The sequence below is a fragment of the Telmatherina bonti genome (assembly GCF_933228915.1).
Source record: "Telmatherina bonti genome assembly, chromosome: 3".
Taxonomy (NCBI): Eukaryota; Metazoa; Chordata; class Actinopteri; order Atheriniformes; family Telmatherinidae; genus Telmatherina; species Telmatherina bonti.
Window position 1 is genome coordinate 39,063,220 of NC_136621.1, and position 72,089 is coordinate 39,135,308.

The 72,089-nt window shown below is 43.7% G+C and overlaps 3 protein-coding genes across 3 annotated transcripts in view; 2 read left to right on the plus strand and 1 right to left on the minus strand.

The window, feature by feature from the left end:
• Positions 1-19,035: 19,035 nt before the first annotated feature.
• On the plus strand, positions 19,036-51,710 carry evi5l (ecotropic viral integration site 5 like; the record flags this gene model as incomplete). The annotated part of the gene is made up of 19 exons (XM_079238263.1): positions 19,036-19,271; positions 22,780-22,969; positions 23,276-23,500; positions 24,602-24,676; positions 24,821-24,946; positions 25,098-25,241; positions 25,320-25,409; positions 31,510-31,607; positions 33,425-33,485; positions 33,562-33,615; positions 34,827-34,859; positions 37,417-37,557; positions 41,463-41,579; positions 44,729-44,869; positions 44,952-45,128; positions 45,210-45,356; positions 46,408-46,503; positions 46,687-46,782; positions 50,119-51,710. The coding sequence occupies 19 exons, from the start codon at positions 19,036-19,038 to the stop codon at positions 50,434-50,436; spliced, it is 2,565 nt and encodes an 854-aa protein (XP_079094389.1). The 3' UTR covers positions 50,437-51,710.
• Positions 51,711-59,768: 8,058 nt separating this feature from the next.
• LOC306774147 (uncharacterized protein) lies at positions 59,769-64,713 on the plus strand (the record flags this gene model as incomplete). Its single annotated transcript, XM_079264129.1, has 5 exons — positions 59,769-59,991; positions 60,079-60,284; positions 61,654-61,779; positions 61,862-62,027; positions 64,535-64,713. The coding sequence occupies 5 exons, from the start codon at positions 59,769-59,771 to the stop codon at positions 64,711-64,713; spliced, it is 900 nt and encodes a 299-aa protein (XP_079120255.1).
• A 3,901-nt stretch (positions 64,714-68,614) lies between these two features.
• dnah7 (dynein, axonemal, heavy chain 7) overlaps positions 68,615-72,089 on the minus strand; it is a gene marked incomplete at both ends in the record, with an annotated part of 89,011 nt that continues 85,536 nt past the window's right edge. The window contains one exon of the mRNA XM_079264138.1: positions 68,615-68,821. Within this exon, the coding sequence (XP_079120264.1) occupies positions 68,615-68,821 (207 nt within the window). The remainder of the gene's footprint in view (positions 68,822-72,089) is intronic.

A 72,089-nucleotide genomic window follows, 5' to 3' on the forward strand; every position in this document is an offset into this window, starting at 1 on the left:
AATTAACATATTAAAACAGAAAACAATAAAATTTAGAACCATAAAATATAAAACAATGAAACAGATAAAAGCAGTAAAGGCAGACTCATTCTGGGTAAAATGCCAGTGAAAATAGTTGGGTCTTAAGAAGAAGTTTAAAACTGGACAGTGATGAAGCCTGTCTGACCAGCAGTGGCAAAGAATAAATAAATAATGAAAAATGTGATAACTTCCAGGAGAAGGATCCCAAATAAAAGTGGTGATTTTGTCAGAAGACACTCATAAAGAGCAGGAGAAACACAAACAAAATGCTTTTAAACAATATTTGAGTCTATTTTTCTGTTGCATCGACAGAGCGAACAGTAAAACATGTAAATAAGAACATTTTTGTGAATCTAGATTCCATCACAGAAAAACAACATGTGAAACACGCTGTGTTGCAGAATGCAAATATGGCATAAAAGCATGACAAATATGTTCCATATGAAAGAGGAATGCAGTCAAGCGACCTCGTAAAACTGGCAGCTGTGAGCAGAAATATGAAGAAACATCTGGAAAGGAAACTGTTGTGGTTGATCTCGGTGGCATTTTGACCAAAACATGTCTCACATATGTCAGTCAAGACAGGAAAATAAAAAAGTCTGAAAAGATTTTAAAAATATATCTATAAAATAATAATCTGACAGTGATTTTTGTTGAATATATTCACTTTAACACATTTGTTTTTATGATAATAACATTTCTAATGAGATTGTTCTGAGATGTAACGAAGCAACTTCTTTTCTTCGTCCTCAGAGTTTTACTTTACAAACACCTGGATGTAAAATAGTTTTATTTTACTGCTTTACTCCTCTTATTCCTTCACTGTATGTTGTCTTTTGTATACTTCATTTCTTGTTTTATATCTTCTGCATTGTTTTAAAAGTTTTAATTCAAGCACTTTCAATGGTCTTGTACATGAAATGTGTTATATAAATAAACCTGCCTTGCCTTGTGGAAATAAGTGGCTTTTGGAAGATCATAAAAATGATCATTACTGGACATTTCTGTTGTAAAAAGCTTCCTTTATGTGCTTGAGTGTCTGTGACAGCTCTTTTTAAGACAAGCTGCTTGCATACAACTGTTGTAAAACTGCACAAGCTTTGATACTGATGATGGACAAGGAGGCGATTTTATTTTACCAGTTTAAGTTGGGAACTAGCCAGATGGGACTGGGATGCTAAGGCTACTTTTGTCAGACTTTTACATAAAATAACCTTATAATCCAAATAATGGCAGATTATAATGCAAGGAAGTTTAGAAGGAAGTTAAATTAAAGGTCTAGATTCAACTTTGGTTCATAGACTAACTTACTTTGAGTCTTTCTGCAGAGAATAAAGTATATATACATTTTTAGTAATGGATGTTTGTGTTAAGTGTTGTTATTATTTCATAATATAATTATTTATCAGCTTTAGATGTTTTAATTGTATTATTAAAAGGTAACTTACACATTCACTAACATGTGCTATATATTTTTTTAATTCGCTCTGTACATAAATTAAGTATAATTTAGTCCATCCGGGACATTTACAGTCCGTTTTACACAGCAAGTGCAACCCCAGCTGCTGGAAAACAGTGAACTAACCTGGAGTCTAATGCTTCCCAATACAAGTCGATTTTATAGCATAATCGGTCGAGTACTAGTAAGTGACATAAACTATTGGATGATTTAGACTTTTACTAATAACATGTTTGTCACATTATTAATTATTTGGTTGCTACACAGACATAAATCCATTTAAATGACACCGCGGTGACACCTGCGGGACCCTCCTACCAGCAGAATAAAGCTCAGCTCTGATTGGCTCTATCTTGTGTCCGTCTACGCACAACCAACAGACCAGCCACGCTATTGGTCTATGAGATGCCAATCACTCTCCTATCTGCAATCTGATTGGCTCGCCCCTCCTCGTGCTCAGCTAAAGACGGAACGCCAGCCATTCTGGCTGATATATATTGTAATGACTGATGCGGCCGTTTCCACCACATCCCCGCTGAACCTCTGGCTAATATTTACCACTATTATGAGGCTTTTAGCAGTAGTCTGGGGAAGCATTTTTCTCTAAACCGAACTACCCTCCCCCCCGCGCGCAGAGCCTCGCTCGCAGCTGCGTGACGCGGCGCTGCCTCCGGTTGCACAGCGGCAGGAGGATGGCTCTGCGCTGGACGGTCTCTCCGTGTTTGTCCTCGCTAGTCTGCTGTAATTAGATCAGAATCAGCTGCTAACCTATGTTTGGCATTCCCGACGGACTGCTGTGGGGGAGAGGGGGGACGACAAGCGGACTGTAGCGATGGAGACGGGCTGCAGGTAAGCAGGAATCCTCTAAATGCCTTGTTTTTATTCTTTTTGTTGTTTAAAGGGCACGTCTGTGTTCTGGTGGAGTCTTTCCGGGCCCAGATGCGTAATAGTTGAGCAGTGGAAACTAAACACACCCACCATGGTTACGCTGGTAAACAGCAGCTTCACGCGTCCTCTCCATTATCTGGGAGGAAAAATGTGGCCGTGCGACATGCCGGAGGATCCGCGGCACGCACGCTCCCGGCGGCTGGTTCCACGTCTCCTCCTCAGCCTCACGTCCTCCTTTCAAGCTGTTACACAACCGTGTTTATGCGAGGAGCTGGGACAGCCATGATGTGTCATCCTGGCCGCAGACGTGGATCCAGCCGGGGCCACGAGCCGATGCAGCGCGCGCAGGCCTGCTGTTGCTCCTCAGGCTGTCGGGTCCAGACCCACTGGTCACTGTGATTACTGGCTCTGTGGGGTTGAAACCACGAGACAAGGGGTTAAATGCATCAACAAGCGGATCCATCCGTCCACGCGCACGCTGCGTGACATTTCATCTCAATCCATCTGGTTTTTTTCCAAGTTAATCCCATCAAATAAGATTAAAAAAGGCGCTAAATCTTGTCAGTGTGGACGTGACAGTTTTCATTGTGCACGCAGGTTCTGCAAAGATTTCACGATCTCCCTTTATCTGATGATTGGGAGCGTGCACAAATGAGTAATGTCCTGTTCCTGTCAGGTATGAGATGAGTGAAAATCACTGACTGAGCAGGAGGCATCTCACACATTTCACTGTCAAGGCATCAGATTCTCACATCCTGCTGACCTTGTTTTTCAAACTTCTTGATCAGATTCTTCTGTCACGCAGAAGTCTGACTGTTCTGCCTCTGTGACATGTTTCCAGGTTAGCCTTCTCTCTTCTAACCTCATCATTCCTCTACATAACACACCGAAGAGCTAGAATGTCCCAGTCTGTAGGATAAACATCTAAGTAGTGCATATGTGTGTGTGAAAGTGGATTTAAATGTGTGTAACCTCCATTTAAAACATAAAGGGATAAAATCTTCCAGGTTTGTCATATCTGCCTGGTTGTACGGACCGGACCTAAACATGAGCCACATGCAGGACTAACCTGAGCCTTTATGGAGCAGTATTTGGTTTAGGAGCTCCACCCCAGACCTGCCCAGCAACACCAGGGTTTTACCTGCTTTATCACTTCATCCACTGTAAATACAGCACACCCATTCATTTGACTTGTTTGTCGCGAGTTTACGTCAGACTGGTGTCACTCTGGTTTTTAACCTTCATAGAGTAAATCCACAATAATGGTCTGTACATATTAATATACAGAATGATGAGGCATCTTTCATTTGGGTTTGAAAAAGCCAAAACATCAGCAGACAAGACTTTGGGAGTAAACAAGTTACTTCTGTTTTTTTTATCATTTAGAAGCAGAAATGTGATTCTTCAGTATGAAACAGATAAAAAGTTATAAACTAGTTCTCTACTGGTTTACTTCTGCTGTACCAAACACACAAAACTGTGCATACACCGTACGACAGGCCCCGGAGCCCAGAGTGTTCCAGTGGGCCCCTTCCCCACCGCAACATGGTGAAAATTGTGAATGAAACTGTTGTAGTGTAGGACAAACAAGGACCCAAGTGCAGATTGGATGTGGATACTAGGACAGGTTTATTGTTCTCCTGGGCAGAATGGTAGGTGGCCAGGCAGGCAGGTTGGCGGGCAGGCAGGCAGGTTGACGGGCAGGCAGGCAGGTTGACGGGCAGGCAGGCAGGTTGACGGGCAGGCAGGCAAGAATCATGCACTGGTGACAGAACAGACAGTTGTGAAACAAGCAGTTTAAATCCTTAAGCAGAAATGCTGCAATGGCCGAGAGCTGTTACCACAGATGAAACAACAATCAGGCGATGACTGGTGAACTGAGCTGGCCTTTTATCTTGCTGCTGCTGATTTCCCGATGAGAACCTGGTGTGGACTTGATTGCCAGGGAAACAGGCACACCCACTGCAGCACAGGTCAGAGCAGGAACCACAACAGAAACACTGTGAAACGACATTTCTAACATCTCTCAGCCAATGGTACCAGTAGCAATACACTAGACACAGTGGTGTAAGTACCTGGCTTTTATGTACATTTTGTTTCATTTCCAAACTGCTGGCGTTTGGCCTGAGTGGGCCCCAAGTGGGCATGGGCCCCTGGGCCCATAATGCCCATTGGATAATCCAGCCTTGCGACAGACTGGTGTTATATGCATGCAGCCTTAATTAAACATTGAGCCTTACCAAATTTATGTAAATAAGTTAAAGATGTATTTTTTTTCCCCTGAATTTATTTATTTATATTGAAAACAACTTGACACATATGTTGGTTCTAACTAGAAAAGATAGATTTGGACTGTGTCAAGGATCAGGCATTAGGATTAAAGCTGAACAAGGGGATGCAGCGTAATACATCTCCAAGTTTTCCTAAATTAAAAGTAACTGGGATTAATTTGCCTCCATTGAAGAGGAAGCACCGGGGTCCCAGATAACAGAGAGAAATGCCGTTGCTCAAATCGACTCATTCGTTTGCAGCTCTTAACACAAAGTCTTACGCATGTTGTGATCATTATGAACGTTACTAACAATAAGAATGAGTAGTTTAGTGAAAACGTAAAAGTTAGTCGAAGGAAGACGCAGGTCAGAATGTAGAGTGTTTACTAAGTGTGACATCATTCACAGGTTTACATAGGACTGCACAATTAATCGGATTTTGATCGTGATCACGATTTTGGCGTCCAAAGTTAAACACACCGGATTGTCAACGATATTTACATTCAGAACGCAGCACTGCTGCAGCGTCTCTGATCACCCAGGTTCTCTACCAGTAGTCTGCCGACCACCAGGGGGCGAACGCGATGGATGGATGGATGGATGAACTGATGGATGGATGGACAGATGTATGTCTGTATGTATGTATGGATGGATGAACTGATGGATGGATGGATGAACTGATTGATGGATGTATAGATGGATGGATGAAAGGATGGACTGATGTATGGATGGATGAACTGATTGATGGATGTATAGATGGATGGATGGAAGGATGGACTGATGTATGGATGGATGAACTGATTGATGGATGTATAGATGGATGGATGGAAGGATGGACTGATGGATGAACTGATGGATGGATGGATGGATGAACTGATGAATTGATGGATGGATGGATGAACTGATGGATGGGTGGATGGATGGATGGATGGATGGATGAACTGATGGATGGATGGATGAACTGATGGATGGATGAACTGATGGATGGATGGATGGATGATGGATGGATGGATGGAAGGATGGACAGATGTATGTGTATGTATGTATATATGGATGGATAGATGGATGGATGGATGAACTGATGGATGGATAGATGGATGGATGGATGAACTGATGGATGGATGGATGGATGAACTGATGGATGGATGGATGAACTGATGGATGATGGATGGATGGAGGGATGGACAGATGTATGTCTGTATGTATGTATATATGGATGGATAGATGGATGGATGGATGAACTGATGGATGGATGGATGGATGGATGAACTGATGGATGGATGGATGAACTGATGGATGGATGGATGGATGAACTGATGGATGGATGATGGATGGATGGATGGATGGAAGGATGGACAGATGTATGTCTGTATGTATGTATATATGGATGGATAGATGGATGGATGGATGAACTGATGGATGGATAGATGGATGGATGGATGAACTGATGGATGGATGGATGGATGAACTGATGGATGATGGATGGATGGATGGAGGGATGGACAGATGTATGTCTGTATGTATGTATATATGGATGGATAGATGGATGGATGGATGAACTGATGGATGGATGGATGGATGGATGAACTGATGGATGAACTGATGGATGGATGGATGGATGGATGAACTGATGGATGGATGATGGATGGATGGATGGATGGATGGAAGGATGGACAGATGTATGTCTGTATGTATGTATATATGGATGGATAGATGGATGGATGGATGAACTGATGGATGGATGGATGGATGGATGAACTGATGGATGGATGAACTGATGGATGGATGAACTGATGGATGGATGAACTGATGGATGGATGTGCATACATCATCAGAGCTAATCGCCGCCTATGAAGAGGAAGAGCGTGAGGCTTCAGAACGCTGCCTTTCAGTTTCTTCTTTCTCTTTTTGGCGACGGTGAAATTGGCTCCTGTTCTCCATCTTTCTGGAAAGTAAAAACTCTCGCTGATTGTCTCCTCTGGCATCTCCATCACTGTCCGCAGGTAAAACCCACCTTTTTATTCCACATTGGCGCTATGTGTCCCTTACTGGCCGCTGTAGTTCCAACATGGCGCTTCCCTACCAGCTTACCCATCAATGCATAAACAAATCTAAAAATCTTCTCTCTGGAGAAAGGGTCCGATTATTAGTTGGAGTCTTTTTCCTGCAGAAAGAAGCGATTAAAACTTGGAGAATTCTACCTGGGATCACCCAGCGTTGTCTGCTGGGAGAAAGATGACAGTCACTTCCAGGAATATGTAAATCAGAATTTCGTCGTAGACACACCGAGTTCATCACCGCTGCTGAAGTCATCTGGAGGAGTAACGTGTAATAACTAATCATAACAGAGTAAAAGGAGGATTTTTCAGACATTCTGGGATCATTTAATGGTGTAAAATGTGGAAGAAGCTGCTTTAATGCAGTCGTATGTATTATTCTGGCAGTGTGTTTGGTGTCAAACGGGGACGCAGATTGTTAAATATTTAGTAGATTCACTCAGACTGTGACTCTTTGGATGTTTTAACTGGCCTCACATGAACTTCAGACTCAAGTCCTGCTTGTTGTATTTATGCTTTATTAATTGACAAGTTGATGTTTTACCGTGTAGTAACTAGAAGTGTGACTGAGGCCGATCTTCTGGGTCTTTTCTCTCCTGTTATTTAAGGAACTGCAATGATGATATGTGTTGTTGTTTTGATTAATCGTAATTTTACAATCACAGGCCTTCATGTTGTGCATATTTCTCTCTTTTGATGCCAACATAGTGTAATAATAGAAGAACAAAGTAGAGCTGTGATTCCATCTGAATCTGCAGGATGAATAAATTCTACATATTAACTCTGGATTTGTCTCAGAGGAAACAGCTGGCAACGCTGCAAGATGTCTAGCTGGACATATGAAGCTTCTTACAGGAAACTAACTTATAAAAGCGCTTCAGAACATTTACTTAGAAAACAGGAAAAACTTTTATCTAGCTTTGACTTCCAGTTGCCTTTCATCGTAGAAATAAAGAAACATATCTGGAATTAAATGCGCTTTCTTCTACGGACACTTTCCTCTGCATATGGATGATTTAATGCTACAGACTTCATGCTGTAGAAGGTTCCAGATGTTCTCCGGTCGGTCCGATCCGATCTTCCTGCGCATGCTGATGACGTCACACTACATGGTGCTTGGAGTCTCTGTTTATCAATAATTACTTTTGCTTTTACGTCACATTTCCCTCTGCAATTTGATCTTATTTCTCCATACCATCAAAGTTCTTTTGAATCTAAAAATGTATTGATTTTATTGTCATGGCAACTCATCAATACTTGGCTAACTTGTGCTTAAAACACCTGCTCTTCTAATGCAGCAGGAAAAAACTGTATTAATTCAGAATTTATGTAAAATAACTGGTTAAATTATGAATAAATGTTGTGAATAATAGTCGCTAACGTTAACGTTAAGTCACACTGTTACTTCTTTTTAATGGTGTAATTTTTTATGCCTTTTGAACGGTGGTCTTTCTGCTCTCTGGACTTTTAGAAAACATGTTCAGGCTGTGGTCAGTCCCGTTCCATAGGGATGGATTTCTTTGGAAAACTTGTCCGTGTTTCCTACAGTCCCACATTGCTGAAAAGCTACTTCCGTACGTCGTCAGGACCAAACAACGTGGAGCCAACCACATAGTGTAAGGTCATCGGCAGAACCCAGAGCAGACCTGAACAACACAACTATCCGGCACATGAGACATGTCTAGTTTTATCTTATCGGTATAACGTAGCATTCAGTGATCATGCTGCTGTAAGACAACACAAGTCGTTTATCATTACAAAGCAACAAATTAAACAGAAACGTTTGATTTTAGTGCGACTTTAGATAAACATTAACATCATTTAACCAAACTACTGAATTTAGTGTAAAAAGCAGCAGGTTAGCCTGCAGATGCTGAAACGTATTTCTTCTTTCTCTGTAACTGTTTCTGCTCCACTTTACAGGCCGGTGAGCCCTCCTCCACAATCACCTCGCTCTTTTTCTTCTCCTGTAATCAATATGACAAAATCTATAAGACTTAATCAGTTTGTTTGGATGAAAAACTTAGTAGTTTCCCGCTCCAGCAGCCTCTTCTGCTGCTCACAGGGAACCAAAGCAAAGCAACACAAGCAGCGTCACCCGGTTCTATGTGGAGATTGACATAACTAGTTAACTATAAAAACAAACAATATTGAGGGATCTTCAGGACTAGAAGGGGTGGGATATCAAATGGAAATAAATCAAACATTGGCAAATATCGGGATTTTTTGCTTCACAATTTTAAATAATAATTTTTTTGTATAAAAAAAAATCTATTTTTAAAATAAATATAAATAAGCCATTATCATTTTTTTGGTCATTTTTATTGTTTTTATCAAGCAGCAACCTAAAGCACTTTCGCTTAAAAGTAAAGCGAAAGTGTAAAAAGCTGCAGTTCCCCCTTCGTCCACTAGGGGCGCCAAAACGGCGCAAATCCCCATAGACTCCCATGTTAAAAAGACCAACTTCACAGCAGAAATAAACATGTTTACAGTAGAAATAAACATGTTTAACGCCTGGTACAAAAAACTTTTTAGGTTTAATAGGTCAGGTTTACCTTCATGACAACTGTGGGAGGAGTGAATTTTTTTCTAACTCGCCCGTTTAAAAGTAATTTAATCTCAAAGTTCGGCATATTTAGGGGCGTGTCCTTTTGATTGGCAGGTATCCGATCTCCCGCTTCAAGTCAGAAGAACGTAGAACAACGGCGGTTTTTAGCCGGTTAACAATGTGACTTAGCTTTAGCCCGCTTACCTTCATTAGCTGGTTAGCTCCTGTTATCTCCAGGTTAGCTCGGCTACCTCTTAGCTACAGAAAGCTCGGAGTTCGCTTGATGTCAATCATCCACCATGACGCTCACAGCCTCCCTCTCAGCTCCACCTCTTTGACCATATTTGTATTTTCCGGGCGAGACGATGCGCATGATTCTGCCAAGATGATGATCTTGGAATCGAATCGAATCAAATCGGGACAAAAGCATATTGTCACAGCCCTACGGATTAGCGTTTGATAAAAGTGATTAATAGTAGAATTAACTAATTGTGGCATCCTTTGTTTAGACTCTAGCTTTCATTGTTTTTATTTAATCCAGAAGAACAGGAGCGCTTTGTGCCTTAAATCCAAATGTAAAAAGGTAGATCTCCATAGAATCCGTCTCCCTCCTGGCCTGCCGGGAGGCTGTTTGGAGCTGGTACTCTGTATTTTATCTGCTTTGCTGACACATGGAAGCAGAGAGCTGCTTGATTACCTGGTTTTGTGTTTGAAGCTCACTAACTGAAGGTCCTTCACCCTCCCGCCCCCATCCTCTCCACCCCATTGTTCTTTGAGCCTGCAGATTTGTAACTGGATTGGTGCTGCCCTGCAGATTTTACTGTCGTCGTGATCTCATTTTCATACTGCTGCACGTTGGATTTCCACCAGCCTGCGAATTAATTTCAAATACTGAGGCAGAGATGTGGAAATTAAATTTATGTAAAGCTGTGTTTTGTTGCGCTGAAGGCTGATTATGACCCGGCTTACCTGGCTACCTTGTCTCGTTGCCGAACACGATTTCCTTACATGATGTTTAAACATTTATCAATGTGCTTGTCCTGTAATTACCATTAGGTCTGTAAAACAGGAGTAAACATGCTGATTTTTGTCCAAGAAATCAGAACATTTCATCATTTTGTTATTGTTTAAAGTAAAAAGAGAATGATTTGCAGCTATAGAGTATGAACTTCTCAGTTGCTGCAGAAAGTAAAGTAGTATGCTCGTGTTGAGCTGCTACTTCACATTTATAATAAAAATAGCAGTGAAACTGGTACTTATTATGTAGTTTTTACAAGTTACGACTGAAAAGACGAGAAGCAGGGAGCTAACATTGTTTATTTCATGTATACGCCATACATCACGTGCACCCTCTGTCCAATCAGAACCCTTCCCAACCCGCCGCTCTAAAGAGGAATAAGTAAGGACGTGTTCTTATAAAACTTGGAATTATGATTATCATGTAAACTCGTAGGAAAATGTGTTAATTCCAAATTATTTAATTCAGAATTATTAATTCCGAATTAAAAAACATCATGTAACGGTACCCAATGAATCATGACTGCTGTTTAGTTTCCCTTCGAAGCCTGAGGTAGTTCAGAAAACAGGACTTTAAAATAAAGATAATTTTTTCTAAGATAAATATCATCAGCCAGAAATTGTGCTTTGAGTGTGTTATGTTTGCACAGCTAATGCTAAGATAAATATCAGGCACAAACCTGCATCGCCGCCGCTAGGGGGTCATGTGACCATGAACAGCTTGCCGAGGAAAACAAACTTCACGTCATTTCAGCATCCATGTTGAAATTTCTTTTAGTTTTACGTCTTCTCAATCGAAAATGTCTGTAACTGGATTAAAGTTTTTTCTTTGCATGTTGGAAGTCTATACCCATCGAGACATGAAAAATTAAGCACATGGGTCCTTTACAGCAAGCGTAGTTCATCATCACTTTACCAGTAACTATTCTCTGGTTTTTAGAACAGAGGAACGACTCTCCAGTTACAAAATGATACTTCAAGCATTAATACCACTGATAGCCGCTAGCCACTAGTTGCTAGCTGCTATCGGCTAGCTACTTATCGTATCTTAATGGACTTTTATGTCTCTTCAGCAGTGCAAAGAACGACCTATTCTTATTTGTAGAATAATTATGTTTATAGCAGCCAGTGAAACACATTTTTTCAGCATGTTTACAGGAATTTCTGAAAGGTGGATGAGAATAATCTATTAACAATAGAGAAAGTCAAGTGACTTTACATTTTAGCAATTCTTCATTTTAACCAGCAAGCAACTCAGATGTGACAAAGTTCAGCGATGTTCCCAGATGTTTGTGCCTCCCCCTAAGCAGAATAAGTGATTAAACTCATTATTGTGTTCATGCTGCTGGGAAAGCTGGCATGTAAAGAGAGTTGTGGATTCGACATGAGAACTAATAGCAGTAATGGTTTTTAGGGTTTCCCCTGTTTGTACATTCAGATATCAGCCTCTTTGTTTGTGTCAATGTGTGAAGTTACCGTTAATTTAAACTGAATGATTCCTGTATTTCCTGCTTCACACTGAGAGCTTTTCACTACCTCACAATGCATGGAGGATTCCCCAGAAGATCATGTGACAACTATTTATGATAGAATTACAATCTTTTGACACATTTTGACTGCCTGGTTGAAAACAAGGCAAACATCTTGATTATCCACCACTTTTATTGTCTTGAGTTGCCGTTTAAGGTAAGAAAAGAATGTATTTGTTTCTTCTGTTTACCTGTTGTATTGCTATTTCACTCATTCTTGACTATCTCGAAGATTTTGAGTTAAAAAATAGATAAAATGTATAATTGAATAGATGTTCCCAAACTTTATAAATCACGACCCCCAGTTCGTTTAGCGCCCCCCTCCCCAGCTTATCAGTATGTCTGCAACTGTTCTGCATCAGACAACGAGTCCATACAGTTACTCAAGCTGCCCACGTCATTGTTCCTGATAATGGGGAGGAAGGGAGAGATCACTGAACTACTGTATCTGAAAAAGCCCCCCCCCCCCCACACACACACACACACACTTTTACAATGGTGCATTTTGAGGCAACATAGAGCCCAGCAGCAGCAGTCACCAGGACACTGGCTGCTGCGATGTGAACAGTCCAAGAGTGAGAAAGCGCACATGAGAGCTGGAGCAAGCGTGAGGTTTGCAGCCACAGATTTACAAAGCAGACGGCAGAGCAGGAGGGCCCTGAAGGCAACACACAACAGGGATCAGGTCCCTGGGAGCAACCAGCTGATTCTCTGAGCTTTGTTTACAAAATGCTGAGCAGATTTTTTTCCTGCTTCTTGGTCTGTCAGGGTGCTTTGGTGAAATGATCAACGCTTCAGGAGGTTAGTCTGTGCACACGCATCTCTTAAGAACGTATTGATGTTTTAAAGGCATCAGAGGGAAGAGTATCCTTTTGTTAGTTAGACTTATGATAATTGCCCCGGGCTTGAGAAGCCCAGATGGAGACTGAGACAACGCTCTTAGCACTAGTGAAAGGGATTTGCAAATCAGGCCTCCTGCACAGAAGTTTAAATACAAACCCTTCATCCAACATTTAGAGCATGGAGGGGTAAAAGGGGGTTTATTTAGGATGCCTGGAGGTGGTGCGTATGTTTGCATGCGTAGAGGAGAGAAGTATGAATCCACTGTAAATTAATTAAAATAAAAATCTGTCCTCCCCAGCAGGGCCAAATACAGGAAATCTGGCTCACTTTGCTTTGTCAGAGACCTTCACAGTGTCCTTCCCCCAACAAATGTGTGTGTGTGTGTGTGTGTGTGTGTGTGTGAGAGAGAGACTATGACTCACACTTTTTACAGTGGTTTGAACATAGCTGAAAAGCCATCTGCATTTGTCATAGCAGTTTTTTGTTTGATGAATTAATTAATTTGCTATTCAATTTAGCTAATGGCGTCTTTATCAACAAGCCCTCCCTCTTTCTGATGTTTTTAATTAATTTTTAATTATTGTTTTTTTCCCTGCATGGAAAAGCATAAATGCTGTTTTTTACCCAGAGAGAGGGATGGCTTTACAGATAAGTAAAAGACATGAAGGAGCTGCAATGTTTTGACCCTAAAACCATGATTTTATCCCAGCAGTTCTGGTCAAAAACAACTTTGGAGTAAAGATCTATGGATGTGGTTCCTAAAAAACCTCTACAAGCCCATGTGTCACATGATTTTTTAGTAAATAAGGTTGTTTTTGTTCACTGCTACTGCAAACATGTCATTTTAGATTGCATTTGCAGTCAACCAGCAGTTGTATTTGTCATCTGTTGGTTGAAGAAGCCCTTGACAAACACAACTGATTTTATTAATGCTCCTTTTTATTGGCTGGTTGCAATGCATGAATGCTGTCCTTGTCTTTCCTACACGCAGTGATCAGATGGTTATCATGCTTCCTGTCCTCGCCTTCGTATGGAAACTGAGAGCAGCTGTGCTTGCGTTTTTTTTTTTGGTTTTTTTTTTTTTGCTTTCCCGATATAATGAGAAAAATCATCCTGAAAAAATGAGAAAATGAGAAAAATCATCAAGAAAAAGGTTGGTCTAATAGCCATTTATGCTAAATTACACAGAAAATGGAGCAATATCATCAGAAATCATGGGGGCAGTGTTTTAGTTGTAAGGCTGACACAACCAGTGAAAGCAACAAACCAGAGAAGAAAAAAAGGAACAGGAAGAAGACGACAAAGAAACTGCCAAGTAAAAAAGCGGCCAAAGAAGACGTTGAGAACAGCAAAAACCATGTTTTTTTTCCCTTTTTTTCTGGTGTTGTACACTACTTTATGGCGAAGTATTAGCTCGACCAACAGTATCAAAACGTTGATGTGAAATCTAAACTCAGCTCTGCCTTCTAGTGGTGGAACCAACTTAACCAATATGGCCCATTTACAAATGTCAAAGGCCGTAGTTGGATGCGATTACATACCAGTAATGAATACCATTGTAACTGTTAATGAGGCTTTAAGCTAACCAGTGTCAACTTCTTTATTCTACGTTAGCATTGTGTTAGCCACTGTAACTGTAAATGATGCTTTAAGCTAGCCAGTGTCAACTTCATTAGCCTCCGTTACCATTGTGTTAGCCACTGTAACTGTAAATGATGCTTTAAGCTAACCAGTCAACTTCATTAGCCTATGTTACCATTGTGTTAGCCACTGTAACTGTAAATGATGCTTTAAGCTAACCAGTGTCAACTTCATTAGCCTACGTTAGCGTTGTTTTAGCCACTGTAACTGTAAATGATGCTTTAAGCTAACCAGTGTCAACGTCATTAGCCTACGTTACCATTGTGTTAGCCACTGTAACTGTAAATGAGGCTTTAAGCTAACTAGTGTCAACTTCATTAGCCTACATTAGCGTTGTTTTAGCCACTGTAACTGTAAATGAGGCTTTAAGCTAACCAGTGTCAACCTCATTAGCCTACGTTAGCATTGTGTTAGCCACTGTAACCGTAAATGAGGCTTTAAGCTAACCAGTGTCAATTTGATTAGCCTACGTTACAGTTTTCTTTGCTACTGTAACTGTAAATGAGGCTTTAAGCTAACTAGTGTCAACTTCATTAGTCTATGTTAGCATTGTGTTTGCCACTGTAACCGTAAACGATGCTTTAAGCTAACCAGTGTCAACTCCATTAGCCTACGTTAGCATTGTGTTTGCCACTGTAACTGTAAATGAGACTACTGTCAACTTCATTAGCCTACGTTAGCGTTGTGTCTGCCACTGTATCTTTACTGGAATGTCTGTTTAACGTGTAAAATCTAAAGCAACATATCAGCAGCTACCCCTCCTCCTTCCTCTCTAGACTCAGCATGTAATAAGCTTATTGGATGCTTTCTAAGTTTATCTTGTCTGTGGGCTTAACTAATGAAGTTTGATTAGGCCAAACTCTGCATGCTACGTTCACGTGCAGAGCAGATATCCTTTTGCTGCTGTGCTCCTGGAGGCAGCAATGTAGGTGCAACTAAGACATTTTGACATTGTTCATGTGAAACTATGTAATTTGCAGCATTTTAGCATCCAACATAGACGAAGGGAACACCATGACAGTAGCCCCTCCCCAGCTGTCATGGGGTCTGTTTTGATTAATGAAATCAGGTGAAACAGTAACCACTTACTCTTCAACTCAACTTCATCATCTCATTGTCTGACGAAAAGGAACTTTATATTGAGATAACGAGGTACATGACCATGTTTTAACAAGAAAACGGTCCTTGTTATCTTGAGCTAACAGTAAATCGCTGAGCTCGGCCGCTCTCAGCTTCCAGACCTTCTCTCTGCTGCAGGGTGCATCCTGCTTCCCTTGTTTCCTTGTGATTGTTTGCCATTGTCATAAGTTTCATATCAGAAGCTCCTCAGAATGTTGCCATTGTTCTTCTTGCTTCATCACATGGCTGGAATTGATTTTTACAGAGCGTTGTTTACTGGTAGTTCTAGACGCCGTAGGCCAGAGGTCTGCAACGCCACGGCTCCGAGCTGAACTCTTCTGACTCTAGAAGAAAACAGATCTGCGTCACACTCATTTAAGTTCATCACCAACAATGCAAGTTTCTATTGTTCTGAGAAACGAGCAAACAACTAAAAATGTAATGCTTACAGACATTTCCAGAACATTTCTGTATGTGTTGCAGCTGCTGCATGTTGTTGTGCATTTTCTGAGCAAGGCTTCACATCATCTTGGACCTTATAAACCAATCTGAAATTGTTCAGAAAATAAGAGATATGTCTCTTTCTGCAGAAAGCGTCCATAAAAGAAGCGTTAATATGACAATAAAACATCATAAATCAGCAAACTGATTCAGCTCCTGCAGACTCAGTTGCTATGAAGGTTTGTGAGCTCTGAGTTTTGCCATTTGTTTTTGCAATGACGCATAAAAATTAAGTTATTTAAAGGCGTAAGTCAGTTTTGTGGCTTTAAACGGTGTTTATTTGAGGGGACAGTTGGTAAAATGGCTTTTTTATTAGTAAACGTTGGAGACCGCTGCTGCATGTTTGTTTCATTAGTTTCATTTCAGCCTCCATGTCTCGTCTCTTTGTCCTCTTGCCTGTGATTAGAAAAGAGATGCGGCAATTCCTAAATTGCGTGATTTAAGGATAAAGGAAAAAATGAGGATTCCTTGAGGATACACTGAACTCTTAAACCTCTGTGATGTCTGAGGGAGACATGACACATTAATCCCACACGATAACTGATTTAAATACATAAATGATCAAACTAATTAAATGAAGCTGTCAGAAGTGTCATAATCAGCTGTCATTAGTTTCAAAATAAAAGCTCCTTTATTTTATTAAATGTCTGTTCCTTGCCTCTTTGCTCTTTTGATCAACTTATCAGCGTGGATTTCTGTTCAGAAGGACTGAATCATGAGGAACGAAGTGAATGACTGTGTGTGTGTGTGTGTGTGTGTGGATATGGGGAAGTTGCATTAGTGGCATGACGCTTTCCTCTGCTACCGTACCAACCGTAACCCTGTTAACAGCTGAGCAGAGAGCTGCTGTATATGCTGTATAAAAAGAGGAAAAACAACAGAAAAGAAGAACAGGAACTAAAGTATAAATAAAAATAAAACATCCATATTAATGTGTAGGAACAACAGAAATGGGAAAGATGAGCTAAAGGCCAGTTCTGCTGTGTGGTACCACCTGCTTTGGTTCATGTTTGACCCAACTCCACCACATGAGCGCGGATTTATTCTGTTACTGAGCTTCTAGCTGTTTGTCGGTGGGACGCCCTTTGGTTGCCCTTTTAAAAGAGTTGCCGTCATGAGAGCGGTCCCAGGAAATAGACTGTGGCGCCACATTTTCCTCCTTGCAGCAGAGCAGCACTTTAGCCGTCAGCCGGCTGAAACTCTCTGGTGGCTGCAGAGCGTCTGTGTGCAGCAAACACAAGCGTTAACCGAGTGTCTGGGAGGTCACATCTTCATCAAGCTAAATACAGGCGTGAACCCACGAATTCTTATTCTTCCTCGCGTTCAGAAGAAGTGTCAAACTGGAAACAAACTCACACAAACTGGAACTTTGTTTTATATTATTTATATAGCATAACTGAGCATAACTGGGATGGTTCCAGCTACATGACTGGTGACCACAGCAGAGTCTGATGTTAGAAGGGTAGAACTACAGAACCCATACACAGTGTCGTGTATGGGTTGTTTCTCTTAATGACCATTTTCATGTGGATCTTTAGTTCATTTTTATGTATTTATACCTACAAAATTTGTTGGAAATGAGCATGTTTGTTCATGTGAGAACGATTAAGTCACACATTCTGAATTATGTATCAAACTTTAATAAGTTTATCCCATTAAATCAGTTTTTTCTAACTTTTTTCCGCGTTGATCGCGTGCAGAATCATTTTACAGCCAACTGCAAAACCACACAAGTCAGCTCGTATTTTAGATCAGGGGTTGCATAAAGACTGGAGTTCAGAAGGCTGGACCAGTAAGAAAACATAAATAAAAGGTTTATTCATGCTTTTATGATATCCCAACTGGATAGCTATAATTTATGAGGGTCCGAGTTATACAAAGTATAGTTCGGACCCTACTGTGGTTGTTATGTTTATTATTATTTTAAGCACAACTCGCTCACATTTGACCCCCTTAGCCTCCGTGAAAAGTTGTGAAATTTGGAAAACACCTCAAGCCCAGCAAAAATTTCGATAATCTGTGATCTGCATAAACTTCAATGCAAAAGTGGCTCGACAGCGCCCCCTAGAAACAAAAAAATCTCCTTTACAATGGGCTCTCAAAAGTCTACTTTAAGGTAGGAAAACGAAGTTTGGCACACATGTCTGACACCTTCAGACAAGCAAAAATGTCACTGAAACACCTGTTGCCCTGGCAATGGGGTGTCCGCCATTTTGGCGTTTACGACCAATTTTTTCACTTCATACGCATGGTATATCTCCATTGAAGTACATTGGATCTGCAGCAAAGTTAACAGCATTCGTATTTGTTTGGTCATTAACATGTTGCATTGTGAGAAGGGAGGGGGGGGGTAAGGCATGAGGCTCGGACCTGATGGACGCCGCTTGCGGCTTTAATTTTATATTGGCGTCAGGTTTGTATCTCCGAGCTACGTCGCTCCAGAACGCTGCAACTCGGAGAAAAGAGGACCTCACAGATAGGCATTTAGGAAGCATATTGTTGAGAATCCTTTGCAGGCTTTATGTCAGCTGACTTTTTTTTTACTTTTTCCATAATATTCATAGCATATTTATCATTTTTTGGCTGTGAGAGTTTAATACAACATACATGATGCATGAATACGTGAAGGATCACCATCGAGGCCGGATTATCCAATGGGACTTATGGGTCCAGGGGCCCACCTGGGGCCCATCTGGGGTCCACATAGGGCTAACACCAGCAGTTTGGCCATGAAACAAAATGTACAGAAAAGATAGTTACACAACTACCAATAGTGTGTTGCTATTTGTACTTTTGGCTGAGAGATGTTAGAAATGTTGTTTCACAGTGTATCATTCACAACTTTCCCAATGTTGCAGTGTGGAAGGGGGCCCCTTGAACACTGTGGGCCCAGGGGTCTGTGCACTTTTAATCCCGCCCTGATTCCCATCCATACACGCAACACGTCTACAGTTTAGCAAATCATCTGTGTTTGTTGGTTTTTTCGAGTTTTTCTCTTTTCTGTTCATGACAGGTTTGAAGATTTCTGATCATATCGGCTCCAGGGTCCGCCAGCGTCCCGATCAGGCGACAGCCAGGCTGACTGAGGAGGGAGACCCTCCCACCACACCCACACCGCGTCACGCCCCCCCACCCCAACACCATGTCTATCCCCAGCAGCAGCCCAGAAAGAGAGAACTCCAGCGGGGCTCAGCTGGATTGCTCCTCTACCCCTCCCGGCATGGACCAAGACCCCCCATCAACAGGCAGCCCCGTGCTGAGCCCAGACTCCTCTTCCCACGATGCAGCGCTGTCAGCACCGGCACACTCCCCAGCAGACTCTGAGAATCTGAGTCCCGATGAGCTGGAGCTGCTGGCAAAGCTGGAGGAGCAAAACAGGTAAGATTAGCATTATCTGCTGAGAAACCAAAGCTGCTGCCGCTCAGTGATCTGAAAACGGAGTTTTACTGCAGACGGGTCCATCATTTATCATCTGCAGTTTGTTCATCATGGCGACGGGTCTGTCACGCTGAAAATGTCATTCAATACACCAGTAAAACAGCGTTTATTGTTTTAGTGAATCTCCATCAGCTGAAACCAAACTGCAACTTTTCTTCCTGGGGTCCAGCAGTAGACACGCATCAGGGGTGTCCAACCATTCGCTGACAGATTTAACTCCGTGTTTACTGAGAGAAAATGAAGAAACCCCAGAAAAGATGAGTCAGATTCAGAGAGACCACGTCAACAGGAGGTCAGGATGAAACCAGAGCTGAGTGACTGAGCTCCAACAAGCCGCCTATTTAAAACCAGTAGTTACAGACGTTGTCAGTCAGAATCACAGCCGTCCTGGCAGACCGTCAGAACATTCAGCTTAAACCCCCAAAGACAGCTAATCCAGCATCCGTCCTGCATGCTAGCTGGACTCCGAGCTCTCTCCACTCAGTAAAAGTCAGTCTGATGTTGACTCTTATTCTCTCTTCTCTTCCTCTGATAATGTCCTCCTGTCCTTCTTTGACGAATCAGAGCTGAATGACATTATGAGGGAATTCCGCCATGTGATTCAGAAGAGATGCATGTAAAACTTGCAGAATGGTAGCTCTCAGCGCTGTGAAGGGTGGCAGCGGTTGCGTGGCTTTCTCAGCCTCGAGACGCTGCTGGTCATACCTGCACTTCATTAATGTCCCATCATACGAGTCAGAACCATAAACTGTATATAAAAGATGGGCGGAGCCTCCGTGACGTCACCCGTAGGTTTCTGAAGAGCTGAATTGAAGCTCGGTGGGCGGTTCCTACCATCACCATCTTGGAAGGGGCATGCGTGTCGTCTCATTTGGAAAATACAAATATGGGCAAAGAGGTGGAGCTGAGAGGGGGGCTGTGAGCATCATGGTGGATGATTGACATCGAGCGAACTCTGAGCTTTCTGTAGCTAAGAGCTAACTGAGCTAACCCGGAGATAACAGGAGCTAACCAGCTAACGGAGGTAAGCGGGCTAAAGCTAAGTCACGTTGTTAACCGGCTAAAAACCGCGGTTGTTCTACGTTCTTCTGATTTGAAGCGGGAGATTAGGTACCTGTCAATCAAAAGGACACGTCCATAAATGTGCTGAACATGTTTATTCCTGCTGTAAACATGTTTATTTCTGCTGTAAACATGTTTATTTCTGCTGTGAAGTTGGTCTTTTTAACATGAGAGTCTATGGGGATTTGCTCTGTTTTGCAGCCCCTAGTGGATGAAGGGGGAACTGCAGTTTATACACTTCTGCATAGGCTTCACTTTTAACCGCCAAAGAAAAGTTTGGCTTTTGTTTATAAAATAACACATTTTTAGGAGTATTTACCACTTATTACCATGCGATTATGTAAAAGTCTTCTGCTTTCTGGTGACCGTTAAGGGACAGAATCAGATTGTGTTTTATGGGATTTTGAGCAAATGTTTTACCATAAAGTGATGCCAGATGTCTCAGAAACTGGATGCAGCATACATGTCATGCTGGACCTTTACAGGCTGAAGATGCTGAGATGTGAGCGCGGTGTTGTTGATGTACTGCAGCCATCTGTCCTTTCAGTGTTTAAACAGTTTAAGATGAACTGTGGTCAGGTGTGATCTGCAGAAGCATTCGCAAGCCTTTTTCTTATTTTTCAGCCTCTTCTTCCGTATTTGTCAGCAGCATGGTGAGCTGATGACAACTCAAGTGAAGGATTTTATCGGTTTGTTTTAGTCAGAGTAGCAGCTAGCGTTAAATAGAACTCCTCAGAACACTTTCTTCAGCTTGACTTCAGCTATTTTACATGCACGTCAAATTGTTATCAGGTGATTTGCTCATACGGTGATGTGGTTTATGCGTGGCTGTGAAAGGAATTGTTATTGATACCATCAGTTCAGGGTCACATGGGGGCTAGCGCCCATCCAAGCAGCTAGCGGGTGACAGGAGGGACAGGTCGCTGCTGGTCCATCACAGTTAAGCTAGTGATGCATACTTTAAGATGTCGAGAGGAAGTCTGAGTTCCTGGAAAGAACCCACATGCGCACAGAGAGGAAACATGCAAATTCCCTGCAGAAAGGCTCCTGTCAGGTTTCAGACCAGCGCTAACCACCTGACCACCACGCCGCGCCTTTGTGAGGAAACTGAATTCAGAGTTCTGCACAGTTATTATCTGCTTTATAATAGTACGTTTTCACTGCAAATGATGACGTAATCACGTGTCCAGCTCCCGGTACCGTGTTTTACTGTAGCGCCAGCAGACAGAATGAGAAGAGGCTCGCCGTGCTTCGTCACGCCACATCAGCCGACATTTGGTAATTACTATTTTGGAGGGAGTGAACAGTAAATAAACACTTAGGAAACTAGCTGGATGTGAATCAGTTAAACACCCGGCCACACTCGGCTCTAAATAATTATTTACATGACGTTTAGCTAGAATGTGACGCTGTATTCACCTCAACATGTCAGGTTGTAAACTAAACATAAAAAGGCCAAAATAAAGACTTCAGATTACAAAATTGACTTTTTTCTCCAGTTTTCCAAAGTTCAGGCTTAAAATGAGTGATAATAAAAACATTTTTTCTTATTGTCACAACTGGTTTTAAAGGTGCAGCGTGTAACTAAATCCCAGCTCAGTCACAGAAAGACTTAATATATCATTAAAAACTGTTTCTATCCGTATCTAATGACTTCACTGAAATCATTTTTATTCTCTCAGAACAAACCATTAATTTCTACTTATTGTGGGTCCGCATACAAAGCAGCTGCCACCATTTTTACTACGGTGTCTCTAAATGGACAAACAGCTGTGTGTGTGACGTGAGAAACATACAAGCTCTAAACTGACGTACCAGTTTGTTCTGTTTATTTCAGCTATAAACATGTTTATTTCTGATGTAAACATGTTTATTTCTGCTGTAAACATGTTAATTTCTGTTTTGAACATTGTTCATTTTTTTATGTAAACATGTTTATTTCTGCTGCAAACATGTTTATTTCAGCTATAAACATGTTTATTTTTTATGTAAACATGTTTATTTCTGCTGTAAACATGTTTATTTATGCCGTAAACAAGTTTATTTATGTTGTAAACATGTTTATTTCTGATGTAAACATGTTTATTTCTGCTTTTTAACATGGGAGTCTATGGGGATTCGCTCTGTTTTGCAGCCCCTGGTGGATGAAGGGGGAACTGCAGTTTTATACACTTCCACATCGGTTAACTTTTACCCGCTGGAGGTTGCTGCTTATTCCACAAGGAAAACAGAATAAAAACACCTGGAAAATGAGCTGACCTTTGACCCAACATAAGATGGGAAAGGTGGGCTGCGGCTATGAAGACCTAACAGACGAGACTTCCCCACTTCCACTGAAGAGTACTGTCACATCGCATCTCAACTGGTTGTGCATGTCTCCTCGCAGGCTGCTGGAGGCTGATTCCAAGTCGATGCGATCGATGAGCGGCTCGCGGCGCAACAGCGGCTCCTCGCTGGTGTCCAGCTCCTCGGCCTCCTCAAACCTGTCGCACTTGGAGGAAGACACCTGGATCTTATGGGGCCGCATTGTTAATGAGTGGGAGGAGTGGCGACGCAAGAAGGACAAGCTTCTAAAGGTGGGTGAGGGGAAACTGTAGTGGTTTTGTGAGGACGACGGCGGTGTTTTTGGTTGCTATGCACCGGCCTTCCTCTGCGTTGTCCCCTGGAGGGGGAAGAAGATGGATGTGAGAGGAGACAGCACCAACAAGTCTGGCCAAAAGGAGGAGAAAACGTGCAAAAATGAACCGACTGCCTGCAAAATGTCTGCAGATTTCCATCCTAAAATGCTGAATGCATCCTGAATATTTAGAAAAGATCTGTTTTATCAGAGTTCTGCTGCGTGCTCCTCCTGCGTGTCTGAAATGTGTTTCTGTGCTGCTCAGGAGCTGATCAGGAAGGGCATCCCCCATCACTTCCGCGCCATCGTCTGGCAGCTGCTGGGCAACGCCACCGACATGCCGGTGAAGAATCAGTACTCGGAGCTGCTGAAGATGTCCTCCCCCTGCGAGAAGCTCATCCGCAGAGACATCGCCCGCACGTACCCCGAGCACGAGTTCTTCAAGGGCCAGGACAGCCTGGGGCAGGAGGTCCTCTTCAACGTCATGAAGGTGACGGAAATCTGTCAAGAAATCTCCTAAAAAACAGAGAAGCTGAATTATTTACTCTTCATATTCGTTGGTTAAACAGTTTTTTATCGTTTCAGGTGATTTAGTGTCTTTTTGTGCTTATTTATTTAGAACTTTTAGCGCGTTTTTATCTCAGTTGTTTTTATTTAATTCCATTTAAAAGTTTCTACTGAGGTTTTTTCTGAAAACCTTTTCTTTTTTAACTTCGTCACATATTTTGTTTAACAAGCAATAATATTAAAATATAGTTTGTTGTATTTATTATAAAGTGGATTGTTGATTAGTAGGGCTGTGACGATATGTTTTTGTCCCAATTCAATTTAAATTGTGATTCTCACGATTCTTTGATATTGCTGATTTTTGTAGATTAAAAACAAAAATTATGTGTAAAACTTTTTTTTTTTTTTTTGTAATTTTTCTTGATTGCAATCAGGAAAAAACAACACAGCCACCAGACCATCATTCTGCTGCTATAACGCCCAAGAAGACAAGTAAAAAGATCAATAAAAACAACAAAAATGACAAATATTTTATAATGGATTATTTTTGTTTATTTGGAGAAAAAAAATGTGATCTTTTGTTAAAAAATTGTGAAGCAAAAAAATCCAGATTTTCGATCCGATTTTCCCACCCCTAATAATCAGGACATCACTCCTGCCCCCTGATTGAGGTTTTCCTCCCAACAACCCGCCACGTGTCCCTGAGACGTGTGAAAATGTGGCGTTTAGCGCCACGGCGGCCGGTTTGTCGGTTGTCTGCTCAGGAAACGAAGGGATTTCTGGTGACTTGCTCGTCTTGCTGCTTGCAGTTGTCAAGAACTACTTGAAATGACTGAAACCAGACAGAAACTTCCTAATGTTGTTACAAAAGTTTAAACTGCTTTAAACGGCCAAGAACTCGTATAAATGCCTGAAACCAGATGGAAACGGGTTAAACTTGTTCCAAACTGTTACAAACAAGTCAAAACCTCTGATAGAAATAACCTAATCTTGTTCCAAACGTTTAAACTGCTTTAAGTTGGAAAGAAATACTTGAAACACAGCAGAAAGCTGGAGGAAAACAGTAAATGTTTGTGTTTTGCAGGCGTACTCTCTGGTGGATCGGGAGGTGGGTTACTGCCAAGGCAGTGCGTTCATCGTTGGCTTGCTCCTAATGCAGGTAATCAGGAGTTATTTACTGATCCGAGCTGAACTAGAACTAGTCTAACTAGATTTTAGATAAGTTGCCTCTTGAGGAGACTTGCAGAATGTTGCAGCCCTCTGCTGTAAACAGGAGCCACTCATTGTTCCCACCTCCTCCCAGATGCCAGAGGAGGAGGCGTTCTGTGTTTTTGTGCGTCTGATGCAGGAGTATCGTCTGAGGGAGCTGTTCAAGCCCAGCATGGCCGAGCTGGGCCTCTGCATATACCAGTTTGAGTATCTTCTACAGGTAAAGGCCATCCTTACCTGCAGTGTGGCTTTCTGTCCACTAGGAGGCAGCATCGCATTTCTTTACATCTTGATCAGTTCCTTTTCTGTTGCCTCCTGCGGAGCCCAGCTTCGTCATGTGACCCTCTGAACTGTTTTTTTTTACACCTCAGGAGCAACTTCCAGAGCTGAACGTCCATTTCCGCTCTCAGAGTTTCCATACGTCCATGTACGCCTCGTCCTGGTTCCTCACCCTTTTCCTCACCTTCCTCCCTCTGCCTGTCGCAACACGCATCTTTGATATTTTCATGTATGAGGTAGGAAACATTTGATGAATCCATAAATTCTCCATCCCCTCACACAGCGGACATACTGAAGGTTTGACCTCTCTGCAGGGCCTGGAGATTATCTTCCGTGTGGGTCTGGCCATCCTGCAGTACAACCAGACGGACCTCATCCAGCTGGACATGGAGGGCATGTCGCAGGTCGGCAGCGAGTCTCAGCCACAAGACAGAAGATCCTCGTCTCACTTTGGACGTGTGTGGACTAGACGCTGGATGGACGTGTGTGGACTAGACGCTGGATGGACGTGTGTGGACTAGACGCTGGATGGACGTGTGTGGACTAGACGCTGGATGGACGTGTGTGGACTAGACGCTGGATGGACGTGTGTGGACTAGATGCTGGATGGACGTGTGTGGACTAGACGCTGGATGGACGTGTGTGGACTAGACGCTGGGTGGACGCGTGTGGACTAGACGCTGGATGGACGTGTGTGGACTAGACGCTGGATGGACGTGTGTGGACTAGATGCTGGATGGACGCGTGTGGACTAGACGCTGGATGGACGTGTGTGGACTAGACGCTGGATGGACGTGTGTGGACTAGACGCTGGATGGACGTGTGTGGACTAGACGCTGGATGGACGTGTGTGGACTAGATGCTGGATGGACGCGTGTGGACTAGACGCTGGATGGACGTGTGTGGACTAGACGCTGGATGGACGTGTGTGGACTAGACGCTGGATGGACGCGTGTGGACTAGACGCGGGGTGGACGCGTGTGGACTAGACGCTGGATGGACGCGTGTGGACTAGACGCTGGATGGACGCGTGTGGACTAGACGCTGGATGGACGCGTGTGGACTAGACGCTGGATGGACGTGTGTGGACTAGACGCTGGATGGACGTGTGTGGACTAGACGCTGGATGGACGTGTGTGGACTAGACGCTGGATGGACGTGTGTGGACTAGACGCTGGATGGACGTGTGTGGACTAGACGCTGGATGGACGCGTGTGGACTAGACGCTGGATGGACGCGTGTGGACTAGACGCTGGATGGACGCGTGTGGACTAGACGCTGGATGGACGCGTGTGGACTAGACGCTGGATGGACGCGTGTGGACTAGACGCTGGATGGACGCGTGTGGACTAGACGCTGGATGGACGCGTGTGGACTAGACGCTGGATGGACGCGTGTGGACTAGACGCTGGATGGACGCGTGTGGACTAGACGCTGGATGGACGCGTGTGGACTAGACGCTGGATGGACGCGTGTGGACTAGACGCTGGGTGGACGTGTGTGGACTAGACGCTGGGTGGACGCGTGTGGACTAGACGGGGGGTGGACGTGTGTGGACTAGACGCTGGGTGGACGTGTGTGGACTAGACGCTGGATGGACGTGTGTGGACTAGACGCTGGGTGGACGCGTGTGGACTAGACGGGGGGTGGACGTGTGTGGACTAGACGCGGGGTGGACGCGTGTGGACTAGACGCTGGGTGGACGCGTGTGGACTAGACGCTGGGTGGACGCGTGTGGACTAGACGCGGGGTGGACGCGTGTGGACTAGACGCGGGGTGGACGCGTGTGGACTAGACGCTGGGTGGACGCGTGTGGACTAGACGCGGGGTGGACGCGTGTGGACTAGACGCGGGGTGGACGCGTGTGGACTAGACGCTGGATGGACGCGTGTGGACTAGACGCTGGATGGACGCGTGTGGACTAGACGCTGGATGGACGTGTGTGGACTAGACGCGGGGTGGACGTGTGTGGACTAGACGCGGGGTGGACGTGTGTGGACTAGACGCTGGATGGACGCGTGTGGACTAGACGCTGGATGGACGCGTGTGGACTAGACGCGGGGTGGACGCGTGCGGACTAGACGCCAGTTGGGTGGACGCGTGCGGACTAGACGCCAGTTGGGTGGACGTGTGTGGACTAGACGCCAGTTGGGTGGACGTGTGTGGACTAGACGCCAGTTGGGTGGACGTGTGTGGACTAGACGCCAGTTGGGTGGACGTGTGTGGACTAGACGCCAGTTGGGTGGACGCGTGTGGACTAGACGCCAGTTGGGTGGACGCGTGTGGACTAGACGCCAGTTGGGTGGACGCGTGTGGACTAGACGCCAGTTGGGTGGACGCGTGTGGACTAGACGCCAGTTGGGTGGACGCGTGTGGACTAGACGCCAGTTGGGTGGACGCGTGTGGACTAGACGCCAGTTGGGTGGACGCGTGTGGACTAGACGCCAGTTGGGTGGACGCGTGTGGACTAGACGCCAGTTGGGTGGACGCGTGTGGACTAGACGCCAGTTGGGTGGACGCGTGTGGACTAGACGCCAGTTGGGTGGACGCGTGTGGACTAGACGCCAGTTGGGTGGACGCGTGTGGACTAGACGCCAGTTGGGTGGACGCGTGTGGACTAGACGCCAGTTGGGTGGACGCGTGTGGACTAGACGCCAGTTGGGTGGACGCGTGTGGACTAGACGCCAGTTGGGTGGACGCGTGTGGACTAGACGCCAGTTGGGTGGACGCGTGTGGACTAGACGCCAGTTGGGTGGACGCGTGTGGACTAGACGCCAGTTGGGTGGACGCGTGTGGACTAGACGCCAGTTGGGTGGACGCGTGTGGACTAGACGCCAGTTGGGTGGACGCGTGTGGACTAGACGCCAGTTGGGTGGACGCGTGTGGACTAGACGCCAGTTGGGTGGACGCGTGTGGACTAGACGCCAGTTGGGTGGACGCGTGTGGACTAGACGCCAGTTGGGTGGACGCGTGTGGACTAGACGCCAGTTGGGTGGACGCGTGTGGACTAGACGCTGGGTGGACGCGTGTGGACTAGACGCCAGTTGGGTGGACGCGTGTGGACTAGACGCCAGTTGGGTGGACGCGTGTGGACTAGACGCCAGTTGGGTGGACGCGTGTGGACTAGACGCCAGTTGGGTGGACGCGTGTGGACTAGACGCGGGGTGGACGCGTGTGGACTAGACGCGGGGTGGACGCGTGTGGACTAGACGCGGGGTGGACGCGTGTGGACTAGACGCGGGGTGGACGCGTGTGGACTAGACGCGGGGTGGACGCGTGTGGACTAGACGCGGGGTGGACGCGTGTGGACTAGACGCGGGGTGGACGCGTGTGGACTAGACGCGGGGTGGACGCGTGTGGACTAGACGCGGGGTGGACGCGTGTGGACTAGACGCCAGTTGGGTGGACGCGTGTGGACTAGACGCCAGTTGGGTGGACGCGTGTGGACTAGACGCCAGTTGGGTGGACGCGTGTGGACTAGACGCGGGGTGGACGCGTGTGGACTAGACGCGGGGTGGACGCGTGTGGACTAGACGCGGGGTGGACGCGTGTGGACTAGACGCGGGGTGGACGCGTGTGGACTAGACGCGGGGTGGACGCGTGTGGACTAGACGCGGGGTGGACGCGTGTGGACTAGACGCGGGGTGGACGCGTGTGGACTAGACGCGGGGTGGACGCGTGTGGACTAGACGCCAGTTGGGTGGACGCGTGTGGACTAGACGCCAGTTGGGTGGACGCGTGTGGACTAGACGCGGGGTGGACGCGTGTGGACTAGACGCGGGGTGGACGCGTGTGGACTAGACGCGGGGTGGACGCGTGTGGACTAGACGCGGGGTGGACGCGTGTGGACTAGACGCGTGTGGACTAGACGCGTGTGGACTAGACGCTGGGTGGACGCGTGTGGACTAGACGCGGGTTGGACGCGTGCGGACTAGACGCGGGGTGGACGCGTGCGGACTAGACGCTGGGTGGACGCGTGCGGACTAGACGCGGGGTGGACGCGTGCGGACTAGACGCGGGGTGGACGCGTGCGGACTAGACGCGGGGTGGACGCGTGCGGACTAGACGCGGGGTGGACGCGTGCGGACTAGACGCGGGGTGGACGCGTGCGGACTAGACGCGGGGTGGACGCGTGCGGACTAGACGCGGGGTGGACGCGTGCGGACTAGACGCGGGGTGGACGCGTGCGGACTGGACGCCAGTTGGGTGGACGCGTGTGGACTAGACGCGGGGTGGACGCGTGTGGACTAGACGCGGGGTGGACGCGTGCGGACTAGACGCGGGGCGGACGCGTGCGGACTAGACGCGGGGTGGACGCGTGCGGACTAGACGCTGGGTGGACGCGTGCGGACTAGACGCGGGGTGGACGCGTGCGGACTAGACGCGGGGTGGACGCGTGTGGACTGGACGCCAGTTGGGTGGACGCGTGCGGACTAGACGCGGGGTGGACGCGTGTGGACTGGACGCCAGTTGGGTGGACGCGTGTGGACTAGACGCGGGGTGGACGCGTGCGGACTAGACGCTGGGTGGACGCGTGCGGACTAGACGCGGGGTGGACGCGTGTGGACTGGACGCCAGTTGGGTGGACGCGTGCGGACTAGACGCGGGGTGGACGCGTGTGGACTGGACGCCAGTTGGGTGGACGCGTGTGGACTAGACGCGGGGTGGACGCGTGCGGACTAGACGCTGGGTGGACGCGTGCGGACTAGACGCGGGGTGGACGCGTGCGGACTAGACGCGGGGTGGACGCGTGTGGACTGGACGCCAGTTGGGTGGACGCGTGCGGACTAGACGCCAGTTGGGTGGACGCGTGCGGACTAGACGCGGGGTGGACGCGTGCGGACTAGACGCGGGGTGGACGCGTGCGGACTAGACGCGGGGTGGACGCGTGCGGACTAGACGCTGGGTGGACGCGTGCGGACTAGACGCGGGGTGGACGCGTGCGGACTAGACGCGGGGTGGACGCGTGCGGACTAGACGCGGGGTGGACGCGTGCGGACTAGACGCGGGGTGGACGCGTGCGGACTAGACGCTGGGTGGACGCGTGCGGACTAGACGCTGGGTGGACGCGTGCGGACTAGACGCTGGGTGGACGCGTGCGGACTAGACGCGGGGTGGACGCGTGCGGACTAGACGCGGGGTGGACGCGTGCGGACTAGACGCGGGGTGGACGCGTGCGGACTAGACGCTGGGTGGACGCGTGCGGACTAGACGCTGGGTGGACGCGTGCGGACTAGACGCGGGGTGGACGCGTGCGGACTAGACGCGGGGTGGACGCGTGCGGACTAGACGCGGGGTGGACGCGTGCGGACTAGACGCTGGGTGGACGCGTGCGGACTAGACGCGGGGCGGACGCGTGCGGACTAGACGCGGGGCGGACGCGTGCGGACTAGACGCGGGGCGGACGCGTGCGGACTAGACGCGGGGCGGACGCGTGCGGACTAGACGCGGGGCGGACGCGTGCGGACTAGACGCGGGGCGGACGCGTGCGGACTAGACGCGGGGCGGACGCGTGCGGACTAGACGCTGGGCGGACGCGTGCGGACTAGACGCTGGGTGGACGCGTGCGGACTAGACGCGTGCGGACTAGACGCGGGGCGGACGCGTGCGGACTAGACGCGGGGCGGACGCGTGCGGACTAGACGCGGGGCGGACGCGTGCGGACTAGACGCTGGGCGGACGCGTGCGGACTAGACGCTGAGCGGACGCGTGCGGACTAGACGCTGAGCGGACGCGTGCGGACTAGACGCGGGGTGGACGCGTGCGGACTAGACGCTGGGTGGACGCGTGCGGACTAGACGCGTGCGGACTAGACGCGGGGCGGACGCGTGCGGACTAGACGCGGGGCGGACGCGTGCGGACTAGACGCGGGGCGGACGCGTGCGGACTAGACGCTGGGTGGACGCGTGCGGACTAGACGCTGAGTGGACGCGTGCGGACTAGACGCGGGGTGGACGCGTGCGGACTAGACGCGGGGTGGACGCGTGCGGACTAGACGCGTGCGGACTAGACGCGGGGCGGACGCGTGCGGACTAGACGCGGGGCGGACGCGTGCGGACGCGTGCGGACTAGACGCGTGCGGACTAGACGCTGGGTGGACGCGTGCGGACTAGACGCGGGGCGGACGCGTGCGGACTAGACGCGGGGTGGACGCGTGCGGACTAGACGCGGGGTGGACGCGTGCGGACTAGACGCGGGGTGGACGCGTGCGGACTAGACGCGGGGTGGACGCGTGCGGACTAGACGCTGGGTGGACGCGTGCGGACTAGACGCGGGGTGGACGCGTGCGGACTAGACGCGGGGCGGACGCGTGCGGACTAGACGCGGGGTGGACGCTTCGCATGCTACATGTAGGAAGTTGTCCTGACGGGGACTGGAGGTTCTGTACGTCGGGGGACGTGCAGACGGGGATAAAGACCTGTGATCTGAGTACACATCTGTTTGTCTCTACATAAAACACTAAGAAGCGTTTCTCCTGCGTGTGTTTCCCTCCGGCTGTTCCAGCATTTCCAGAAGGTGATCCCCCACCAGTTTGACAGCTGTCCCGACAAGCTGATCCTCAGGGCCTACCAGGTCAAATACAACCCCAAGAGAATGAAGAAGTAAGAACACGAGGCTTCCTCAACAGCACACACACACACACACACAGGTCAAACTGTGTTTTCCTCTTCCAACTGAAACATCCAGGCTGTGTGGTGGGGTTGGGGTTAGACCCCCCCTCTGGATGCTTCGGTCCAGACGTGTACAGTAGGGCCAGACAGATATGGATTTTTTGATACCGTTACCGATATAAAGACTTTAGAGCCGACAGCCGATATAATGGCCGATAAATCCATCCACCAGAAAAAATATGACTCAAAACTAAAACCCGACATTCTAAGCTCATTCTTAAACTCATATCTACCTGTTAGACACCATGAACCATCTGACTTATTCACTGATTTAAAAAATGTAAATCGACACACCGTCACTGTTTTATCAGCCGACCGCTTTCCTTCTTCATCGTATCCGACAGGGAAACCAAAGAGTTCCCACACATGTTCAAGTTCCTCCGCTCGCCATGACCACGCTGCACTTGTGTGGAACGATTATGCGCGCAGCTTTCTTTTTTTTTTTTTTATGTCAATCCCCGGATCACGTGTGTGCCGAACCGTAGATACTCGGGTTGGGAAAATCGTATCGAAAAATAAAAAATCTGGATCTTTTTGCTTCACAATTTAATTTTTTTTCTCAAATAAATAAATATAATCCATCACAAAATTTTGGTCATTTTTGGTCATCTTTTTACTTGTCATCTTGGGCATTACAGCAGAATGATGTCTGGCTACTGTGTTTTTCCCAATTGAAATCAAGAAAAATGACGAGCAAAACAAAAAAAGGTTTATACCTTTTTTTTTGCTTTTAATCTACAAAAATTAGCAATATGAAAGAATTGTGAGAATCACAATTTAAATCGAATCGGCACCAAAAAAATCGGAATTTAATCGAATCGGGACAAAAGTGTATCGTCACAGCCCTGGTAGATACTGATCCAGACAGATTGCAAATCAATGATGATCCATTGCTCCACTAATAACAATAAGTATTCAGAAGTTGTGTAAATGGCACGTCGCCAACATCTTTCTTATTGTATATAATATTAATCATGCTTGGGCCTGAAAATGTTGCATGGTGTGATGTACTGCACTACTACTGCAGTAACAGTAGAACCCAGCGTGTGGATGGATGTATTAACAGAGTATTAACCGTTTAATGAAGACTACACTTATTTTAAGTGAGAGAAAGAAACACGTTAACTTTATGTCACTAAAAACACACCAGTTACGATGCTTTTATGCACTTAGACAGCTATGCTTCACATTTTATTTGTGCATGCTAAACTTTTAGCAAGGTAAGAATTATCGTAGCTTTAAACACAGCGCGGCCACGAGGCACGCAATGTCAAGTTTGGAGAGAATGTAAGAAGAAAAACATAACTGTGTTTATTTATTTAACATTTCAACTTAAAAATATAAAATGCTGGTGAGCAGACCTGACTTTACTAGCCTCAGCTGCTATCTTTTTCCGTGTCGGTTTGCTCCGTCTCGGATTCCACGGTAGGCAGCCATGAGCAAGGATGACCCCGCCCCCTCTACTAATCCAGCTGATGGCGCCATCTGCTGGATAAGTAGCCCAATTACATTTTTAACTGGGCAGTCTCATTAATGAGATGCAGAAACAAATATATGACAAAAATAAATCAATAAAAAATCGGCAATTTCTTACCAATAGCCGATATCACCCTGGACCCCCATATCGACCGATATATCGGCCGATAGTATCGGTCGATATATCGGTCGGGCCCTGGTGTACAGACAGGCTGATGGATGAATAATGCTGAGAAAAACTGCTGATGTTTTTGTTTTGGTTTCATGTTCAGACTGGAGAAAGAATACACCACCATCAAGAACAAGGAAATGGAGGAGCAGATTGAGATTAAGGTGTGTGTTTCTTTTATTTTTGCCGGATTAATTCCGACTTGTTTGGTTAAATCGCTGCTTTTCTGTCTGTGTTCAGAGGTTACGCACAGAAAACCGGCTGCTGAAGCAGCGGATCGAGACACTAGAGAAGGTGAGTTCTGTTTTTACCTCATGTCGGGTTTTATTCATGTTTCTGGGCTGAAAGCAGTTCAGGTGTTTCAGTCGGCGACAGGGAGTGTGTGCAGCTCTCAGGGAACACCAGGAAGGTGTGACTCCAGACACACACTGTGGGATGAACGGTAGAACCTGCAGCTTCCATGCTTACATGTTAGAAATCAAATCAAACTTTATTTATAAGCCTTTTTACACCATAAAAAGGAAATAATAAAAGCAAATATCGATTAAATATAAAACACACTCGGGTATAAAACATTAAAGTCCGGTCACACACACCTGCACACCCCCCACCCCTCAGTTTTAGTTTCTGTTTCTTTAACCGAGACTTTTAAAAACACGACTGGAGATAAACATCTGAGGATAGACGTCTGGTTGAGGAGAGGAAGCCGTGTTCACACCAGGAGCCGCGTCACCATGGAGACCACCCAAATAAGGGCAGGCGGGGGGCTCCGCCGCGCCACCGCCACAACCCCTGCAACCACCCCAGGCAGGGGGGTCTCCATGGCAACGTGTGGAGGATCCTCGCGAGGAAACACTGAAGTTAAAGAGTAGAAACAAGATAAAAAATATCCTAAAAAACAATAAAAAGGGACTAAATAACAGAAACTAAGTGGATCAAATGAAGCCGACGGCTCGTCTGCTTCTCCGGGTGAAACACTCTTTGGTTTTTCTCTGGAGAAAAGTACCGTCTCGTCTTCTCACGCTGAGGATGATGAAGCTGCGGTTGCCACGGCGATCCCAGTAGCGGTTAGACATGTTCCCAGTGCACACGGCAGATAGACGCTTTCTGACCAGCGCAGAGTTAAACCAGCTAAACAAGACGGACTGAAGTGTGTGTTACTGCATAATGATGAGCTTGTGTATTTATTTATAGGTGTGTGTGTGTGTGTGTGTGTGTGTGTGTGTGTGTGTGTTTCCTTCTCCTGCAGCTCTCTGCCGTTACAGACTCGATGTGTGAAATGTTTTTTCTTCTTCTCTTGCCCACAAACATCTCTCTGCTTCTGGTTTTTAACCTGTTTTCTTATTTCTGTCTTCCCCTAAATGCCCCCCACCTCTCTCCGCCTCCCCCCACCCCTCTCCCCCTCCCCTCCTCCCCTGGGGGTTTTCTCATGGTTTATCCTTCTGTTCTTCACTTCCTTCATCCCTTCTCTTCATCCTCTGCTCTCCACTCGGGTTGCGCTGTAGGAGAGCGCCGCTCTGGCAGACAGATTGATACAGGTAGAGTACTGTGAACCACTTTCTCACAGACCTCACTAACCTCTGTCCTCCCCCCCCCTCCCCCCTCCTGCACCGCTGTTCACCAGTAACCCGACCAAACGTGCATGAGACTATTTATTGTTGCTCAGTCCGCAGGCCGGTTGCGTAATCCCTCAGTGCATGTCGTGTAAAAGCCATGAAGTTAGGACGTCATGGGACCGTCCGGCTCCTGCATGCGGCATGTTCGCCTCACCGTTTGTTTTAAAACCTGAAAAGGTTGGGAGGGTTTGGAAAAGTTGTAATGTGGCTTTTATTCCACAGTAGAAACTTGACTTTTTCATTCACTAATCCACATCCAGACCTGCAGCACAGCTAAAAAACCCCCTTCTTCACACGTGGTCTCAGGAATATTAGAAAGAGCAAACAGGAAAAGTTTTCAGGAGTTATTTTCTGCTGGGAGAACGGCTCAACATGGCAGAAAGTCTCCATCCTCTTCCAGAGCCGGCTGCAGAACTGCCGTCGGATGCATTAACCCCGTCTTGTTTATTTTATGGAATACCCCGTGAGATGTAGCATGTCGTTTTTGAGAGTGTCCAAAAACATACAACACATCATAATCAACAATTACACAAATTATACACAAAACAATGTTTAAGATACAAACAAGACGAGACAGACTTGCTCCTACAGCTCTCCACACTCCTGCCATGTAAGACACAGGAATCACACAGCGAGGATTTCAGAATTATTGATGTCACAGTATTGTATTATAAAAAAGGCAATAGTGTAAAGAGCAATATGAGAATAAATTATGTTTACTCATTATTCTTCTTCTTCTTCTTCTTATTATTATTATTATTTTGTTTTTTCTTTTTTAATCAATTATTTTTCCCCTTGTTTACTTACATTGGTTTCACCACAACACACATTCCTGACATTCCTAGAGATTACAGATGAACAGAATTACAACAGTAATAACAAAAAATAAATACAATAATGAATAAATAAATCACTCAAAAAGGAGTATGTTGTTCAATCTCACACAGAATAATGGAATAGAAACTAGAAACATTGACAAGGAGTTTTAAGATGAACAGCTGTAAACATGTTTATTTCTGCTGTAAACATGTTTATTTCAGCTGTAAACATGTTTATTTCTACTGTAAACATGTTTATTTCTACTGTAAACATGTTTATTTCTGTTTTAAACATGTTTATTTCTACTGTAAACATGTTTATTTCTACTGTAAACATGTTTATTTCTGCTGTAAACATGTTTATTACTGCCATAAACATGTTTATTACTGCTGTAAACATGTTTATTACTGCTGTAAACATGTTTATTACTGCTGTGCACGTGTTTATTCCTGTTGTAAACATGTTTATTCCTGCTGTAAACATGTTTATTTCTGTTGTAAACATGTTTATTTCTGCTGTAAACATGTTTATTTCTGCTGTAAACATGTTTATTTCTGCTGTGAACATCTTTATTTCTGCTGTAAACATGTTTACTTCTGTTGTAAACATGTTTATTTCTGCTGTAAACATGTTTATTTCTGCTGTAAACATGTTTATTTCTGCTGTAAACATGTTTATTTCTGCTGTGAACATGTTTATTTCTGCTGTAAACATGTTTATTTCTGCTGTAAACATGTTTATTTCTGCTGTAAACATGTTTATTTCTGTTGTAAACATGTTTATTTCTGCTGTAAACATGTTTATTTCTGCTGTAAACATGTTTATTTCTGCTGTGAACATGTTTATTTCTGCTGTAAACATGTTTATTTCTGCTGTAAACATGTTTATTTCTTCTGTAAACATGTTTATTCCTGCTGTGAAGTTGGTCTTTTTAACATGGGAGTCTATGGGGATTTGCTCTGTTTTGCAGCCCCTAGTGGATGAAGGGGGAACTGCAGTTTTATGCACTTCCACAGAGGCTTCACTTTTAACCTCCAGAGGCTCCGTCCATCTTTCATATACAGTCTGTGGTGTGAACTTTGTTGTTTGTGCCTTGATGTGTTAAAGTAAAGGACACAAATCTCTCTGCATTAACGCCGACCTCAACAAACCTCAACGTTTATCTGATAAATGCTGACTTCTGTATTTTTTACAACTGTCTGGCAACCCTCCTGACATACTCTCCCAACTCCCAGTTAAGATACGGAGGCCATGCTCCAGTCCACCTCTGAAACCACTTGGCTACCAGTCCCTTTCCCTCTGGGTCCGTCACCTTTAGACCGTTTTATAGCTTCTTTCTGTCAGGAAGTAAAGTAAATGTTTCCTCCTGTTGCTCCTTTCAGGATAAAAACCATAATTTGATTCAGAATAAAACACAAAAACACCACAAGAGACAAAAAAAACTGTTATTTCAGTTATTATGACAGTGGGAACGGTGGCGTTATCTAACACGTTTGCAGCCCCCCCCTCCCCTCCCCAAGAGTACAGAAACCATGTGACGTAAAGTTCCTCCTGACCCTGAAAGCACCGTTTTATCCCCGTTTTATTCCTTCTCCTTGCATGGCCTGCTTGTTAAGTTAAAACATGACGCAGTAGTCTGACGTCCATCTCGCTGACGTAGGGTCAGGTGACGAGAGCGCAAGAAGCAGAGGAGAACTACGTGATCAAGCGGGAGCTGGCGGTGGTGAGGCAGCAGTGCAGCGCGGCCAGCGAGAGCCTGGAGAAAGCCCAGGACACCATCCGAGAGCTGCAGCAGCAGAAGGTAAGGCCCTGACGCCACCGGCTGCATCCACTTTCATCCAGAAAGAAGCATTTTAAAGCTTCGTTTGTCATCGTTTGCAGGGCTTCCTTAGTATTATCTTCTTATTTAACTGTTGTTGTTGCTGCTTTCATGAAGAATACAACATATTTTTACTGTCTTTTTACTTTTACTGTTTTTATGCTATTTAGCCGGCAATAATCACAAAATGTTGGATATTCAGTGGGAGTGTGACAAAATATCAATATGCTGAAATATCACAATATGTTGTTTGACAAAATATTCATATTTAAAATCAGTGAATCGATATGCAAACATTTGTTTTTGTGTTGCAGTTAAACTTTACTTATTTTGTTAAATGTTACTTGAAGAAAACTTGAACTATTTACTGATGAGGCAGATTATATTTACTAATCTTATTGTAAATAAAGAGCAAGTGTTATTATTTATTCTGTAGTATTCAGTCAGCTGATGTCAAGCTGGTAACAGCTTTGTTTTTTCTTACCAAAAAATCCAGGTAAAAAATAAAGAATTATATAAATAAATAAACAATTAAAAAAATGAAATAAATAAATAAATTATTAAAGAAAGAAAGAATTAAATAAATAAACAATAAAAAGAATTAAATAAGTAAAGAATTTAATAAATAATTAAATAAATAAATAAGTAAATTAATAAATTAAATAGATAAACAATTAAATAAATAAGTAAATAAATGAATAATTAAATAAATAATTTAAAAAAATCAAATAAAGAAAGAAAGAATTAAATAAATGAATAGTTAAATACATAAATAAATAAAATGGCAGTTTATTGTCTTGCCTAAATGTATTGATTTATGTCATATTGTAATATCACATCGCCAGATTCTTGCCAAAACACACGTAATATTCACCTTATAAACACATAAAAAGTCCATCCTACATTGATTTATATGACGTTCATTTGACAAATGCCATCGTAGGTTTCTGTCAATTTGATTTAAGATTCAGGTGCAACGATTCAGTTAATAAACAATTTATCAGGATTTTCATGCATCTTTTCCCCACTAAGTTTTTTTTCCTTATTAACTGTCTTAGTAACTGTTAACTGTAAAGGGACTTAATGTGCACCCTGTGTGTCATGATAGCATTAATGGTAACAGTTTATTTAGCTTGCAAAGAGGTGTGCAAACCACAACTTTAAAATGTCAGTGTCTCACTAACTCGTCATGTCAGGTGTCATCTTGATGTGATGAACAGGATGCTGTTTATATACCAGCTGCTGTAGAAGCAGGACATTCAGCTGCTGATTTATGGTTTCTGGGGTTTTGGTGGTTAATCAGGTGGATCCACAGGAACAGAAATAAAATGTTGTGAAGAGGTTGGATGTTGGCTGGTTTTTGTTGAGGAAATTAGTGGAAATTAGCTGTTAATTCTGCTGCATTAGAAGCTTTTTCTACGTTTTACTGGTTTATAAGTCAGTCTTAAATAGTTTAACAATAAAACTCTTGTAAACACAGTTAGCTGGGACTAGCTGTTGTAAGGATGAGTTTTAGCTCTGCTAGCGATCACTTTTAGCCCCATTAATATCGTAATATTACTACGTAGTCGCTGTTGGTCTCTGTGAGGATTTATTTTAGCTCTGTTACAATAATATTACTGTAAATACCAGGATTTTTTAAAGGAATTGTCCTGATGCTGCTGAAACATCCCAGGCTGCTGTTGTGTTTGCGGTGAAGTTTATGGTTATTACTGCTGTTATTATCGTTATTTATGCTTATAGCTTTCACACATTGCTTTATGGAGGGAGTTGTTTTATGTGTCAGAAACATTTTTATTCCCATTATCAGTGAGACTTTCACAAACTAGCTATTTTTCCTGGCATAATGGTGCAACACAGAAGTTAGTAGAAATAATAAAACTTTAGGTTAAAGCTGTAAGACATGCAGTAAGACATTCTAAGTAAAACAGAAGAAAGACTGATTATAATAACCGGTAGTGTGTCTTTGTCGCATCGTGGTCGGTGTTTAGCAGCAGCTGGGTGCAGAACGAACCACATAGTGTAAATAACAGGAGGTGATTGGTGTCAATGAGTCATCAGAATGTTATTTCTGTACGATGACCTGAAGGTTTATTAGGAATGATGGAAGACTCAGGGAGAAAAGCAACCAAAAGGTGGAAAGCTGGACTGGAAGCGTGTTTAGCTGCAGAGCTTCAGGAAGCCTGACAAGCGTTTTAGATTCTCCAGAAAGGATGGAAGCAAAGTGCTGACGGCGGTTCTACATGTGTTCATTCAGGATTCCTCCTGAAAGCATCGGCAGCGCCGTTAACCACTAGTTTTCTGTTAAAACTCACACACTTGCTCAGCAGCTCGTGTGGGTTGGTGTAAAGATCGAGGAAAAGATACGGCGCCATCCTGAAATGTCAGGCAAAAACAAGTTTGTCAAACTTCTGAGGCGCTTTTTTTTTTTTTTTCCTGTGATTTAACTCTAAATGATGTAACTGAGGATGATGATGTTGCTGTTACCCTTCACCCACCAGGGTTCACACACCTCCAGACACACTCACAGTTGTCTTCGATAACAAAGAGCGAAAAACCCAGAATGACAAACCGAGCATTTTTACTCACGCTATGTACCTGATTTTTCAGTGTTTGCGTTCTACCTCATAGGAAAGTATTTTTCCACTCTGCTGTGTGTGTTTCTGCTCTCATGCTCTCAGCTTTGTAGTTTCACCTTGATGTGGTGACATGAAAATCTGCAGTGGTTTTCTATTTTCTGACGACGCTCTGAGTCACAGGGGCAAAGGTGCAGCCGACTAACGGAGTTATGAAGCAGGAGCTGCCGCCCGATCGCTGCCGTAGCTTAGAGAACAGTGGCTGAATCCTAGGACAATACCGCAGACTGTATAAAAAGATGGGCGGAGCCTCCGTGACGTCACCCGTAGGTTTCTGAAGAGCTGAATTGAAGCTCGGTGGGCGGTTCCTACCATCGCCATCTTGGCAGGGGCATGCGCGTAATCTCGCCCGGAAAATACAAATATGGGCAAAGAGGTGGAGCTGAGAGGGGGGCTGTGAGTGTCATGGTGGATGATTGACATCGAGCGAACTCCGAGCTTTCTGTAGCTAAGAGCTAACCGAGCTAACCCGGAGATAACGGGAGCTAACCAGCTAACGGAGGTAAGCGGGCTAAAGCTAAGTCACATTGTTAACCGGCTAAAAACCGCGGTTGTTTTACATTCTTCTGACTTGCAGCGGGAGATCAGGTACCTGTCAATCAAAAGGACACGCCCCTAAATATGCCAGATTTTGAGATTAAATTACTTTTAAACGGGCGAGTTAGAAAAAAATTCGCTCCCCCACAGTTGTCATGAAGGTAAACCTGACCTATTAAACCTAAAATATTTTGTACCAGGCTGTAAACATGTTTATTTCTGCTGTAAACATGTTTATTTCTGCTGTAAACATGTTTATTTCTACTGTAAACATGTTTATTTCTGCTGTGAAGTTGGTCTTTTTAACATGGGAGTCTATGCGGATTCCCTCTGTTTTGGAGCCCCTAGTGGATGAAGGGGGAACTGCAGTTTTATGCTTCACTTTTAACCGCCGGAGGTTGCTGCTAGGATAAAACACACAAAAACAAAAAGCTGTGGTAACTGCCTGAGCTAAACCCTGACATGAGCCTTCAGTTTACATTTACAATAGTTTAGTTTATCACGTTTATTTTCATTATAAATAAATAAAGAAAGTGAAAAACTGGGAAAATTGCAACAAAATGAATCAGAACTCCACACTGAAAGAAAAATCTCCTGCAGATCCTCGTGGTCCAAACAAAAGTTTAGTGTTTTTATGTATTGTAAAAGAGTAAAAATATTAAAGTTAAATCAGGAACTAGCAGCTTCGTGTAATGACACCATGTTTGTTTTTAGTACACAGAGCCGTTTGTGAGCAACCTGCAGACCCAGCTGGAGCAGTCCCGTCTGCGGGAGGCCGAGCTGCTCGGAGCGCTGAAGGAAATGCAGGACAAGGTGCTGGACCTGGAGAAGGTGCGTGAGAGAAAACTGTTGACACGGAGCACAGCGAGCAGCCATGTGTGTTAAAAAGATTGTGTTGCGTCAGCTGAACTGTGCCAGTTATGAGTTTTACATGTTCTGCCTCCCCGTTCCTCCAACGTCGTTCGATGCTGATGAAAATTATTATTTGGTCTCCTTCACCAGAATCTTTTACAAATATTTTTACATTTTTCTGGAGATTGCTTGAAGAAAACCTCCCAGTTAGATCCATGGAAACCAGTCTCTCTGTAAACTGGAGCATTGAGCGCTAAACATTGCACATAAAGGTCCCGAGACTGAAGGACGGTGAGCAGACACAAGCTGCGTCTCTACTACTGTTAGAAATAAACACAATATTTCAAAAAGCACATCTTTTCTATTGAATGTTTGCTGTAAATCTGGTGATATTTTGTCCCTCAGACGACGTTTTACCAGACTTATGGTGGGTGTCTATGTGGCATTGCTTCAGGGTCGGAGGATTCTCCTCGGCTTTATAAAGCCCTCATCTTAGTTTAATTCCTTCTAAAACTCTCGTTGTTGTTTGCTTTGGACGTCAAATGTTTCTCTTTAATTATTTATTTAAGATTTCTGTCCGTCCAAACGCACCCACCATGTTTATCTGACGGGACCTGGTCTCGTGACCCCCAACGCCACGTCCAGGGACGTGAAACGCAGCGACCGAGGTGGGACGAATGAATAAAAAGGAATAATAAAAGTAAAGATGTGCACTGAAAGATGCTTATTTGTGCATCTCGGTTCCGTTCCCGCGGGTTAAAATGAAGCGTTGACGTTCAGAGTAATGCATTTCGGTTCTGAACTGGGAAATGAACTGGTACCAGTTCATTTAAGCTTTTTAGATAAGAAGTGGGAGTGAAAGAACGTCAGAAAGAAATGAAACTGTTCATTTATTTCCAATAAAACTTCATTGCTATTGAATAAACTAGACATGCTTTTATTTTATTATTCCCATAAAAAGTAATCTAAACAGACATTTTCTCGCCCCGGATGCTTCGGCTCTAAGTATGTTAAAAACCGCTGGTCGTCTCGGATGCGCCACATCTCTGGATATTTAATCTTTCCTTTGAGGGAACGGATTAGAGTTCCGTCTGCTGCACCAACGCTTTTAGGAAGACAGAATAGATAGAAATAAATCCCGTCTTTACTGCGACTTCGTCTGAAATGAATACAGAATATTTTTCTTTTAGTGAGATCAGTACATCTGAGTGAGAACAACACAAGCACAAAATCAAACAGTAGAGGACATCGTAGGAAGGTGCTGGTGGACTGTCCAGTTGGACGCCGGTCCTTGCATGAAGTGCTTCAGGCTTTTTTTGTTTGTTTGTTTTTGTTGTTTACTCCCTTCCCACCCCATAATATCACCTATGTTATAATACAAAGAATTAATACCATAAAGAAAGAACTTAGCAAAGAACCGGGCTAAGTTCTCCAACTTTCCGACAAATACAGCTATACTATATTGTGTTGAAGTTCTCCTTGAAGAGCTGAGTCTTCAGCTGGGTCTTAAAAGTAGACAGGGACTCTGCAGAGCGGACAGAGTTTGGGAGATCATTCCACCATCGTGGAACAACAGAGGAAAAGCGTCTGGCTGGTGATTTAGTCCCACGTTGTGGTGGTAACACGAGGCGTCTTTCACTGGTGGAACATAGCTGTGGAGAGGGAGTGTAGGTCTGGATTAGGGAGTGAAGGTAGACAGGAGACGTTTGAGTTATTGTTTTGTAAGCCAGAAGCAAAGCTTTACATTTGATCCGTGCTGCGACCGGAAGCCAGTGAAGAGCGATTAGCAGCGGAGTGACATGAGCTCGTTTGGGTTGGTTGAAAACCAGACGCGCTGCGGCGTTCTGGATCATCTGCAGAGGTTTAACAGAGCATGCAGGCAGACCTGCCAGTAGGGAACTGCAGTAATCGATGCGTGAGATGACCAGAGCCTGAACCAACAGCTGAGTCATGTGTTCTGTCAGGTACGTCTGATGCTCTTGATGTTGTAGAGAGCATATCGGCAGGTACGGGCAACCGAGGCAACATGGACTTCTCCTCCAGGAGAAGCAGGTCTGCAACGGGGAGGGGTCATTGCGGGGGGGGGGGGGGGATGTCTGCTTTATGTGCAATGAACCCAGTTGTTACCTCCACCAAGGAGGTTCTGTTTTTCCCGGCGTCTTTGTGCTCAAGATAATTCAAAAGGTTACAGATGGATTTTTATAAACATTCCAAGAGTTGTTGGAAATTTAAAAATGAACTGATTAAATTCTGGTGGTGATCTGGATCACCGTTTGGATCCAGGAATGTTTTAAAACAATTTTTTAACATGGCAGAGGTTTCCACTCTCCGAGTGATTTTCTAGTTTCATATTTAACGAGTAACTTCGTGCACACGGCAGGGCGGGTCGTGCACGCAGCTGGGTCCGAGTGTTTTAACGCCACATGTAAAAATGTTGGTACTTTCTCACCACGTCAGCTGTTTTATCAAAACAATCCGTTTTACCTGCAACAGGAAAAACGTGGAAGCAGCAACTCCGCTTCCTGCTTTCTCTGTGTTAACCACCTCACATGTCCAACCAATCACACGATACTTCTCGGAGCCCCGCAAGAAAAAAAGTTCTGCCAGCCCGATGCATCGAGAACTATCTTCAAATGCGTCCGCGAGAACAAAATGACGTCATTTTCTTCTCGGAGCCTCGAGAACAAGAAGGAAGTTCTTGGTTCTCTTGGAGGATGGAACAAGCTGAAGACGAGACTTAAGACAAGGAATTCTCTGTAGTCTTAGACTCTGGAATACTCTGCCCCTCCATGTCCGGATCACCCCCACAGTGGAATGTTTTAAGTCTAAAGGCCACTTTTCTCTCTGGTTTTTAACATTGCGTGAATTGTGTGGTCTTCTGTGTCTTTTACTAGTTTTATTTGTTCTTTTTAGTTATTCTATTGGGTATTTATTTGTTTTAAATTGTCTTCACGGCTAAAGTTCTGTCTATCAACTTTAATAAACTGAAGAACAGAAACACGGACTTATGTTCAAACATGTCTGATCTAACAAACAAATGTCTGTTAGAGCGTCTAGTATTCGTCTGTCTGTCACCTAATAAGTCTTCCTTGTCTTCCTCCTGTCACCTGTCTCGTCTCTCCATCCAGAGGAGCAGCTGCCTGCCGGATGAGAACAACCTGGCCGCCCTGCAAGAGGAGGTGAAGCAGATGAAGCTGAGGGAACTGGAGACGCTTCGCTCCTTCAAAGAGATGCAGGACAGCGTCGCTGAGCTCAACCAGCGCTGGCAGGTAGGCCGTGTAAAACTGCTGCCGTTGCTCCTTACAAAGCCACGTGCACGGGTTCACGTTGGCTTCGCCTTTGTTCCTGCAGCATCACATGTCCCGTGGCAGCAGCACAGGCGGCGGGGGAGGCCACTGGAAGGAGTCCCCGAAGAAGAACGCGATGAACGAGCTGCAGGACAAGCTGATGAGCGTCCGACTGAGGGAGGCGCAGGCCCAGGCGGAGCTCCGGGAGGTCAAGCTCAAAGCCCTGCAGATGGAGAGTCAGGTCAGATACGCAGGACAGAGGCTGTACATACAGCTGGAGCCTCTTTTCACCGACTCCTCTCCCACTTTCCCTTCGCTTTAGAACCAGATCCACAGCAAACTGATCGGGCGCCACGAGCAGGAGCGCTCCGCTCTGCAGGACCGGCTCCAGATGCTAGCCAATCAGAACAAAGCTCTGCAGGCCCAGCTGAGTGAGATGAAGAGGAAGCAGGCGGAGTCGGACTGCAAGGTGCGGATGTAAAGAAAAAAGTAACGGGAAGGAATTCTGTCGTTCCTCTACGGCTTAATGACGTTGAAAGAAACAGAATAAACAGATAGCGGGAAGAAACGGGCGAAGATTTGTAACATAATCATGTTCTAAAACATAAACTGTATAGAGAAAGATGGGAGGAGCCTCCATGATGTCACCCGTAGGTTTCTGAAGAGCTGAATTGAGGCTCGGTGGGCGGTTCCTACCATCGCCATACATACAAATACAATACAAATATGGGCAAAGAGGTGGAGCTGAGAGAGGGGGGCTGTGAGCGTCATGGTGGATGATTGACATTCAGTGAACTCTGAGCTTTCTGTAGCTAAGAGTTAACCGAGCTAACCCGAAGATAACAGGAGCTAACCAGCTAACGGAGGTAAGCGGGCTAAAGCTAAGTCACATTGTTAACCGGCTAAAAACCGCGGTTGTTCTACGTTCTTCTGACTTGAAGCAGGAGATCGGGTACCTGTCAATCAAAAGGACACGCCCCTTGGCAAAATAAATTTGCTCAGCAGAACACAGCATCCAGAACATCAGTCTGCTTGCTTAAATGCTGGACAAGACAAAAAAAAAAAAAAAGGACACGCCCCTAAATAAACCGAACTTCGAGATTAAATTACTTTTAAACGGGCGAGTTAGAAAAAAATTCGCTCCCCCCACAGTTGTCATGAAGGTAAACCTGACCTATTAAACTGAAAATGGAATTTTGTACCAGACTGTAAACATGTTTCTTTCTGCTGTGAAGTTGGTCTTTTTAACATGGGAGTCTATGGGGATTTGCTCTGTTTTGCAGCCCCTAGTGGATGAAGGGGGAACTGCAGTTTGCACTTCTGCATAGGCTTCACTTTTAACTGCCGGAGGCTCTGTCCATCTTTCATATACGATCTCTGTCCTGAACAGATGGATAGCTGCGGTGAATTAGAGCTAGTCTGTGATAAAAGGATGAAACTTGTTATGAAACATTAATTTTTCTGTGAATCCGTTACATGATTGATTGTTTTCCTTCCTCCGTCCCACATGATGCACGTAGAGCAAGGAGGAGGTGATGGCGGTGCGGCTGAGGGAGGCAGACAGTATGGCTGCCATGGCTGAACTCAGGCAGAAGATCGCTGAGCTGGAGATACAGGTGTGTGTGTGTGTGTATGTCTGTGTGTGTGTGTGTGTGTATGTCTGTGTGTGTGTGTGTGTGTGTGTGTGTGTGTGTGTGTGTGTGTGTGAAACGCAGATATGCACACACAGTTTCATTACGAACAAAATATTTTGTTGTGACTTTAATGGTAAACTTTGGTTTGGGAAAACGGTTTTCCAGAAGGAGGAAGGGCTGATCCAGGGTCAGCTGAACCACTCGGACTCCAGACAGTACATCAACGAGCTCCGGGACCAGATTGCAGAGCTGAAGAACGAGGTTGGTCACATCACATCAGGATTCGGTCCGCAGTGTCCATATTTTATCAGCAGTTCATAACCCGAGTGTCTGAATATAAACTAAGTAACCCAAAGCAAACATAAACACCATGAACTTTACTGGACTAAAAGAAATATTCACTTCTGTGAACAAATAAAGGTAAAATATGATAAATAAACAGCTGAAAGTTTTTTTTACTACAACAGCACAATAATCCTGCCTCTCATAGCATTTATTTAAAATGTTTGAAATAAAATAATTTATTTTATTTTAAGTGAAAGAAAAAAACACATCCAAAAAGAAAATAACAGTTAATAAACAGTTAATAACAGTTAAAAAAGCATAATCAAATCATAATTAAAACTCCGCATCTTGGACGTGTTTGATGACACTGTACCATCCTTGTCCACGTTGCGTTTAAAGCCAGCGTGGATTTTTATATGCACTTCCAAAACCCAAATAAAATAAAAAGGGAAAGGATGTAGAAATTACAAATAATTAATTTTTCTCTAAACAAATAAATAAAATAAAGATGGATCATTATATATTTGTTCCAGTTAACAAAAACCAAAAAAATGCCTGAAAGTGGTGAAAAAAAATCACTTCATCCTGTTTCACACAGCCTGATACTGATTTCCAAAACAAAAAAACACAGACGCGAGTTAAACACTAATATCCCTCCGTTACGGGGCGTTACCATAGCAACGTGTTAACCAGCTGGTTCAGATTAGCCGTCTTTTAACAGGTGGATGAGAGAAACACGCTGCAGCCTGACAGCGGTTGTTTGGCATAAAACGTACATCCAGGCCAACGTAAAATAGTTCCTATATAAACGGTAAAAGCGGATTAAACAACTCAGAACCGTCCATTAGACGTTTATAATGGACTACACGGAGTCTAGAACAATATTTATCTATTCAGTTTACATCAGAATTTGCACTTTGTAAACACAAAGCTTCATGTTTGTTTTCTAAAATGTGTGGAATCCTAAAGACATTGTTTAAAAGCCACGGTTTAATATTAAAAAAAATTATGTTGTTAAAGATGAAAAGATAATCGTGTTAAAAAATCGCAATCTCAATTTCACTCAAAATAATCGTGATTATAATTTTTGCCATAGTCGAGCATCCCTAGTCGGAGCTTCTCCAGCCAGTAAAAGATGATCTTATCTTCACTCCTTTTTTCTCTTGCTTCGTCTCTCTCTCTCTCTCTTTTTTCCTCTTTTCTCCCATGAAATAATTTTTTGCTTGGCTGCAAATCATTGATATTTCAAGATGCTTGAATTTAAATGTATTTTCATGCATGTGATTTTGAGTACTTTCACCCATGTAGCAGACAGTGGCTTCCACATAGTGTGTGTGTGTGTGTGTGTGTGTGTGTGTGTGTGTGTGTGTGTGTGTGCTGACTGTGTAACCTCCCGCTTTGCTAGCAACCACAACATGTATCTCGTCATCTGATCATCTGCATACAGCCTCAAAGCAGACGCCACTTCCACCGTGGCGCACGCGGTTGTTCCAGCGTGTTCGTGTAACAGCGGCTTTCCCGTCCTGTAGCTCACAGCCAATCATTTCTGAAAGATCACTCAGCTTCACGGGAGAGGCGTGATGTTTTAGAGGTTGTGTTTTACGCTGCAAAGTTTGGCAGATTTTTAAGAAAATGGATCATTTCCAGCCCTGAGACTTCCCACTCAGCGGTGGTTTGTTGATTCAGAAAGCGCTAGTGCGTGACAGGGAGGGTTCTTCAGCTTTATAATGAGGGGGCGTGATGAGACGGCCCTGCCCTTTACCGCTCCTCTACACTCTCTTTTCTTCTTCTCCCCCCACCTTTTGTCATCAAAGCCTCGGTTTTAGAAATGAGACTGAAACTTGCGTGACAGCAGCTGAGGAAGTCATGAACTATTTAGAAAAATCTCAGTGTGCCACGCCAAGCCATCGTGTTACGTTTCAGTCAGAGATGCTGCTGATGCACGCTGACACATTACGTCTGCTTCAGCCTGAATTATGGACAGTTTTTAGGTCATGATGGAAGTTTAGCGGAGCTGTTTACAGTCAAGCAACAAGAATAACAGAAACTGACTTTGATTTTATTTGTCTTTATTTTGTCGCGTGTTTTTGTCGCCGTGAAAACGAGGACAAAATGGCTTCGACTTACAGACGGTAACCTTCGTGACTGCTCTTCATGAAGAGGAGTCAGTCAAAACATTTCCACTGGCTAACCACCGTCCCCCACCCCACCCCCACATCCTGCTACTAACCTCTGAGATTTGTCATGAGTCACTGGTACATGCAAAGCTGAAAAGAACCTTTTTGTTTTAAGATTAAATGGATATGTGAATAAAATGAATAATTAAAGGCAGGTGGGAGCATTCATTTAGACCTCTGGGAAATGTCTCTTTGTTATGCCCAGTGACCCCATTATGAGGAAGGAAAACTCCTGTTATCACTGATTTATCACAACCAGTGGCTCTTTAACTTTTAAAGCTGATAAATCATCGTCAACAGTTTTACATTGTGAAACTCTGATGGGTGAAAAGTGATGATATTTGATCCATCAGGTGGTCTACAGACGTTTTCCTGCATTTATATCCCGTCCAGGATGGTACACCACCAATACACCATGATCCATGACAAAACCATTTATTATCATTACAATTATTAGTTTTATTTGTTATTTGGCATTATCATTATTATTTATATCATGATAATTACTTATTATTCATCACATTTGCTATTACATTTATTACAATCGTTAAAACCAAACCAACACGCCCCTAGTTATGCCTGATTTCCAGATTAAATAGCTTCTAAACAGATGAGTGATTAAAAAAATTCAATCCCCCCTGTCATGAAAGTAAACCTGACCTATTGAACCTAAATGGTTTATAGACCAGGCTGTAAACATGTTTCTTTCTGCTGTGAAGTTGGTCTTTTTAACATGGGAGTCTACGGGGACCGACTCGCTTTAGGAGCCCCTAGTGCAGTGTCTCCGGTCCTCAGGCCCCCTTACCCTGCCTGTTTTCTAGGCAACCCTACCTCAACACACCTGAATGAAATAAAGGAGCGTTAATATACTGCAAAGAACTTGACGAGGAAGTTTAATAATCTGACTCAGGTGTTTTGGAGGAGGAACATGTCTAAAACATGCAAGGAAGGGGGGGCCTGAGGGCCGGAATTGAGAAACCCTGCCCCAGTGGACGAGGGGGGGAACTGCAGCTTTTGGCGCAGCTTTTAACCGCCCAAGGCTGCTGCTTGCGTTAAACATACGTCTTAGAAAACAAATACATTGCAAGTTTGGTTTAAATGTCTTGAATCTACCGACACAACTCTCTGTATTCAGATCAGGCAGCTGAAAGGGCAGAAGGCAGCCCCTGGCTCCAGGATCACCTCGGGAGGAAGAGGCACCAACTACCAGGATCTGTGCTTGGCCAGCCCGGCCTCTGCTGAGGGAGACTACCTCAGCTCAGACGATGACCTCCTCCCCAGCCCGCTGCCCGCCACCGCCTTGTACCCCAGCTTGTCCGGCCCATGTCACCCATCGGCCCGCCTTGACAGTGACGGGAGCACGGACAGCGAGGTAGAGGAGCGAGTAGGGACACGTCCAGACCCACAGCAGCTTTACGGCAGCATGGTGTGTGCTGAAGCGCTGGAAAACTAAGACAAGGAGAGGGATCGGGGAGTTCCCTGGACTGGTCAGGACTGGAGCGTTACTGGATGAGACCACAATTCATGTATTAATCAATCAAACCCTTGGCTTGTCCAGTATTTACCATTAACTTGATGGCATGGTGGCATTGATTGGACCTGTTCCTCTATCTGCTGTCTCCTCTCCTGTTCTTGTGTCCGTCACCTTGTTCCCCACACCGACGCCACTGTCCCAGACAGAGGTCATGTAAAGCCTCTCCCCCGTTACTGTGCCAGAAGCTGTCTGTCAAAATCATATCTTTCCACACATGAACATACGACATGAAGAGAACAGACTGAACCAGCATGACAGCTCCAGATCTACCCCCCTTCCCCAACCCTGGACCTGAATCTGTGACTGAAGAAGTGAAAGATGGGTAGGCTGATATACAACCTCTCTAGAGCAACAGACTCTTCACACACTGTATACTAAACCCTTTGAAAACTCTCCCTACCGATCAGTTCAGAGTTAATTACATTCTCATCCTACATTTTCCTTTTTTTAAGCCCCACAGTAGGAAGACTCATCCATCGTCACTGCCTTCCGGACAAACTTCTCTCAGCCATTCGTTAAACTTTGTCCATACAAATGTGTTAAAATGCAAGTTGAAGGTTTGTTGGGAGGGAGAGAGCTGTGCAGTATCAGATTATGGGGATATCACAAAATGGCTTTTACAGATGAATCTTTAACATATTACATAGTCTGGTTGTTGTGTGGCTTTCAAATGAAATGAAGGTGAGCGAGTACAGATAGCTGACATGTTTTGGGCTGAATCTGGGCTACTTCTGGTACTTATGGCTCAGTTACGTCTCTGGCAGGTGTTTTGTTAGGCAGAAATTGATCAGGCGAAGTTGCTAGTCTGGGGTAGATTACGGGAAGTCTGTTAGGCCAAGTGTGGTCCAGATTTCAGTGGTTGGCCTGGATGTGGATTACTGCAAGATTTTGTGGGCCAGAGTGGGTTATAACAGAGCAAGCTTTCCTTATCTTTGCCACAAATGTTGGTCATGTGACTGATTTTGGGAAGCCATGCTCACATTTAGGTCAATGCTGCAAGTAAAGGCCACATTTGGGCCAAACATGTTTTGCTATCTGGGTGGTAATACATGTTCACAATGACCCACAATGAAGGAAGAAACTCAATGTTGCCAAAATGTTAGTTTTGTTTTTGATTATGTATGTGTTGTAATTTATTTTGTTATTTTTGACATTTTTTATAAATCTATATGAAACTGTAGGAGTGTAGGTATACCAACAGAGGCCAAATTTACACCATCCTTTGTGCCAAGAAGTCATCTGTGACTGTTTACTGTGACACTGAGTGTTTCAGAGACAGAAAATGTGCTGCTATGATTTGGAATTTATTCCATTTTGGATTTGTTTTGTTTTTGTTTGTTTGTTTGAACTTCTAAAACAACTGGTGTTGTCAAGTTTGGTTATTACTTTGCAAAGGGATCAGTGAACAGTTTCACTTTCTCGCTGGAGCTTTGCAGAATTTCTCAGTGATGAGAAAAGTTTAATTAAATCCCCTCTTGTGCATGGAATGAGAGTAAGGATTAGCTTTTCTTCCCTGTCTTACATCTGAAAACAAGATTATTTATACAATTAAAACCCAAACTCCTGGTTAGTGTTAGCTAATGTTAAAATTAGCTAATGTTTGCTAGTATCATTAGCTGATTTTATTTTACGAGCAAATATGCAATAATGTCAACTAATAATATTAGCTAACACTTGTTAATGCTAGCTAATGTTTGCTAATTAACAAATAATATTAGCAAGCATCAGCTAATGTTAATTTATTACCATTAGCAAATATTGGTTAATCTTAGCTAATCTTGTTAAGATTAGCTAATGCTAAGATTAGCTAGTATTATTATCTTATTTTATTAGCAAATATGAAATAATATCAACTAATAATATTAGCTAAGCCTTGTCAATGTTTGCTAATATAATTAGCAAACATCAATGAATAATATTAGCAAGCATCAGCTAGCGTTAACTTATTACCATGAGCTAAGATTAACCAATATTTGCTAATCTTGTTAAGATTAGCTAATGTTTGCTAGTATTATTAGCTTATTTTATTTTATTAGCAAACATGAAATAATGTCAACTAATAATATTATCTGACTCTTGTCAATGTTTGCTAATATAATTAGCAAACATCAATGAATAATATTAGCAAGCATCAGCTAGTGTTAACTTTATACAATTAGCAAATATTGCTTCATGTTAGCTAATCTTGTTAGCTATTATTCGCTAATGTTTGCTCATATTATTAGCTAACATTACCAATTAATTAGCAATGTTAGCTAATGTTAGCTTATGCTTATTTTTAGATTATTTTGTTAACTAATATTATTAGTAACTTCATTAGCTAATGTTATTTGCTAACATTACCTAGTTTAAAGTTATTGATTAGGCTTTAGCTGCTAGCAGAAATGGTAAACTGTATTATTGTGGCTGTAACAGATCATACATGTTTACAAGTGAACATCCTCTTTTCTCTCTGGGTGCTTATCAACTAAAGGAAATAAGTGTGATGACTAGCATTTTGTATCTTCCCTTTTCAGTTGTCATTCCATGAAAATTCAAGGCTGCTTCTGGGTATCCCAGGTTTCCTCAAAATGTCTAGAGTGTTTGTGTTTGTTCAAGACAGCGCAGATAGAAAATTACAGGAAAGTATAAATCCATCTTGCTGTTCCATGAAGACAAATTAGCCATCGATCACATCCAGCTGTTTGGTGTGATTGATTAATGAACTATTTCTGTAACATCTGAACACAAAACATTTTTCGTCTCTTGGGAGAGACCATCATCCTGACGAAGCATTCTTTGAGAATCATCATCTGGCTTTATGCTAAGCTAACTTGTTTCAGGTATTTACTTCATATTTTACAAACAGGCACAAGAGTAGTACTTTATTACTATTCTCATCAAACGTTTTTTTATTTGTTATCACTGTCCAGCACAAGAATTTAAAAGAAATCTTTGAAGGTAATCTGGAATCACTAGTTCATGTACTTTCTAACAGCTGAAACTGCAGCGATCACGCTAACAGGCGGTAGGTCATAAAAAAGGAAGCTGTCACTGTTTTTAGTGTGTAGCTGCAAAATATTTTACATATCATGATTCTGTTTAGAAAAAAATGTAAGAAATGCATAAATATGAGAGTATGACAGCAACGGTATATTAGATCATATTGTAGTTATATCAAGTCTTACTGAGGATGGTGAGAACTGTTTATCAAACAGGGTATCATGTATAAAGCAGTGATCTTTGCTTTTGCACTACAGAGAACAACTAACTTCCATTTATGATTTAAGCTGGATGAGTTAATGTGGATGAATGGATTCATAGTGGGATCCTTTCTCATCTCATAGGATACCTTTACACGTTTCAGAGCACCAAAACAGCTGTTATGTATTTCATACTGACCATTTGTCTGAATACTGAGCTCATTGTATGTGTAGAAACTCTGTTATTGTAATGTTTGAAACTTTTGCTATATTCAGGATGGACAGTTTCACTTTTTGTTCAGTGTTAAAAGATGACATACAACATCTTTAACATCTCCCCAGAAAACAGGAAATTGGATCTTCCAGCAACGAACACTAAAGAGGATGTTGCTTTGGCCCCCGTACTGTTGCAAATAACAGCTTTTTCGTTGTAATTGTGGGGGTTAGAAACTGAAATCTACACGGGAATCTGTGTTTGGCACACTGGTTATGTCAGAGTCCCATGTCGTTACAATATTAAAAACATCATCATTTATCATAAAGCTCGACCCATTCATGAGACCCATTTAGGTTTAAAGGTTTTAATAATTCAATTCTTTGCCATATAAAAATGTTCCTTGTTTTTGGTGTATTTGCACTTTTAAAAAGGATAATTTAATGAAAATGAAAGAAAAAGAAAAAACACACTGAAATTGAATATGAAAATAAGAAAATGTTATTTTCCTTAAAGAAGAACAAAAAAAAACCAAGTATAATTCCTGAATTTCACTGTTTAACTCTTAGTTACAACTGCAGAAGGCCCCTAAGAGAAATTCCCTCCAATCCTCATATAAAAATACTAATTTTTATGTTTATTCCCATTTAGTGGCTTCATTAGCTTGTGTCCATCAACATTTAAGCGTCGCTCATGTTGCAGAAAAACTTCCAGTAGCTCCAGATGTTACTACAGATAACTGATCAATAAAGCCAGTCTGAATAGATCAACTAACTAAGTTTTCAGTCCAGAACTATTTTCCTAAACTGAGCGCAGGTCAGCGTGCGGCGTCCTCCACATGTTCAACCTTCTGCTCGGTGATGGTGCTCCGTTCTCGTCACTGTTAATGACAACCATTTACTGTGATGACTCATTGTGGTTGGTTTAAAGATGACTGTAGCGTTTGTCTCTAACATTATTTTTGATACTCGCCAAAACTCTGATTCATTCTGCTGACAAAACAACGGGATGATCAAACATCCTAATGTGCCATGAAAGTAGAAGAACACACAATGTTTTTCGTCACGTTTCACATAAAGTACGATGGACTCCATATGTGTCATTTTGACCTGGGAACATCCATCCTGTGTTGTCCCTGATTTAAAGTCAGGAAATGAAAGGAAGTGGAAGTTTTTGCTTTCAGATGGTCGTATTTATGTACCGTGTGTGTGACATGCGGTTGTGAGATCCGGGAACCTCCTCCAACCTCTCTCCTCCTCTTGCAGTTCAGCTGATGTTGTCAGTTATATAATATAACAGTAAAACTATATAGATTCCAGTATGATGGAAGAAAATACATTTCAGTGTTCTGTATCCTATGAATAATGCAAAATAAACTTTGACATTGCACCTTTGCACGGCTTTTCTTTTTGCTTTGATTAATAATGTAAATAAAAACTGCAAATGAACATTTTTACTGATAAGTTTGACTTTACCTTTTTGTTGCTTTTTGGAAAAGAAACTGATCTGAATGAATATAAGGAAAATTATTTTTTTCCACTTTAACCATTCAAAGCCTGGCGCATGAAAAAATGGTGAAAAAAAAGTTTGTTTATATTTATTGTCATTTATATATTTTTTAAGAGTATTTTTTTGACCCTTTAAAAATGTAACAAAGTGATTTTTGGGAATATTGACCATATCTTACCATGTGGAATTATTCAAAATTATCCAAGTATCAGATTATTAAACAGGATTTGAGCAAAGTTTTTACCAAAAATTGATGGAAAATGTCTGAAACTAGAAAATGTGTCACTTTAGGTTTATTGGATAAACATTTTTTCTTCCTTCCCACTGTCACCAGTGTGCTTGCTCAGGATGGGAGATTGAGTTGGAGCTCCAACTCAATCTGTTGGTTTCCTTATATAGGCTGTTATGAATTGGCTTTTATTATGTTTTTCTTTTTCCTGTCTGTAAAGTGTCTTGAGATGGCATTGCCGTGATTTGACGCTATATAAATAAAGTTGAACTGAATTGAAAGATGAAAATGAAAAGGAGACCAGTCACGGTCGCTTTTCTTCCGGGTATGGAGATGTTAAGATGCATGACCACGCTGCATCCTCTAAGTTATGGGGTCCTCGAGGGCTGCAATCTGGTTGGTTTTCATTGTTTCCCTGCTCCAACACACCTGAATCAGACTGAATCAAATGGATCAAACCATTAGTTTCAGTCAGGTGCATTGGAGCAGGGAAACAATGAAAAGGTGCCGGACTGCGGCATGAAACTCATTCTCAGATGACTGAGAGCCAAACTGAGCTGATGCTTGTTGCAGCATCTTCCTCGTCAGCATTTTACAGTGGAAACAGTGGGAACGAACCTGCCGTTGCTTCACACGGCTCCTCTTTCTGTTTTAAACTCGACATGCGGGGCCTCTGTTGTTACCCAACTGTGTCGACATAGTTTCAAAACTTTCAGAAGAATTTGCAGCAGTTTGTAACCCACTTCCTCCTCCAATCAGATTGATCTCTTTTCCCCTGAATTCAGCTTCTTGCTGTAGGTTTGTGCACCGTAAGTAAGGCTGGAAACATTTTGTCTGGGGTGCGAGTGTTTGGTTTTTGTTTTTTTTATGCGAGGAAGCAGTGTGGTCTGTCACTTCTGAGCTGTCAGAGCTAAAACACACTTCCTCGTCCCAATGAGTTCACATCACCAGTCTGAACGCAGCAGCCGTGTGTCGTCTCTGAGCTGAAACGGGGATCCGGTCTTCAGTTTCTGTCCCAGTGGGACGTGTGAGGAGCACCAGGGAGCTCCGGTAGGATCTGAAATTAGGTGAGTACTTCCTGTGTTATTTCTGATGTACGTACGACTGACTGATAGATATACAGAAAGACTGAAATCTGATAACCCAGTTCACACATTATTTGTACTTTAACAAATATAAAGAAACACATCTGGCTGTAAATAATGTTTCACTTTTATTATTCAGCTCTTAACTTGAAATATTGAGGCAAATAGAAGAAAAAAAATCACAACTAATTCATGTTAAGCTCAAAACAAGGTGCTGAAAAAATGTAATTGATTAGTTTTTGGTAATTTTTTTTGGAGATTAGAGCTGATAAGGTTCAGTTGATGGAGCGCCGTGTGCAAAACAAAGCCAGAGAAGTTGGTGAAGAAATAAATCAGTGTAGGCCTGCGTGTCGTCTGGTGCAGATGTGGCAGGTGGAGCGGAAAGACTCACGTTGCTCATCATGACATCTTGGTGAAGCAAAGCGACACTTGTCTTCTGTACGATTTGGATTTAAAACCAAAAAGCATCCAAAAGATGAGAAATAAACTGTTTTCTCCTCAATTAGTCATTAAACTGGAGTTGTAGACCAGATGTTAACTGGTCACCAGATCCTGGTCTTTCCTTTGTTCCCATTGGATGAGGCCAACAACCGTTCTCAAACTTTATGTTCCACCACCTCTGAGATAACGTACGGCGGCGTGAAGGCCCCTTTTACGCTTGAAAAAAACGGGTTTTTCTCGCTGAAACTGGACCAAATGCAGATGAACTTTGTTTAATCTGATAAAAAAAAAAAGAACATTTAAGGCTTAAAAAGAGTCAGAAACTTCATAAATAAGGAGGATAACGTGGTTTCAGCTGATTTGGCATAAAAACAGCTTCCTTTGACTGATGTGAAAAACATTTCCACGTTAATTTCACAGATTAACATGTAAATTTACAGTCCTTACAAAAATGTCTCATTTAACCCTCTAAAGCCCAGCGGGACATATTTACACAGTCTGGGACATTTTATGGTAAAAACTTTGCTCCAGATTCTGCTGGACACAATGAAACTCGTCTTCTGCCTCCTAATAGACACCAGCAGGCAGAAGATTAGACTGGAATAATTCTGACGTGTCGCACGGATATAAATGGTAAATATACTCAGAAAAATGTTAGTTTCTTTTTATTAAAGAGTCAAATACTTTTTATTAGATTAAAAAAAAAAAGGGCTCTTTGTATTACGTTTCACTGGTTCAAGTTGTAAAAGTTGTATATATTTTATGTGCTTATCTGGCGACCCACTCGAAGTAAATCGGACTCACGGAGGTCGACACCCCTGGTCTGAAAGGCGGATCTGGACTGATAACTAGCATGGTGGGAAAAACATCTCCTCAGTGGTTTCAACACTATTTCACCTGCATTTTAGATGAAAATACATTTTTACTTACTAAACTAAAACTAAACTTTATTCAATATTTAATTCAACAGCGTCCAAAAATCTGATTAAATCCACTGATGCTAGTTTTTCTAACGCTATTCGCTCTCGATGCATGCACAGTAAAGTCTAGAGAAGAAGAAACAAAAACAGAACTTTGTGTCAGAACGACACATTTGTCATGAAAGCAGAATCGGTTTAATAAAACTACATACATCTCAGACCAGCTTCACCTTTTCCAGCTTTAAATCAGGTGATATTTACTGTTTGCAGTATCGGAAAACACACGATGTGCTGTAATTATTCGTCCTGCAGAGGCGGGACAAACTGTTTACTTTGGTTCCTTTCAGCTCTGCACATTCTGCTGATACGTCTGCTCTTCACTGCACCGAAAACACGACCTGACCTGTTAAACCTGAACATGGACGGCATTTTGCAGCCTTCGGCTTGAACGGGGCATGAAAACCGTCTCAGTTTAGTTCTGTCTCAATTCATCAAACTCTGCCTTGCCGGAGAAAACGTTCACGCTTGTTTCCGTGGCTACAAATCCAAACAGAGGCGTTTGGTTTTTTAAAGCAAGCCTGAAACGTTTCTCATTCGTGCATTGTCTTTATTTATTCCTTCACTCTGACGTTTAACGGTTTCACATAAACCTTGTGGTTCCAGAAATATACTTGTTTCATTACACGACTTTCAAGCAGAGGCCTAAAAACAGACTAAAAAGGGTTAAATGAAGCATTTTACAGTTTGCTGGTATTCTGAACGTCTCCTTCCATAACCACAGGATTTTTATTTGTCAAATTTTAATTAGTCCATCTCTATGTTGTTTATATTGTTTGATTTAAAATAAAAAAAATAAAAAAATTCTGTTGACTAAGAAATAAATTACAGTGATGTTTTAATTGCACAGTGTTCTTTATAGACATCAGAGTCCTGCACATCTGTCAGGCGTGAGCACCGAGTCATGAAATGTGTTGCACTTCAGTGACAGTTTTGCAGTTTTGATTTGACTTCTGGGATCACAAACGAAACGCAAAGTTAGATTTGAGCCACTTTTCACTGCAGCATGACGCCAAGATGAGTCTTTCACAGCCTCTTGTCAGGTATGAGACGCTTTCCGTCGACTTTTTCCTCCTTAGTCGGATTAAACTGAACGGATTCTCAGAGGGAAGCAAACAGTCGAACCTTTCTTGGATCGGGAACATAACATAACGTATTTAGACAGAAGATTAACTGCACAGAAGCAGATCTAGAAGGCGATGTGCTCATTTTAAGATCAGAACAGAACAGAAATTATATAAATGATGTGTTTTTAGACACTTTTAAGGATATTTCTATCTTATTTTCTTAACTTGCTGTATTTATGACACATTTCAGGTTAATATTGGAAACCAAAAACAATATTTAAATAGTCTAAAACTAACATTAAAAAGCTGTGGAAGGTGGAAAGACAGCTGTTAAACACGAGGTCAAACTGTTTCGCAGCAGGAAGACTGAATACAGTACAGTTCTGCTGCCCTCTTCTGGACAGTAATAATATCCGTAGAAACTTTGTTTACACCATTAACGTGTAAAAACTGCTGAATAAACTACATAAAAGCAGGATGGATTCTTACTCAGAACATTTTTCATCCCTCCAGCTGACTCTGGATCAGGTTTTACGCCCTCTGAGTGATGCCTCGATCGTTTTTGGTGAAGCGGGGAGGGTTGCACCACCTCCGACCCACAGCCAGGAGCCCCAGCCCTGGATCCACTCCAGTAGTTTTCACAGCAGGGCCCTGGGGGGCCGCATTCGCGTACACCACTGCAGAAGCATCAGATAAGAAGGCAGACCTTCTTGCTACCAGCCAGTCGGATGGGAGTGGACATCTCCAGCCATTCAGTCCCAAATACTGCGGTGAGGGGCAGATCTATGACGTTCACCAAGCACGTCTTCGACAACGAGAAGGTTGCTAAAACATGGATCTGTCTGTCTTCTTTATAGGATCTAGATCTGCTGAATCCTGCAGGACCAAGGAGGAAGCTGGATCTCCCACACTGGCCGTGTGCTCCAATTGTCCTGCGAGCTCAGGATATCCAGACAAACTGACTGCGGATCTGACTCAGCCGCCTCTCTTTGTGAGGGAAACCAGGAGCAGCGGCTGCTCCAGGATCAGCGCTCCGAGACAAGCGTGTTTGATCTGCGGGAGAGTAAGTCCTCCGTCCGTTAAACTAAACAGAAAACTATCGTTCTAGTCGTCGTAGAAGGAATGCTTTAGATCAGGAAGGTTCTGACGCCACAACAAAAAAAGCTTTGGGTCCAGTACCGGATATTCCTGTTAAAGGTCAAGTTAAGCTATCAGTTCTCCAGATTTATTAGTCTTAACCCAAAATATGACTCATGTATCAGGACACATTCTAAATTTACAATCCTGGTTCTTCCAAAGTCTTATTATAAAGTTACTTTCATCTCATATGAACATTAATATCATGTCATCTTACATGTATATATATATATATATATATATATATATATATATATATATATATATATATATATATATATAAATTGTTTTTAAAGCAAATGTTATCCAGCTGCCGTCGTTATCCTGTAAATCAAACAGCTGGAACCTACTTGTAGTTAATGGAGAGATTGGTTTTCACTAATCTGAGGAAAGAATCTGAATTTCACCATGTAGGAACATTTAAACTGATCTCGTTTACAGGAAATGAGTTTCCTCTGCAGGGTGGCCGGGCTCTCCCTTAGAGATAGGGTGAGGAGCTCGGTCATCCAGGAGATCAGAGTAGAGCCGCTGCTCCTCCGCATTGAGAGGAACCAGTTGAGGTGGCTCGGGCATCTGGTCAGGATGCCTCCTGGACCTCCCTGGTGAGGCGTTCCAGGCACGTCCCTCTGGGAGGAGACCCCGGGGAAGACCCAGGACACACTGGAGGGGTTATATCTCTCGGCTGGCCTGGGAACGCCTCGGGATCCCCCCCGCAGAGTTGGCAAATGTGGCTGGGGAGAGGGAAGTCTGGGCTTCCCTGCTTAGGCTGCTGCCCCCGCGACCCGACCCCGGATAAGCAGCTGAAGATGGATGGACGAACATTCGATAATCAGAGGAAGGGTTTTCGTAAAAACGTACAACTTCAGTAAGAATTTACAAGATGTTTAAGACAATCTTGGTGAATGAGGCTTGTCGTTCCAGAAGTTGTGATTTGTTCAGATGCAGCTTTGTAATCTGAAACCACCAGAGAAAGAAAGATTTCTCCTGAAACCTGTCCAGTCAGATACCAACGTCCAGGAACCGACCTTGTGGGCTCGTTCAGCTTCTCTGTGCATCGCTCGTCTCTTCTGGGAATATTGAAAGTTTCTTGAACATTTTTCCACCCGTGAATAATCTTTTTCTCCGTAAAACCGCAGATTACTGGGATTTCTGATGTCTTTCCTCCTTGGGATTATGTTAACACAATGCCTCGTCACCAAACAAATGAAAGAAAATCGACTTATTTAGTTTTAAAAGGCTTCTGTTTCATATATTTTCCAGAAGTTCTCTCATGCTTCCTTCATCTTTATTGGCAGATATTTTCATCCATGTCAAGTTTAAAGACTCACTTACTGAAGAGTCATGAAAGCAGAGCTCGTCTGCCAGCAGCACTCTTCAAAGCCAGCCGAGCTGATGACGAGCCGTCGCCATGCAGGGGAAAGGTCAGCGCTGCTTCTGCTTCATCAGATCTTTCAGCATGTCTTCATAAATAATCTGTTCCAACCCTCCTGTTGTGTTTGTAAGGAGAGGACGTTTGGCTGCAAGGTGTGCGGGAAGGTGTTCAAGCGATCCTCCACCCTCTCCACCCATCTGCTCATTCACTCCGACACGCGGCCCTATCCCTGCCAGTACTGCGGTAAACGGTTCCACCAGAAGTCTGACATGAAGAAGCACACCTTCATACACACCGGTGGGTTTGTTTCCTGCTCAGGAAGTATTTACCTGTAGATGAATCTCTACATGAGCTTGGCTGTGCCTTCGGGCTGCACGATACTGGAAAAAAACTTAATAGAAATTTTCTGTTTAACTTGAATGACACTTTGTCACGGCGCAGTCCTGCCATCTCGTTGACAGTTAACCTGCACTGATCCTTCCTCCTTTTGTACGTTACTGGTAAAGTCTTCATCTGTATTTTAGTTTTTCTTATTGTTATCTTAATGATAAGGCTTTTATCTTGCTGAGTAAATGTTTTATGTTTCATTTACGATTGCCCACGTTAGAGCAGGTGTAAATCAAAATGAGCTGCAGGTCGCAGATAGACATGCTGAGTTCCATTGCAGGGTGTGATTATTACACAACAACGCTGTGGTGTCGATGCTAAAACGATATAATCTGCAGCTCTACTGGGAGTGGCTCATTTATCGACTCTGCCATTCAGTTAAAGCTGGGCTAGGTGATGTTGGGGAGCTAGCAATATGTGAAAGTGGCACCCTGTCTTGGCTCCAGCCCCCAGCGTTGGCTCCTCCCCTGCGTTGGCTCCTCCCCCTCCGGTTCTGCTCCTCGCCTGATCCAAGGTTTTTTTATTCGCAGCTTTTTCCACCAACTATTTTCTCTCTCGGCTGTCTATTTAAGGAGGCAAATAAACCGAGCCTGGTCGGGAAATCCTTCCTGCATTTTCTCAGCCATGTTTGCCTTCCGAGTTTCTTCTTCACTACTTTGTAGGCCTGTGAAGATATGCTTTTGTCCCGATTCGATTCCGATTTTTAGGTGCCTATTCTATTTAAATTGCATTTCTTATGATTCTTTGATATTACTGATTTTTGTAGACTAAACACAGCAAAAATATACAAAACTTTTTTTGCTGGTCATTTTTCTTGATTTTAGTGAGGAAACAACACAGCAGCCGAATCATCATTCTGCTGCTATAATGCCCAAGAACACAAAAAAAACAAAAAAACAATAAAACTGATAAAACTTTCATAATGGATTATTCTTATTCATTTGAAAAAAAAAAAGAAAAAGATTTTTTAACAAAAAAAATGTATTTTAAAATTGTGAAGCAAAAAATCCCGATTTTTGATTTTTCGATTAGATTTTCCCACCCCTACTACTTTGTATGTTCATCCTAACATGCTGTATATATGCAGGGTGTGGCTATCAGGTATGCTCTGCTGGAGGGGGAGGAGGGGAGCCGGGAGAAGAAGCTTATGAAACATAAGAAATGAACAACTCCATTTGGGTCGGAACGTTTGGATTGGTCAGTTTTTACAGATTTACAGTAAACTGAGGGGTCTGACTATATTTCTTATTGTTCATGATTACAGAATGTATAGACTACTATCAGGACGAGGAACCGCTTCACCCAGAGTAACACGTCTCTGAGGAACGTTACCTACTAGAGCTTTAACTCTGTCCCTGTACAAGTCCTGAAGCAGGACACTGAACCTGCAGTTTGCTGCCAGCTGACGGACAATACCAAAATTATTCCTGTCGATCTGATATCATGTCTTTATGCTGCTTTTTCTTCAATACTAATATTGACACAGACGTGGGTACAGATACCAATATTGATGCCTTTTGCTCCTTAAAAGAAAATCACAAATATACAACAAAAAAAGTCTAAGAAAACCCAATATTTTCAGAAAATGTCATTTTGTTGCCATCAAATTGAAATCAAGTGAAACTGCCTGATTCCGTTGGATAAAATTATACTTGTGATATTTTATGCTTTTATGATAATCAATTGATATCCCCTCCCATCGATCATCTGGATCCCGAATCAAACTGAATTAGAATCACATCAAACATCAAATGATTATTCATTGAGTTGGTATAACGTATTTATGAGTAAATCCAGACCAGGATCCCTGAAGGGGGTCCGCCAAGACCACGAGGGTCCATGAGGCTTTGACTGAACAGAGAGGACATCCTCACAGAGATGAGTTGAGGTGTCTCTGCTTACCGTTTTTCATCATTTGGACCTTTCGTTCACATGGAACCTGACAACACAAACGTTTGAGACCAGAACCTCCAGTAAAGTCTGGTCCATGTTCTATGTGGTTCAGTGAGCTCAGAGGGGACGTTGATTTTTCCTGTCTGAGAAACACCACAGTGGAGATGATTCGTCGACCGTTGTTATTAACTTACCGGTAACTCTGATTTTATGGAAGAACAGAGCAGGACTCTGGCAAAATGCATCAGTAATGGTGAGAAGCTAAGTAATGAAGCCGAGGACGTTTCAGCATCGGTCCATGGTTGTCCATGTCTGCACTGAGCTGAGCATGAACGAACCAAGGTTGGAAACTAATGATACAGGCTTCCAGTTCAATCTAAGAAAAGAACATTGTACTGGGTTTTTTTTTAGAAACAGCACAGTCACATGACCTTATGAGGAGGAAGCCGCGGTTCCGCTTGACGCTTTATGGAGACAAATTCATGGCATTATCTGTAATATGTTGTGTTCTGTTTGTGTACCAGGGGAGAAGCCTCACGTGTGCCAGATATGCGGCAAGGCATTCAGCCAGAGCTCCAACCTCATCACCCACAGCCGTAAACACAGGGACGACCGGCCACATCGCTGCCCCCGCTGCCTCTACACCTTCCAACACAAAGTGGAGCTGCGGCAGCACCAGGAGCACCACTGCACATACCGCTGACTCTAACACACACACACATACACACACACACCTGCAGTCTGAATGCAGAAAGGTGGAAAAGACTTTCAGGACAGATATTTACTGTCTGCTGTTGAGAAGTCACAGCTGGAGCAGCTACAGATGTGGACGTCTGTCAGAATGACTCCTAAAGCACTTGCAGATGTTTTCTTATGCATGTTATGACAGAAATGGACATTAAAGGAAACAAAAACAGATCCTGTGTATTAATTTAGAAAAAGAAACCTTTCAGCTGGTGTCCTCTGCACCACAAAAGGAGTGTTGTTAATATTCTCAATAAAGTAATTGAAATCTGTGCTCCTCTGTCCGTTGGGAGTGTGTCCACCTGAGGGTAGGAACGTAGATCGACTGGTAAATCGAGAGCTTCGCCTTCTGGCTCAGCTCCTTCTTCACCATGACGATAAAGTAGAAGTAGAAGTAAAAATAAAGTAGAAGTCCTGACATCTCTTTGGATCTACCTGTGCATTTAGAACAGGTGTTTTTACTAACAGGCTCGTCTATCTGCAGTGGAGCTGATTACATTCAGGTTTAGTGATGTTTGGAAAGAGCTGCTGGACAGGATTCTACTTTCTACACCTCTGGTTAACTGTACGACGCAGCTCGGTGTTCAACGTTAACAGTGTCTCCATCTGATGTGAAGCCTCGTTGTGTTCAACATGAGCCGTTATTGTACGTGTTTATTGTAAAAGAAAATTGTTCAGTTTGACCATAGAAGGGCGATTCCGGAGCCAAGTCGCTAAATCCAAAGATTTGTGTTTCTCAAAACGTGTTTGAATTAAATTTCACAAAAATCTTCCTTGATAGACAGATATATTTCTCTCTGTGGAATGATCCAACATTTAGACTAAACAAGCGAGCATTTCGTGCCACTCCTGGTGGTTAAAAGTGATCTAACTGTAAATTCAGTCCAACCTCACGAGGAACTTGATGCTTAATGTGAAGACGAAGGGAGACCTGTGGAGATGTTTGCAGATTAGATAAGTAGTTTGGGAAATGCTGTTAAATATTAGTGATGGAAGAAAATCTGATGCTGTTTGCAGCATTTGGAGGGGCTTGTTATTGATCAGGACAGCTGGGATAAGCGTATTTCCAATACAGCCTGCCTCACAAAGGAAACGCAGTGAAAATATTACATTACAGAGGAAAAAAAAATAAGATTAAATGTATTTTAATCTCCTCCATGATTATGAATGTAAACACAGCTGTCAGCACAGCTTCTGGTTCAAACCCTGAGATCTGGCCAACTAAATATGGAAGTCCTGTAACCTTGGTGCTTTGGAGGAGCGGAGGACATTGGTTCACTTCCAGAACTTTCAGAAAACTCTAGCTGATGGATGTGAACGTTCCAGGAAGGTTAATTTAACTTTAAATATAAGTAAAGTACATTATCTCAGAATTTATCAGAGTTCTGCAGTGAAAGGAAAATGTCCAAAGCGGCTTTCATGGTCTGGGACATTTCTGTTTTTTGTTTTTTTTTGTCTTGTCCAGCATTTAAGCAAGCAGACTGATGTTCTGGATGCTGTGTTCTGCTGGGCAAATGTATGTTGCCAAGGGGAACTTTTATAGATGAAATGATCCCCTTGTATTTCTTGATTCTTATTTTCTTTTCCTATTTGTTTTGGATAATAGTTTGTATTAAAGAGTTTATGCTGCTGGACCTGACCGGAAAGGATAGAAAAGGGGCAGAAAGAGAACAGAAAAGAGAACATAGAAAACAAAAGAAAGAGATCAATGCATACACGTATATGCAGATACATACCCACAAACATATATGTATATTCACTTGCTCACACACACACACACACACACACCCTCACCCCTCCAGCACAGGCACACCCCATTACATACAACCCACCCACCAACATACCCCTCCACACACACACACACACACACACCTACCCATCCGCACACATCCCCATCCCGTCAGCTCCCTACCCACCTATATCCCCAACCCTAATCCCCCCCCAGCCATCCCACCATCCAACCCCCATGTGACCCCATACACCCACTCCCACACATCCTCACCTCACCCCTCCATCATGTCCCATGTGAGATGTCCCAGAGGGAGCAGAGGACAGGATGGCCCCGATCAGGGCCCCATAATTACCGCCCACCACTCCCAGCGTCCCCCCCACCACCCCACAGATGCAGCCGACCCAGCACCCCCCCAGGGCCGGCGACAACCCTCCTTCAGCCAGGCCAGTCTAGACTCAGGTCTAATGGATGGCACTCTTCCCCCACCCATACCCTCCCCCAGTAAAGCCCCGAGAATAGGGGCATGAGAGGACCCAAACCCCCCCCACCTCCCCCTTGCTTATGACTGATTATGAAGTATGTATTAGTTGCAATTAAAACTGAGGGAAGTGCCACGCGGTGTTGGGAGAGGGACCACCTAAGCAGCCCCGGCCACCATACACCGCATGCCCCCCCCAATCATGTGAGTTGTGAGTGTTTTGGTGTTTTGATGTCTAAGTGTAATTAAAACTGGGAGGTGAGCCGAGGCTGGGTGCAGCGATCAAGACCACCTTGATGGCCTTTCTCACCACCCAGCGCCACGTGCACACCTCCCAATACCCTGCCTGTGTGTGATGGGGGGCGGGGAGGAAGAGGGGTTGAGGGATTTAAGTCTGGAGGAAAGTGAGCTTTCCTCCAGAAGGTGAGCCGCCCGCAGCACTAGGCATGCCCCCCATTCCCATGGCCTCCCAAGGACCAGGACAAGCCAGGGGCAGCCATCCCCGTAACCAGAGCCTTCGGCGACTCTAACCAGAGAGTCATCACCGACCCAAGAGGGGACCAACTCACCACATGCAGAAGGGGGGCATGAGGACAAAGAGGAGGAGGGGCGGCAGAAGGGGAATCCCAGACCGATTGTCCACCGCCCCCTCACTCACAGAGGACACCCCCACCTGGGGACATGAAGTCCCCCCTTGTCCACACGTCGGCACTTTCACACACATCCGCCACTGTCTCAGCACACACACCTACAGCCACACACACACACTTCCCGACACATACAGGTCCACCCAGCCACACATTCAGCCCACCCTCAAAACCATCCTCCTGACCCCCACGTCGCATCCAAATCTCCCCCACCCCCCACTACATCCTCCATGTCTGGGACATTTCAGATCACAGATCCATGCAGAACACTAGCTCTGGACTTTCTGTGCACCTTTTCCACTCAGGACCAAGGAGATGGACCGTAAAACGAGAGAGGATGATCAGTTATCTGAGAAAGTCAAATAAACATATTGGTTGGAGTAAACTGAAGGTTATGCTTCAGCTCTGGCAGCTCCCTGACCTGGACATCAGTGAAGACATGAGAACAGAAAGAGCCAAAGATTGTTCCGATTGATTATTCCCAAAATGAAGATCTGAAAAGACTCTCCGCTGGAAACATGAAGCATTTGAGCTAACAGATTTACCACACCAGTTGCTGCTGACATAGAGCAGACCACATCTTTTACTTTGGTCCCTTTACCTGTTTGTTCGTTACAGTGAAGAGCAAAGCTTCATCTCCGTATCTATGCCTTTGGGAAATAAGGCCATTTTCAGCTTACTTTGCTTTTTAAAATGACAAGTTTTCATCAACATGTTTCTGCTCTTTTAAAGAAGAACAGTTTAATATTTTTACCTTTTATTTATTTATTTATACCTTTATTTTTAGTTTACTATTTTCTAAACAGAAAACACAGCTGAGTGTGTTTGCAGCGTCGTGCTGCAGTTTGCTGGCGGCGTACCATGAGGTTACCTGTATCATCTAGCTGTGTCGCGTTCTGGTCGGTGTGTGAAATTCTGCACCTAAAGACCGGAGAAATCTGCAGGCATTCGTGCATCTTACACTGTTTTTAATGGCATCTCGGAGCTTGAAACCAAGCAGGAACTAGGAGCTGAGCTGGCAGAGCAGAGCGACTCCTCGTCTGATCCAATGCTCAGCTGGGATGTCGGAGTTCAGCGTCATGGCGATGACATAATTGGTAGAGTGTCCGGTGGTGGACAGGGTGCCTCGGCGCTCGCTCGTCTTGTAGACGGGCGCCACATAGCACATTCTCTGAGGAATGTCCTGCCGCTTCATGGGCTTCAGCCACATCTGGCAGAGAGAACAGAAGTGGAACAATGCTGAGCAATCTGTTTCACTCAGAATATTTTCTTCCAAAAAGTGTTTGACCAGTGGAGAGATTTAGTTAGCTTCAGCTACATAACGTTTCAGATATCTGGGTTCCTTTAGCTTCAGCTACATAACGTTTCAGATATCTGGGTTCCTTTAGCTTCAGCTACATAACGTTTCAGATATCTGGGTTCCTTTAGCTTCAGCTACATAACGTTTCAGATATCTGGGTTGCTTTAGCTTCAGCTACATAACGTTTCAGATATCTGGGTTCCTTTAGTTTCAGCTACATAACGTTTCAGATATCTGGGTTCCTTTAGTTTCAGCTACGTAACGTTTCAGATATCTGGGTTGCTTTAGCTTCAGCTACATAACGTTTCAGATATCTGGGTTGCTTTAGCTTCAGCTACATAACGTTTCAGATATCTGGGTTCCTTTAGCTTCAGCTACGTAACGTTTCAGATATCTGGGTTCCTTTAGCTTCAGCTACATAACGTTTCAGATATCTGGGTTCCTTTAGCTTCAGCTACATAACGTTTCAGATATCTGGGTTCCTTTAGCTTCAGCTACATAACGTTTCAGATATCTGGGTTGCTTTAGCTTCAGCTACATAACGTTTCAGATATCTGGGTTGCTTTAGCTTCAGCTACGTAACGTTTCAGATATCTGGGTTCCTTTAGCTTCAGCTACGTAACGTTTCAGATATCTGGGTTCCTTTAGCTTCAGCTACATAACGTTTCAGATATCTGGGTTCCTTTAGCTTCAGCTACATAACGTTTCAGATATATGGGTTGCTTTAGCTTCAGCTACATAACGTTTCAGATATCTGGGTTCCTTTAGTTTCAGCTACATAACATTTCAGATATCTGGGTTCCTTTAGCTTCAGCTACGTAACGTTTCAGATATCTGGGTTCCTTTAGCTTCAGCTACATAACGTTTCAGATATCTGGGTTCCTTTAGCTTCAGCTACATAACGTTTCAGATATCTGGGTTCCTTTAGCTTCAGCTACATAACGTTTCAGATATCTGGGTTCCTTTAGTTTCAGCTACATAACATTTCAGATATCTGGGTTCCTTTAGTTTCAGCTACATAACATTTCAGATATCTGGGTTCCTTTAGCTTCAGCTACATAACGTTTCAGATATCTGGGTTCCTTTAGCTTCAGCTACATAACGTTTCAGATATCTGGGTTCCTTTAGCTTCAGCTACATAACGTTTCAGATATCTGGGTTCCTTTAGCTTCAGCTACATAACGTTTCAGATATCTGGGTTCCTTTAGCTTCAGCTACATAACGTTTCAGATATCTGGGTTCCTTTAGCTTCAGCTACATAACGTTTCAGATATCTGGGTTCCTTTAGCTTCAGCTACATAACGCTTCAGAGATTTGGGTTCCTTTAGCTTCAGCTACATAACGCTTCAGATATCTGGGTTCCTTTAGCTTCAGCTACATAACGTTTCAGATATCTGGGTTCCTTTAGCTTCAGCTACATAACGTTTCAGATATCTGGGTTCCTTTAGCTTCAGCTACATAACGTTTCAGAGATTTGGGTTCCTTTAGCTTCAGCTACATAACGTTTCAGAGATTTGGGTTCCTTTAGCTTCAGCTACGTAACGTTTTAGATATCTGGGTTCCTTTAGCTTCAGCTACATAACGTTTCAGAGATTTGGGTTCCTTTAGCTTCAGCTACATAACGCTTCAGAGATCTGCGTTCCTTTAGCTTCAGCTACATAACGCTTCAGAGATCTGCGTTCCTTTAGCTTCAGCTATGTAACATTTCAGAGATTTGTGTTCCTTTAGCTTCAGCTACATAACGTTTCAGAGATTTGGGTTCCTTTAGCTTCAGCTACGTAACGTTTTAGATATCTGGGTTCCTTTAGCTTCAGCTACATAACGTTTCAGAGATTTGGGTTCCTTTAGCTTCAGCTACATAACGCTTCAGAGATCTGCGTTCCTTTAGCTTCAGCTATGTAACATTTCAGAGATTTGGGTTCCTTTAGCTTCAGCTACATAACGCTTCCGACATTTGGGTTCCTTTAGCTTCAGCTACATAATGCTTCAGAGATTTGGGTTCCTTTAGCTTCAGCTTCATAATGTTTCAGATATCTGGCTTCCTTTAGCTTCAGCTATGTAATGTTTCAGAGATTTGGGTTCCTTTAGCTTCAGCTACATAACGCTTCCGACATTTGGGTTCCTTCAGCTTCAGCTACATAACGCTTCAGAGATTTGGGTTCCTTTAGCTTCAGCTACATAACGCTTCAGAGATTTGGGTTTGTTTAACTTCATAACGAATCGCTTCAGAGAAGCTGTGAAAGACAACTGTTATATCTTTGTTATCCAAAAGCCCCAAAAAGTTTTAAAGTGAAATTAGCAACTCCAGGGGCCAGGTTTATACAACTGTGTGTATTTTTATTACAATAACTGTTTGTGCTCCATGGCAGAAAGGTGCAAACACAATGTTTTGTAGATGTGTGAAGCTGTGGTGGGGTAGTGTGGTTCTATTTTTAAAGCTTCATTATTATGTAAGTTTAAGCCTGTGTACAGGCCGGATTTCATCAGTTTTTTACCATGATAACGCACTTTGAATTGAGAGGACAGTAAAAGCAACGGGAAAGAACATTTTAATCGAAGGTTTCATGTAGAACATAATAAAGAAACGTGAATGGGGAAAAAAGGTAACAGAGGCAGACAGTAAGTGAGAGCAAAACCTCCTAAAAGACATTATCACTCAACAACAATGACTCTGCAGCTTTCTGATTTTCTTCATCAGCCAATATGTTTTTGGTTAGCTGGATATTTCTGGTTAGAAAGTGTTCAAGGGAGCTTCTGTATAGATCTACTGTATATGGACACTATACAGAAATAAAAACACTTTTAAAAGTAGTTTTCATTTACCCTACAATCTATACCATTTGTTAACACTGATGCAGACATTTGCCTGAAAGAACCTGATAATCCTGCATGTGACTAAATCATTACGTTAAAACAATCCAATCTTTATTTGAATCTTGTGGTGATAAAAACCTCCTGAAGAGATGAGCGGCTGCATTAACAGAATGTTTCTACACTTAATCCATAAATAAATTTAGTATTAATCATCATCTCTTCTGTTTTCTTTCTCCATCACACACACACACGGCAGAGTGAATGCCGTTCTAACAGTTAACACCATGTTGATGTACAGAAGTTTATTTCAACGGTTTGGAAGTATTTAGCATGTCTACTCTTGCTGATTCCTGCTAGTTGGCTG